This window comes from Nicotiana sylvestris, chromosome 11 (assembly GCF_000393655.2).
Source record: "Nicotiana sylvestris chromosome 11, ASM39365v2, whole genome shotgun sequence".
In the NCBI taxonomy this organism is placed as follows: domain Eukaryota; kingdom Viridiplantae; phylum Streptophyta; class Magnoliopsida; order Solanales; family Solanaceae; genus Nicotiana; species Nicotiana sylvestris.
Genome location: NC_091067.1, coordinates 150,831,925 through 150,904,013, shown reverse-complemented (window position 1 = coordinate 150,904,013; position 72,089 = coordinate 150,831,925). Strand labels below are relative to the sequence as shown.

Genomic DNA, 72,089 nt, shown 5'->3' with positions numbered 1-72,089 from the left:
TTCACAACTGATTGAACGATCCAAATTCTGAGGCGGGGGATTTGGTTCCCGAGTATGGACAGGACTAACCAAACCCAATTGCCGCAGCTTGTGGAACACAGCGGTGTAGGTTTCTCCCAGTTCGGTGAAGGTTCTTTGCTTCCGCAACCTGTCATTTCTGGCATCTGGATTTCCCCGGAAACCTGCCCCTGAAGGATTTCTATATGCCCTTGGTGGAGGGTAAGTGTTTTGTGGTGGTGCATATATGTTCTGGGGAGCCGGTGCGCGCCATTGTGGGCGAACCGGAGGCTGAGTGTATACCTGGGCTTGGTGTACGGAACAATGTGGTTCTCGAGGTGGATAGAAATTTTGTGGTGGGTTGTATGGGTAGTTTGACCTGTGAGGCCTGGGTTGGTTGTAGTGCGGCCTGCCAGCCCTGGACCAACTGCCTGCCTCGATCGTGGCAACCTCTTCTTTCTTTCTTCTCAGCGCACCTCCCGTGCCGCTTTGAATAGCCTGGGTTGTGGCCTTAAGCGCCGAATAGTTCAAGATCTTGTCCGACCTCAAACCTTCTTCTATCATGACCCCTATTTTGACCACCTCGTTGAAAGATTTTCCAACCGTTGTCACCAAGTGACCAAAGTAGGTTGGATCCAATGTCTGCAAAAAATAGTCCACCATCTCTCCCTCTCTCATGGGAGGATCGACTCTAGCTGCTTGTTCTCTCCAGCGGAACCCGAACTCGCGAAAACTTTCCCCGGGTTTCTTCCCAGTTCTCAATAACGTGAGACGGTCAGGGACTATCTCCAGATTGTATTGGAAATGACCTGCAAAAGCCTGCGCCAGGTCATCCCACGTGTACCACCTGCTGAAATCCTGCCTGGTATACCATTCCAGTGCAGATCCGCTCAGACTTTGGCCGAAATAAGCTATCAAAAGCTCATCCTTGCCTCCTGCCCCTCTCATTTTGCTACAGAATCCCCGCAAATGTGCCATGGGATCACCGTGCCCTTCATATAAATCAAACTTGGGCATCTTGAACCCAGCCGGGAGTTGGACATCTGGGAAAGGGCACAGATCTTTGTATGCCACGCTGACTTGATTGCCCAGCCCGTGTAAGTTCCTGAAGGATTGCTCCAGGCTTTTGAACTTTCTCAACACTTCATCCTGTTCAGGGGCCTTAACCGGCTTCTCAACTTCTGCCGGTACTTCCAGATGGGGATTGTAAGCCTGTGGTTCGGGTGCATGGAATGTAGGCTCAGGGGGATAGTATTGTGTATCGTGAGCCTGAAACAATGGCTCACTGGTCGTTCGCTGCAAAGGGGCTGATGCAGGTCCCACAAAAATGGGAATATTGGGTGTTGGGAGAGGTTGATGGGGTGGTGGAGCTTGGGAATCATGAGGGCTTCTTTCTTGATGATAGAGGGGATTTGGGCGGCTTGTGGAAGGGCCAGAGTGAGGGTACTCCGGCATGTGTCCCAGTGTCTCAGGGCTCTTTTGTGTTTTGGCCAGGGCTAGCTGCATTGCATGCATCTCTAGTCCCATCCTTTCAATCTTTTCCATTGCCTCTTTTAGCAACTGGCTCATCGGCCTTTCTTCCTCATTACTATTCTCTGAAGTAGTCATGCTTGTCGCTACCGGTCCTTTGGATCTGGTTTGGTATGAATGTGTTGCCAGAATTCTTTAACAACTAACTGTCTGGTATCAGACAACAACAAACTTTGTTAGTGTTAGAGCTTAACAGATTTGATCGTAACACATAGAGGATGCAATGCACCTAGGCAGTTAACCGTTTCTACATGCTTTGCTTCAAACCACATGCGTCATTCCGGCTTGTTCATTCGTCTCTTTTAAAGTATTTTGCGAAACTCTGCGTTTTATTTTATTTACATTTTCTTTTCTTTATTTATTAAAAGCGGTCGAATCTTATGGGGATTGCCTACGTATCACGTCCCCGCGTGAATCAGACCAGGCGTAGTTCTGCCTTAAAGTAAAGAAACACACAATTCTTGTGAAATCATTAAATTCATTCTCAAAATTTTGCTATTACAAATTACTTCAAGCAAGGAATAGCAATAGTACAGACTCCACAGTTCTTAACCCGTTTTGAAGAAAGGAAAACAACATATGGAAAAGCGACAAAGCCAAATAAACAGGACTCAACCAAAGATTAATTTTCCAACTTAGGGACCCGCGAGGCATCATTCGGCCTTTCCGCGGCCCTTGGTGTGAGGTCCCTCTGCAGGTTTTTCAACTCATTCATGATTCGGTGGACGCAACCCATGATGGAAACAAGGAGGGTCTTTCGAGGCTTTTGCTCGCATGCCAGGCATCTCATGTAGATGTAATGCCCAATCTCGTCGATCTTTCCCCGAATGTTGTCCCTTTCCGCGAACAACTGCCTTATCTGTCGGTTCTTCAATCCTAGTGTTTGTGCATTGCTGGCAAGCTGGTCCTGGAACATCTCCATCTGCCTTTCCATTCTGGTCATTGCCTCGTAACATCGCCTTCTGTCGGCTTGGGCATCTCGTGTTTGCTTGAAGATCCTCTCTTGAAGAGAGGCATTCGTTTCCCTTAATGTCCCGATGCTCAGTTCATAATCCCTTATGACTCGTTGCAGGCGCTGCCTCCGAGCTATCGTACCCTTTGCCCACTTGGTCCGCAATCTTGCTGTGCTGGCCTTGGCTCTTTCCAAATTTTCCTGGTATTCCGCAACCTGATCCTTTAACCCTGCTATCAATCTTTTATCTGCCCGGCTTCTTAGCTGGCTATTGGCCTCCTTTTTCATTCTCCGGATCTGAGCTTTGAGGATTTCGCCTTCTCTGATTAATCTGTTCTTTTCTCCCTTGTGGGCGGCAGACTGTAATTGGCACTCAAACCTCATATCCTGAACTTGTTGCTTCAGTTTGCCTGCTTCGGCAAGGTATTCCCGCTCTTTGGCCAACCAGCCCCACTGCTCTTGTGAAGATTTGGCAAATTCTTGCAGGTGAGGTCTTTTGGTCGGTCTTCCAGATGATGTCTCCCCTTTGTACCAGGCCTGATACCCGGGCGAAACTTCCCCCTTTGCCCGATTCATTACACAAGTATTTGCTTCTAAGTATTGACATTGGCTCCAAATTTGACGCACCCTTGCTTCGGGAAACTGGCCGTCGGGACTGATCTCGATCACCTGGGTGCTTAGATCCTCATCCTTCGGCACTATCTGATACCTTCCCAGTTGCCTTAAAACCCGATGCGGCGCGTATGGTTGAATGCTCTTGAGTCCCATTAAGAGAAAATGGGGTCTGGCTGCTGGCATGTATATGACTTCGTCGATCGGTAACCATCCTAGCGCCCACTGTATTTGACTGGAGTTGAGGGTACGGAAATATGAGGTCCATGCTACGACTCCTTCTGGTAGGTATGTCTTATTAACTCTGGTATAGAATTCCTCTATGCAGGTTTTTCCAGCGGATCCATGGCTCAGAAACTGGGCTCGGTGACATAGGTGCTCGGTCATCCACATTTGCAACAACAAATTGCAACCCTCGAAAAAGCTTCCTCCGGCTTTGCAAGATGTGAGAGCCCGGAACATATCAGACACTATCATGGGCGCCAACGTACTATCACTCTGTGTGAGCAATGTACTGACGACCCCTGCTATCTTTATGTCAATATTCCCGTCTTTTCTTGGGAATACTAGTAGTCCTAAGAAAGTTATCATGAAAGCAATCCGTCTATGTTCTTCCCACTTTTGGCGATTACCTTTGCTGCACAACTGGTTTTCTGGCTTGTCGAATCCTCCTATGTGACCATATCTTTGATATATGAAACTCATGCTGCAAAAACCTTTTGCCAAGTCAGGGTTATGAATTGTTCTGACTATCTTTAAGGAGTCCAGAAACCGGTGTATTGCTACAGCTCTTGGAGCAATCAGATATTTGTGCCTCAAAGGAGTCTCAGCGCTGCCGATATACCCTGCTATTTCTTCTAAAGTTGGGGTAAGTTCAAAATCTGAGAAACGGAAGACATTGTGCGCAGGATCCCAGTGGGGAACTAGTGCCCTTATGATATCTCCTCGTGGCCTGATATCCAACAAACTCGTGAGGCCTTTCAGATACTTCTTGATTTCGTCATGCCCTTCTTTGCCTAAATCATTCCACCAGAGCCGCAATTGGAGGGGGATTTTACTCATGATTGAAAAGGGTTCATTCGGAGTCGTGCTCATTCTGCACATTTATTAATAAGATTTTAACAAACGACACTTATTCTGATAAAAACAAAAATATATGCGATTTTTTTGAATTTTGAATTCTCGTATATATAAAAAAAACTTTCTAAAGAAGTCAATAACGGAAAATATTTTTGATTTTTGTTTCGAAAACTGGGAGCCTAAAAGAACTCTCTAGACCTTTGGCAAGACAAATACTTTTGCAACAAATAAAGATATATATAAATTTTTTGAAGTAAAGAAAGACTTTTTTTTTTGAATTTTTCATATATATATACACATATTTGCAACAAATAATAGAAGTAAAGGCAAAATAAGACTCCCCTTTTTTCTCTTTTTTTTTTATTTATTATTATTTTTGAATTTTCATAAAAACCATTTTAATTTTTTTTTATTTTTATGGCAAGACAAACTATATATTTCTATTTATATTTAAAAAAAAACAAAACAGAATAATGACTTTTCGAAATTTCGGCAGGGTTTTGACAAACTATAAATTCCGTGCATTTATTTTTTCAAAATAATCAATCAATTCCCTAACCGTTATTTCTTTTTTTCCACAATTTTCCCAAATATTCAAACATCGGTCAGCATGCGGGCATGAGACAAATAAATGCACGGAAAACAATAGGATGCATCAGAATGGTCTTTGCATATCAGGTTGCTAGTCCTAGACGGACCCAACCCCTGTGTTGAGTCCCCTAAGTCATATGCAACATGATGCAAATAAGCGTTCCTACTAGGGATCCGGCATGAAGTCACGTTATTCTATGTTCAAAACCTGGGTCGGTGTTCTAGACAGTGTACCCGAGCGGACAACTCGAGTTGAGGAAGGAGCTCCTTTCCGGGAACCAAAAGGCCAACCGGCTTAGAAACTTTCCGAGCCTCTTTTATTTAGGGTATGACACTAACAGAATAAGGAGTCTCAACCAGTGAGCACATCCCCGGAGGTAAGAAGAGAAAGGTTTCGGCACAGTTTATATACAGTTCAAATAATATCAAAACGGTAAAAGCAGCATTTAGCACATTAGGCTCAGAACATGTAATAATCGGATAACAAATAAAGCCAAATAATAACAATTATTCTAAGCTCGAACTCTTAACCCTGAACCAGTGGTTCTGGGTTAGCCGTCCCCAGCAGAGTCGCCAAAGCTGTCATACCTCCTTTTTCCGCACCCGCGAGGGGGCGCAGGGGAGTTTTTCCAATTAAAGGACAATCGAAACGGGGATGGTTTATTAATTTCAGAGTCGCCACTTGGGAGATTTAGGGTGTCCCAAGTCACCAATTTTAATCCCGAATCGAGGAAAATAATGACTCTATATTACAGTCTGCGTACCAGAAATCCGGATAAGGAATTCTGTTAACCCGGGAGAAGGTGTTAGGCATTCCCGAGTTCCGTGGTTCTAGCACGGTCGCTCAACTGTTATATTCGGCTTATTTATCTGATTTTTAATACAATTATGAACCATGTGCAAATTTTATCTTTTACCGCTTTATTATTATAATTATTATTTTTTAGGAATGTGAACATCGCTTAAAACATATCTTTGGATTGTGTCACATGAAATGCACCCACAATACGAAACATATTTTATTTGATGTTTTAGGATTTAGGGTCACATCAATGCGCACCCGAGTTTAAGAAAATTAAATTATTAAAGACGCGCCTAAAGCGACTAGCGTATTTCTTTTGGGTAAGACCGTGGAATTTTACTAAACGGTCCATCCCGAAATCCAAATAATTTCTAAAGCAAATATTTACTGAGTGCCCCGCAATTTGTATTTTTGTTTGGCGAGGCTCATCTCGTTCTTTATTTTTTAATGAATTTGCAACGTCATGGACATGCATCTCGAACCACGTCACAATCAATGTACCCGTGATTAGAAACACATTTCGACTCCGTTGAGAATTGGATTTGGGTCACATAAATGCGCACCCGAGTTTAAGAAGGTAAGATTTATTAAGGCGCGTCCTAAAGAGTCTAACGTATTGTTATTTTAGGAGGGTTGTGAGATTTTCTAAACAACCCGTCCTGGAACCTAAATGCTTCGATAATATACATTTAAACAAGGGCCCCGCATCTGCACGTTGTGTTTATTTTCATCGAGGCTCATCTCGTTCTCATTTTAAAAGGATATCCTATAGCAACTACGTTTCTTATCGCGTTTGTCCTTATCAATTGAAAACAGTAGATAGTCCTAATTAATTATATGCTTGCAAGTTGTTTGTAACAACATTCAGAAACGCCTAAAATCAAAAACGAGGCTGTCCGAACAAATAATCACGGGCCCAAATCCAGCCCAAGCGTGATCGGCCAGACCTGGGCCACTGCTTGTTCGAAGCAGGCCGGCTTGGCCTGTTTTGGCCTGAACTCGACCTTTGTGAGGTTGAGGCCCTGAATTTGTGTTCCGGGATCTTAAAACATGGTTTTAAGAGTCATATATAGCAATTTATTGGAAAGGAAAGAACTTAGTTAGTGTACGAATTTCATGCTTGGCATACATTACAGGCTTATACTACACTTTTGAACTAAATATGAGATACAAACTACTGCCTTGGGCATACTCTCATCACCAACCTATATGCACATTCTAGCATTCAACTACCATACATTGACATTTCTAGGCATGAGACTAACTCTAGTACCCAGAACAAAATGTAAAACTATTACACATTGCATGAATATTTAATGTAACAATCTATATCTATAAAAAAAACATTCTTCAGGTCTTTCCTTTACATTCATGCTCAAATTTCCAGCTACATCTGACAGTGTCTTAGGTGTGTACCTGGTATAGAGGAACAGAAGAAGAAAGGAATGATCAGCTGGGCAGTATGCAGTACATACAGCAGCAGCAGACACACAGCAACAACACAGCAACAAGCAACTAAACCAAGTGTTTTCCACAGCCACAGATAACCAACAATATCTCCCAGAATACAAGGACTAGCAGATAGTCGAAACCAAGCCAGCAATCTCAGGAAAGAGTAAGGAAATAACAGCAGTAACTGAGGGTTCAAATGCAGTAAGACTAACAGTTCAACAACCACAAACAACTCAGCCAATGCAAGCAACAGAACTTGGCCAAGACAGCTTTGACCAATATGCACTCTTGTACAACTTTCAGGCAGTGTTTGGTTACAATGTCTATTGGAAACTACCTTGTGTTTACGCTATTGTGATTTGGGACTCACTAGACCTCTCTTCAGACTAAAGTTTTTTTCTTTCTGAAGACTCCAAAATATATTTTGTTTAAGTTCTCAAATGGCTTATTTATAAGCCAAATGAACCAGTGCAGTTAAGCTGCCTTTTTGCTGCAACTTGCAGCCTGCCCATACCCCTTTAAGCCCCATGCCTAAGCATCTTTTGGTGTCAGCCCCCTTTATTCCCCACGCCTGGTTTTGTTTAATCAGGAGTTATGGGCATCATTTTATTATTCAATTTAAGCCCCATACCCTTGTGTCTTGTTCCCCCATTGGCATTAGTTTAATCCTAATTTAGTACCCCATTTGTCAGCTCACTTAAACTAATTACTTCTGTTCTTTTTAACACCCCAGAATACCCCTGTCAACCTTGATTATTACTGCCCCTGCCTATTGCAGCATCAGGGCATTTTTTGAACTGATGAAAGTTCGAACTCAAGACTGCCTGGGCTGAACCTTTTCAGTCAGTTTTATAGTGCAAACAAACCATTTCAAACAATGCTGGGGCATTCAGTCAATAGCAAGGTTCAATTAGTCATGCGACATTATTAGCTCATTCGACTCATTAGTTATAGAAAACTGATCGACGACATTTATCGAGTCGACTATACTAATCATAACAGGTAATAATCAGTCGTTCAAATAAACAACACATACAGGGACCTAAAGGGCATCAGACAGTTTTTGTTCAGTTACTAGGGCTATATGAATTAATTCGCTTGACGACTACTCTAATCGAACATGCACATCACAGAATACATTCAAATCATACACAGAAAACAATTGACCAAATAAAAGGTCTTTACAGAGATGAAAGAAGTCCGAATGAAAAATAACAAAATAACAAACAAACACAAAGAGATATGCTGACCACTTATTTAGAAATAAAACAAAAGAAAGGAAAACTTACCAAAAGTGTTTAAATCAAACAGACCCAAATCTGATTCAACCTCGAACTTTTGAGGCCGAACAAACTTTAATCAGGGTGTTCTCACATGAGAACACCTTGATTAAGGTCTATTAGACCTCAAACCCATGTCAAAACTGGCCGGGTTCCCCAGGTGCATGTGTTTCAAGTTCTGGATTTCCAGATCTGGATTTTTAGGAGTTGTGGGTAGATTCGGACCAAACCAAGCTTGGTTTGGTCACGAGGAAGGTCAGGGGAGTGTCTGGTATGAAGATGGGATGGTTTGGCATAGATCCGGGTTCGACTCAAATCTTCAAATGAAGATTCGAGACGAACGGAAGTGATTCGAGGCTCGTGGTTAGTGGATTCGTGTTCAGGACAGTGAGGTGGTCCTAGGGTGTTCAGGAGGTGGCCACCGGCGTCCATGCCGCCGGCTTTAATGGCGAGGGAGACGGGGGCGGCTAGGGTTTCTAATGGGAGGTCTGGGTTTGAGCTTGGGGACGAAGGGGTGGGGTGTTGGTATAGGGGGCGTGGGTATAAGGGAAGGTTTATATACGGAGTAGGGGATTGGATCTGAGCCGTTAGATCAAATGATCTCAATGGCTTGGATCTGATGGTAAGAAATGAGACGGGGTCGTTTGGTAGTTAAACGGGGTCGTTTGGTTTAAGTGAGGGGTTGGGTCGGATTGGTTATTGGGTCGGGTTTGAACACGGGTTGCTGAAAATGATCCTGGACCGTTGGATTGGATTGATTGGAACGGCTGAGATGGATTGGCCTGAAACGGTGTCGTTTCAGGAGGTGTCTGGGCAACCGGATTTGGACTGGGCCTGAGTGCTGGTTTGGGCCTGTTTTTGTCTTATTTTTTTGGGCCCAAATTGATTTCAACTTTCTTTTGTTTTCCAATTTAAAGAAAAATAAAAATAAAAATAACTAATAAAACAAATGAAATTAAAACAAATAACAATATGGCATTTCAACATAATTATCATACCAAGTAAGTTAAATCACAACCTAAAACGGACGATGCACATATATTTATATATTTTTTTGAATTTTCTTTTAACGCCACATATATTTTTTGTATTTTTGTTTGATAATGACTAGATGCAAAATGGACAGACTCACAAACGACTAACAACACATGTCACGGAAAGATCGAAAAATTGTACAGCGAAGCCTTTTGCCACTATTTTATTTTCTTTTGGAGCGATTGTCCGTGAAGCAAAAATCACGTGCTTACAGTGCTAATAACAAATTAGGGGGGAGAGCCCTTAATAGTAGACGTGTCTTTAAGCTCTGGGACAATATAAACTATTATAATCTACAAGATTTAGGTTATAAAGGAAGCAAGTGTACTTGGTCTAATCGTAGGTTTGGTAACAATGGCCTAATCATGGAACGCTTGGACAAAGTTTTTGATAATAATGAATGGATACAATGCTTTCCTAACGCTTCTATTACTCATCTACCTAAGACTCATTCTGATCACAAACCTCTTCTTATTAATCTTATTCCTAAAAAGAGTCAGTTATTTGATAAACCTTTTCGATTAGAACCATACTGGTGCAAACACCCTCATTTTAAGGCAATAGTTAGTAGCACTTGGTATAACTCTTATAATCAAGCTTTGTCCACCTTTAAGGATATTGTCGTTAGTTGGAAAAATATTACCTTTGGGGACTTTTTTAAAAATAAGAGCCGCATTCTTGCAAGACTCAAAGGTATCCAAAACTCTTCATCCTACTAATATAGTATTTTTCTTCAATCATTAGAACACTCACTAATTCAGGATTATAACATCATTCTTCGCATTGAGGAAGATTACTGGAAACTCCGATCTAAAATCCATTGGTTAAACGAAGGTGACGCTAACACAAAATTTTTTCATATTGTGGCAACTAACAGGAAAAGAATCAATAAGATTAATTTCTTCAAAAATGACCTTGGCATGTGGATTAATAATCCTGAGGATATCATTAATCACACAAAAAAACTACTTTGAAAAAGCTTTCACAACCTCTCATACTAGTAGCAATTGGAGACATACTAAGAAAGATCCTAGGTGTTTTATTAACTTAGATTTATCCTCCCTAGATGACCTCGTTACAATCTGAAATTACAAAAGCGTATTTTTCTTTTAAACCCTATAAGGCACCCGGGCCTGATGGTCTTCACCCCTTTTTCTTCCAAAATTACTGGAATATTGTTGGTACTCCTGTCACTAATCTCTGCCAAGAAGTTTTCAAAACTGGCATTATCCCTGGAAATATTAATGATACTTTGTTGTGCCTAATTCCTAAGATTCCAAATGCTAATAATTTAAAAAAAAAATTAGACCTATAGGCCTATGTAATACTGTCTATAAAATCATTACTAAGATCATTTCAACCAGGCTGAAACCATTCCTGAACAACATAATTAGACCTTTCCAAAGTAGTTTCTTAAAAAATAGGAAAGCTTGTGATAATGCCATTATTATTCAAGAATTAATTCTTAAAATGAATAAATATCGTGGTAATAAGCACAACATGATTTTGAAAATTGACTTGGAAAAAGCTTTCGATCGTTTAGAATGGTCCTTTGTCTACAGAGCCTTAAGATTTTTTAAATTTTATCCCAATATTACAAAGCTCATAATGAACTGTATTTCTTCTAGTAGAATAGCCATCTTAGTTAATGGCACTAGAACTAGTTACTTTTCACCAAGTAGAGGTATTAGACAAGGTGACCCTATATCTCCATATCTTTTTATCCTTTGTATGGAGATGCTCTCTACCCTAATTAACCATAAAGTTGATCTAGGTTGTTGGGACCCCATTACAATTGGCATCAAAAAGTATCAAATATCTCATTATTTTTTGCAGATGATCTAACCTTAATGGCTCAAATAAATGATAAATCTATTGAAGTCATCAAAGACTGTCTTACATCCTTTTGTCACCTATCAGGACAATCCATCAACAAAGCTAAGTCCAAAATTATTATCTTCGAACATTGCCCTAAGCCTACACAAGCTATCCTCTCACAAATCCTTATGATCAGAGTTAGTAACTCTTTCGGAAAGTATTTAGGTTTTCCTATTACGAGCTCCAAACCTAGGGTCAAAGACTTCCAATTTGTCCTTGATAACATGATTTCTAGACTTAGTACTTGGAAATCCAATTTACTAAGCATGGCTGGTAGATGCACTTTAGCAACCTCTTGTTTAAACTGCCTTCCAAATCACTTAATGAAATACACTCTTCTACCGGCTAAGATTCTTAGTAAAATTGATAAGATCCAACGGGATTTTATATGGGGTACTAATGGTACCTCAAAAAACTCTATCTCATAAAATGGGACAATATCACTCATAACAAAAAAGATGGTGGGCTAGGTCTTCATGCCGCAAAAAAGAAAAACCTAGTAAGCTTGGCTAGTCTCACTTGGAGACTCCTTCACAATACTCAATCAGCCTGGGCAAAAACAATTTTAGGTCTCTATAGTACTAGGAAAGCACTAAAAATAACTCCTTTATCTGGAATAGTATTTTACTAAGTTGGGAAGTATGTACCAAAGGGATTACATGGTTGCCTCATAAATCCTCAACCTTAAGTGTGTGGAATAGTAGCTGGATTCCCCAATCGAATCCACTCCGTCAATGTATTCAGGGTCCTCTGACCCTCCAAGATGACACCCTAACCATAAAGAATATATGGAAGCAAAACACATGGGAGTTATTGATGATAGGCTATAATTACGTATTTTAGTCGATTATTATACTTCTAATTTACTGCACTTTAGTTGAGTTTGCGCTTTAATCGCTAATGTTTTGCACTAACGATGTGTTTTATGCCTTGTAGGAGTGATTCCGAGCTATATAGATGTTATGGAATGAATTCAAGTGATTTGGAGCTTTGAAGTCTGAGTAAAAGCTCAAGGAATTAAGTCGAGATCGTGTCAGGGGTCAACTTTGATAGTTAAGAATAAACGAATTCTCGAGAGGGTATATTGCACACTATCTAGTAAAATACACATAACGTTTTGCTCAGAACTCCATTTTGGCTCCACAATATATGGTTGGAAACCTAACTCAAAGGTCTACAATTAGCATGTTTTACGTTTTTCCAAATTCTAAACGGAACAGGGCAAAACGCGCGAGATTTGAGCCAATACGAACAAAACCGGGAAAAAGGTCCAGTTGGGCGGCACAGGCAATGCCTGGCGCCACCTGTGGCGCCAAAAATAGTATGCACAAATAATGGGGCACCGTGGAGGGCGCCTGGCGCCGGTTTGGGCGCTGGTGACGTGAAATGTGTCCTATTTTGCCCGGGACAAGTTTATTTCGGCCCTAGACCTACCCAACTGATATAAAAGCAAGACTAAACCTATTTTTTAGGGAGGAGATGCCACTTTGGAGTAGAGATACACATGGGATCGTGAGGAAGCAATGAATTCTCAGTTTTCTTCATCTTTTTCTAGTATTTCCAATTTATTCAACACTTATGCAATTGTTTGATTACATCATGAGTGGCTAAACACCCATTGTTCTGGGGTTGTGATTTAGCCATGAATATTGTTGTTTGATATTAGCTTGACCTTGATTATAATTCACTCATATATGGTTGTTTCTTCAATTCTGTGTTGAATTGCTTAATTGTCTGGCCAACAGTTAGGTTCTATTTACTATCTATGTTATGCTTGGGAAAGCCATGTTTATATTAGAGAAGAATTGAAGAGAGTTTGATCTTAACCCTTAGGGGGAGCGGATTTGTGGTTAGGATAGGAATATACCTAGTCACCTTGCTTAATTAAATATCGTGATCTTAATGCGTTCTTAATAGATTGATTTCATAGGAATATAGGCGTTAATCTATTGAGAATAGGTGAGTAGTATTTCGGGAGAAGGCTATGAGAGCATTTATCGATTAATTAGCAACCATAAGTGAATTATATGAAAGGGAGATATAATTAGAACACAATACAAATGATGAATCGGTCACAACTCTGGAATATTTGTCTCTACTGAATACACAACAATCAACTCGTTACTTGATAACTTAGTTATTACTTAGAATTGTAGTATAATATAATCATATTATTGGACTTTGATTTTAGCTGGATTGAATAACAATTTTAGTTATTTAGTAAGTAGTTTACACAAGTGTCTGTGGGTTCGACACTCAACTTATCATTATAGTACTTGTCGACCACGTGTACTTGCTTGTGCATTTGGGAGCAACAAGTTTTTGGCGCCATTGCCGGGGGCTTGAATATAAACTACTTTCTAGTTTTTGCTTTAATTGTTTATTTCGTCTAGTCTAACGTTACTTGATTGTTGCTCTAATCTCAGAAACTTTGATTGAATGCGTAGGGTCAGAAGCCAGGACAGACTCAACGGCTTTGACCCCGAACCTGAGAAAACATTTCACTGGAGGTTGAGGGAAGCAAGGGATACAAATAATATTCAAACACTCATTCAATTTCCTGTGAACATGGCAGAAGAGCAACATATGGCTATTCAGGAAGTAGCAATGCCCAGTATTCCTAATGTTACCTCCAGCATAGTGAAGCCTAGAATCACTAGGCACTTTGAGCTGAAACAGAGCATGATCCAACTGTTTCATGCAAACGGGCAATTATGGGTCTTCCACACGAGGATCCACAGTAGCATATTCTGAACTTCTTGGAGATTAGTGATACTTATATCACTAACGGGATCACTCCAGATTATGTGAGGCTCACACTTTTTCCATTCTCTCTGTTGGGGAAGGCTAAGCTATGGCTAAAGGTAGAACCAGCTAATTCAATTACAACATGGAATGATTTGGCAAGAAAATTTCTGGCAAGGTTCTTCCCTTCAGGCAAAACTGCAAAGATCATAAGTGAGATAGTTGCCTTCAAACAGAAAGCGGGAGAATATTTATACTCAGCTTGGGAAAGGTTCAAAGAGCTACTCAGAGACTGTCCTCATCATAATTAGACGAATGAAGTGTTAGCTCACACGTTCATAGAAGGGCTACATTCTGAAACAAAGATCGTGGTAGATGCTGCAGCTGGGGGTCAAGTGTTGGAGAAAAGCTTTGACGAGATATATGCATTATTGAACAAATTCTCCGAGAGAAATTCAGATTGGCAAGGAGAGATGGGCAGACACACAGAGTAAAAGTCTACAGGGGGTCTTGAGTTAGTTGTCGTCTCAGCATTATCAGCACAGATTTCTACACTGACCAATCAAGTCAACCAGATGAACTTGAGTATCAACAAGCAACAGGTACAACAGGTTCAAGCTTTTGTGAAGTATGTGGAGAGGGTCACATGAGCAATCTATGCCCAGCAAATCCAGAGTCTGTATATTTTGTGGGTAATGCAAATCGAGGCCAAACAAATCAGTATGGGGACACTTACAAAACTTTGCTCTTTGGGAGGTGAAACAGCGGTTGAAGCGGACATTTCGAAATGTTGGAGGAACCACCCAAACTTCTCTTGGGGTGGAAACCAAGGTCCTCAGAATCAATATAGGCCTCAGGCACCTCAACAGCAATATATACCACCTCAGGTTGAACAACAAGTGAGTCCTACAAGTCACCTTGAAAACATGTTGAAAAAAGTGATGGCTGAACAGCAAGCCCTCTCTCAGAAAGTGATGGTTGAACAGCAAGCCCTCACCACAACAGTGAGAAATTTGGAGCGTCAAATGGGACAGCTTGCTAGTGCTCAAAACACTAGACCGGCTGGAGCTCTTCCAAGTGATACTGAGCGCAATCCTAAAGCTCAAGTCAATGCGGTTACCTTGAGAAATGGAAGAGCACTAGAAGAAGTTCCAAAGAAAAAGAAGAATACAGATCATCCTGAAGGAGAATTAGCTCCCAAGCCAGTTGAGAGGAATAAGAAAGATAATAAAGGACCCAAGCCAGTAATTGAGACTAGGCCACCACCTCCGTTTCCACAAAGACTGCAGAAGCAAAAAGATGATGCTAAGTACAAGAAATTCCTAGATATTTTGAGCCAAGTGAAGGTGAATCTGCCTTTGGTGGAAATTTTACAGGAAGTTCCTAAGTATGCAAGGTATCTCAGAGATATTGTGGCAAACAAACGAAGACATGCAGAGTTTGAAACAGTTGCACTTACTGAAGAGTGCAGTGCCAGAGTTCAGAGTAAACTTTCTCCTAAGTTGAAGAATCCTGGGAGTTTCACAATTCCTTTATCTCTTGGAAAACAAGAAGTTGGTAGAGCCTTGTGTGATTTAGGGGCCAATATAAATTTGATGCCATCCTCTTTGTTCAAGCAACTCGGATTGGGGGCGCTTAGACCTACTACAGTCACTTTACAGCTAGCAGATAGGTCACTAGTCATGCCCGAATGAATTATTGAGGATGTGTTAGTTCGAGTGGGAAAGTTTATTCTTCCTGCTGATTTTATTGTTCTTTATTACGATGCAGATAAGGAAGTGCCCATTATTTTGGGGCGACCATTCTTAGCTACTGGTGGAGCAATTATTGATGTGAGAGCAGGGAAGTTAAAAATGAGAGTTGGCGATGAGGAGGTCACTTTTAATGTGTACAAGGTACTTAAGCTTCCTAAGCATTATGAGGACTTGTGCATGATTACTGTAGTAGAATTGAAGGGGATAAACAGAGTCCTTATATGAATTATAGTGATCTAGATGGGACAACTGAGTTAAAGGAGGTGGTATTTCCAGCTGAGCGTGTTAAGGTGATTGAGAAAATAACCAGAGATGAAAGAGGAGACCTTCCGAGAGCGTGCAAAAAGGCTAGACTTCATGGGAGAAAGAAGAAGAGAAAGCGCCCAGCCTGAGCAGAATAGCAGAGTTGTGCCACGACTATAAATAAGGTACTTGTTGGGAGGCAACCCAACCTGTATATCTTTTATCTATTGATTAATTTTCTTTAGTGTCAAGTTTTGTGTTGTTTTTATTTTACAGAGTAGGGGGAGTCTGAGTACTCAAAGTTGAAGTTGAGGAGCATGTTTGATCTTAAGTGTGGGGTCGTCTCAGCCCTTAATATTGAGGATCATGTCCGAGCTATGTCTGAGAGGGTCTCAGGGAGTATTTCTCACCCTTGTTTTAATATTTCTCTATGATCATGCATCGAGGACTATGCATAATGTAAGTGTGGGGTGGGGAAACTACTTTCTGGAGTATAATTGTTTTTCTTTTATAACTCGTAGTAGACATAGTCTAGGTTACAAATAAATAAATAAATAAAAAGTTGAAAAAGCTCGGATTTTTCCGACGATGGATCTTTTGGACAATTTTCTTGAGGGATTAAAGTCCGATTTAAAAACACCAAAAAGATTTTTTATTTTTTATTTTTTATTTTTTATTTTGAATTTTGAATAGCTAGGTAGTATTCCTTGGTTTTTCTTTGGGCACTGGTTCTTTTCCAAGGATGCAGCTCGAATCCGGCACTTTAATTTCTTTTTAGGAGTAGTTTAGGAAGGAACTGAGTCATTCTGAGATACTCATTGACATGGTTGATGTTGGCACATTAGGCTATGACATACATTCTATTTTCCAGTGTATTTGATTTGAATTGTGAAGCCTAAGTAAAGTAAATAGCCTATTTTGTGACGCCTTTTCTCAGTTGTCTGACTTGTATGCTTCATAGTGCAATGTTGCTTAAATTTCTCATTTAATTGTGCTTGCTTGACTTGAGAGTTGAACAGAACCGTCTTGATTGAGTCATATGTATGTATGAGGATTTGTGATTTTCTATGCTATCATGTGTAGTCTAGAACTTGCCCCGTGTGTTAATTGAAGCAAAATTGTAAGTTGTGTTAATCTAGGAGATGACGTAGGCATTTTCTTGCTTGATCATGGATGTGCTTGTCACATAATAATAGAATTTTCCATTGCTAGCCTCTTTGAGCCTATAGACCTTTCTTTTGGCACCCACATTACAAGTCATACCCCTATTTTGTTCTTAATTTGATATTGATTGAACCTTTACCTTCTAAGGTACTTAGTCGCTAAAAGAAGTAAGGTGAGATATTGGGGAGTAGTTTTCGAGTGGAAACATGGAAGGGCTCGTTGGTGCACTAAAGTTGAAATTAAAAGTCACTAGCCGATGAACTTTAATGTATGGAGTGTGTGAAGAAAAAAAAGAGAGAGAAAGGAAAAGAAAAATTGCAAGAAAAGAGAAAAAAAATATGATAGTTCAAATAATGTAGAAAAATATACACCTCCAATTCTTATTGATTTGTGCTAGTGACAAAATAGAGAAGTGCTTAAGTGAAAAGAGGGTTATGTTGTATATGGCAAGTGATTTGGTTGAGAAGAATATGTGCTTGAAGTGTAAATGTAGTGTATTAAAGTACTTAGGAGGGTGAGTCACTATTTTTAAATATATCCTACCCGTCCCTTAGCCTACATTACAACCTAAAAGTCCTAATTGATCCTAGATTTGGCTAGCTTAAATTAGTGGAGATATACACTACGGGCAAGCTTATGGAACGACCACGGGATGCATATGAATTCTTTGTGAGAGTGAGCGAATTTTGTTCAATTATGTGTTGTCCTTAAATTATGTTCAAAAGCATATTTGAATGTGTGGACCAATTTATATTCACTCTCGGTTTGTTGGTGAGGGCACATGATCTCATGAATGATTGGTAATGATGTAACTTTCTTGTTGGGTAAGTGCATAAATTGAGGGTACTTAGTGGTTGCAAGTCGGCTTGTGAGGTTGGGTGGTGACAATTAGGTTATTGGAAATTATTGAATTAAAATATTATACTTGGCCTTGCTTAAACGGGAAGAATGTGAATTTTTGTGTGTTCATGCTTGTGTGCCGGTATTGATCATAGTCAAGGGTATAGTGTGTGGTTAAAAGTTAAAGTGATCCTCTATAATTGATACTTGTACGTAGTTGGGGGGGGTTATTAGATAGTCCAATTGCTCGAGGACGAGCAATGTTTAAGTGTGGGGTGTTGATGATAGGCTATAATTACGTATTTTAGTCTATTATTACACTCTAATTTACTACACTTTAGTTGAGTTTGCGCTTTAATCACTAATGTTTTGCACTAACGATGTGTTTTATGCCTTATAGGAGTGATTCCGAGCTATATAGATGTTATGGAATAAATTCAAGTGATTTGGAGCTTTGAAGTCTGAGTAAAAGCCCAAGGAATTAAGTCGGGATCGTGTCAGGGGTCAACTTTGATAGTTAAGAATAAACGAAGACTCGAGAGGGCACATTGCGCACTGTCTAGTAAAATACAAACCTTTTTCTCAGAACTCCATTTTGGCTCCACAATATATGATTGGAAACCTAACTCAAAGGGTTACAACTTTCATGTTTTACGTTTTTCCAAATTCTAAACGGAACAGGAAAAAATGCGCGAGATTTGAGCCAACACGAACGAAACCGGGAAAAAGGGCCAGTAGGGCGCCACAGGCAGTGCCTGGCGCCACCTGTGGTGCCAAAAATAGTATGCACAAATAATGGGGTGCCGTGGAGGGCGCCTGGCACCGGGCTGGGCGCTGGTGACGTGAAATGTGTCCTATTTTGCCCGGGACAAGTTTATTTCGGCCCTAGACCTACCCAACTGATATAAAAGCAAGACTAAACCTATTTTTGAGAGAGGAGACGCCACTTTGGAGTAGAGATACACATGGGATCGTGAGGAAGCGAAGAATTCTCAGTTTTTTTCATCTTTTTCTAGTATTTCCAATTGATTCAACACTTATGCAATTGTTTGATTACATTATGAGTGGCTAAACACCCATTGTTCTAGGGTTGTGATTTAGCCATGAATATTATTGTTTGATATTAGCTTGACCTTGGTTATAATTCACTCATATATGGTTGTTTCTTCAATTCTGTGTTGAATTGCTTAATTGTCTGGCCAGCAGTTAGGTTCTATTTACTATCTATGCTATGCTTGGGAAAGCCATGTTTAGATTAGAGAAGAATTGAAGAGAGCTTGATCTTAACCCTTAGGGGGAGCGGATTTGTGGTTAGGATAGGAATATACCTAGTCACCATGCTTAATTAAATATTGTGATCTTAATGCGTTCTTAATAGATTGATTTCATAGGAATATAGGCGTTAATCTATTGAGAATAGGTGAGTAGTCCTCGGGAGAAGGCTATGAGAGCATTTATCGATTAATTAGAAACCACGAGTGAATTATATGAAATGGAGAGATAATTAGAACACAATACGAATGGTAAATCGATCACAACCCTGGAATATTTGTCTCTACTGAATACACAACAATCAACTCGTTACTTGATAACTTAGTTATTATTTAGAATTGTAGTATAATATAATCATATTATTGGACTTTGATTTTAGCTGGATTGAATAACAATTTTAGTAATTTAGTGAGTAGTTTACACAAGTCTTTGTGGGTTTGACACTCAACTTATCATTATATTACTTGTCGACCACGTATATTTGCGTGTGCATTTGGGAGCAATAGTTATCAAAGCTCTCAATGACTCTTGAACCAGGGATTATTAAGAAGATAAATGCTACACACTCCACAAACAAATCCTATGATACACCTGTTTGGTCGCTGAACACCAATGGTCTCTTTACGAGCAAATCATGCCACTCCCTCTTAGGCAGTCAAATGGAATGCAACAAGGATTTTACGTGGATTTGGGAAGCTAAGTGCCCAAACAAGTTAAAATTTCTATTATGGAAATGCTACCATAATAGACTTCCAACCAGAAGCTTCTTAGACCATATTGGTATAAACATTGATCCTATATGTTCTACTTGTAAAACTGATAAGGAAACTATTAAACATGTCTTGTTGGAATGCATGGCAGTTAGACAATTGTGGTCACACTTAGGAATTAATCCCAAAAATTGGAATGGTGTCAATAGTTGGCTAACTTATATTCGATACCATAACTCTACTTTTAAAAACCCAATTATCACATAGCACGATCTATTTCCCTTTGTCATATGGACAATTTAGATTAACAAAAACAACAATTTATACAATAACTATGCGTACTTAGCTAGCCTTAAAAGTGCTATTAATTTAACAATATAGTTTAAGCTTTTAACTGAAAAACAAAATACAACGTCAGTAAAAATTTCAATAAACGTTACGTGGAGTAAACCCCCTAGAGGACTCATTAAGCTTAATATTGATGGTTCCTTCAATGAAGACCAATCGCTTTGTGGATTTGGTGGAGTATTCAGAGACAGCAATGGCCAATGGATAGTTGGCTTCCATGGAAACATCCCAAGAACAACACCGCTTCAGGCAGAATTAATGGCCTTGAAAATTGGTTTGCAGACTGCCATTAGACAAGGATTCACTTAATTAGAAGTAGAAACAGATTCAACCGATGTCATTAACTGTTTGGATAATGGAATGATAATGCTAAATGACATTATTCATGAGTGCAGGTTGTTAATGAGGCAGGTGAAGATTCAGGGAATACAACACATTTTCAGGGAGGCGAATAAGCCGGCACACATGCTGGCTAAAAAAGCGCTGAGTGGCAACAACAACAGGGATTTCAATGTTATCTACTACGCTCCTGATTTTGTAACCAATGTCTTGAAATCAGACTTTGAAGGCAAGACTTATGTAGTTAGGCTCGTTAACAAAGATGTTTGCTCTAGACTAGCAGCTCTTGGTAACAAAAATGTCCTTAGAGACATATTTTTGATTTGTAATAGCCAAGTAGGTAATGCCCCTCCGGGCAATATGAACAATATTGTCTCTACTAATATGTGATATATATATATATAATATGATCCCTATTAGTCAAAAAAAAGTTATCTTATATATACATAATATTATATTTATTTATTATTTATTAGACGAGAATCCGGTTGACTATCAATATAGATTAGCTTGTGTTACAAATTAATCCTCATTCTTGGAAGGTCGTTCAATTTTATTTTATTTATATTCATGTCGTGTAGGATCTGTTTAAAGGTAAAGCGCTCTCTATTATTTTTTTTTTTAAAATTTAGGACTCAAATTCGAAAACCTTAATTAAGGATAGAGGAATATCATTCATTTCGCCATACCACTTGGTGGTTGAAAGATCGATTAATTTTTTTACCTTTTCGAACTTCAGTTATCAAGATATCCTTAGGGTATTAGTATACCTATAATTTTTGCAATAACTTAGTTTTTTTCTTCACTTCAGCTTTGAGATGATTTTAGCCGCCATCGGGGACCAGCTCAATGAGCACATTTGGGCGGCGCTTTCTCAATCAACTATATGACTTATTTAGAACGACGGTGAACCAAGACATGAAGAAGTGCAATGTAAAAGAACGCCTTCTTTCTGAAGGCCTCGGGCAGTGGAAGATGAACAATCGCTAAGTAATAGCCTGAACTAAGAGGAAGTGAAATAATACTTGGTCAATTTTCCGGTATTCATTGAAGACTTCGCACGTACCCCTACGTACAATTTAGGTAATTTATAAGGACTAAGCGTACTTAAGAAAGAGAAAACTTTAGGAAAGAATAGCTAAGGGGAATCCTTCGTTTTAGGAAAGAGATGATAAATTTAGTCATGAAAAAAATCCGTTTGTTTTATACGCTGAGTTGACCCATTTTCGAACCGGCCCAGACCGGTAATAACCCAGACCGGTAGTTAGGGAGCCGGGTGGGCTAGGTTAGGGGGTTGATCCGTATTAAAAAAAATTCAGTTAACCAGACCGGTCAAATTCGCTCAATAAAAACACTGTTAAATCGATTAACCGGACCGTCCCGGACCGATTCAAAGGCTATTTTCTGGGGGGGAATTTTTAAGTCATATGAATGTTGCCCAATGGGCTGATTGCAAGAATAGCCCTTTTTGGGCCCCTTTTTTTAAAAAATAACACTTTTAGTAATTACTAATTTTGCCCTTTGAAAAACTATAAATACACCTCCCCCCCCTCTTCTTTATTTCTTCACTCATCTGTCATTTCTCAAACTCAAATTCTTAATTCAAGTTAAATCATGCCCCGTACTTCTAGAGTGCGCTCATATGTTTCGGAACACTTGATGTGGTAGAAGAAAATAAAGAAGTTCACAAAGTAAAGTGCAAGAACTGTGGTCGAGTCTTAAATCTTCGTCTAAAGTGGGTGGGCACAGGCTGTTTAAGGACGCATATGAAGAGTTGTCTTGAGCGTCCTTCAGAAATTTGTATTTAAGTTGATTTGAGATAATTTGTGTTATTTTAAAATTATTAGACGTATTTATACTTAATATTTTAGTTTGTTAGATTAATTTGAAGTATTATTATGCAATGAAAATTCGAAATGAAACTATGAAAGCCTTTGAAGCTTGATCTTTATAGTTATATATCAAGTTATTATAACACTCTAGTGTCCAGTATAAGATTTATACTATAAGTTAATATAAAATTATAATAGTTATACAAAATACAAAAAAAATTACATAAACCCGGCCCGGCCCCTTAGACCTATAACCGTTCCGGTTCAATTTTTACCAAGATAGGCCTGATATGAAAAATCGGTAATTGGCCCGATTTTGTAACCGGCCGGTCACCTTTATTCTCGATCGGGCCCGGCCCACCCATTAGACACCTTTAGTTTGTTTTAAGGCTCTCATAAGGCCTTAGGGCGAATTCCTCTCACATTGGAAACTGCTCTCAATTATCCTATATTATTCGTGCACCTACCTACCACAATCCGATTTCAAGTCCTTTATTTTAAAATAGAGGAGTAGTTTAACTTTTCTCTCTTCGGGACTTAGAGAACTTACTTACTACTAACTAATTGAAGGAAAAAAAGATAAATAGAACGAGATTTTTTTTTATGTGGTCAAAAATCACCCGTCGATGATGAATCAGTATGCATTTAGGATAGCACTTCACGAGAGTGAGATCCAAGTGGTTGTTAGTATTTCTTTTTTGTAAGTTATGTTTACTTTAAATCCAACTATATTTTTTCCTTATTTTAATATCCTTTATATTAATATTTGTCATATATCTTTATTCCAGCTCCACCTCTATTTTTTTTCTTTTAGAAAAAGGAACGAGAAAGATGAAGATCCCAAGTGGCAAGTGTAGTTGTTCATTCAATGAAATCAAATAAAAAATGACAACATTCCTTTGGAGATAGTTGCCAGATATGTATGAATTTGAGCCATTCAAAATACTATATAACAATTTTCTATTGGAAAAATTGGTAAAAATGAGAAAAATAAATTGACATAATTGCTTTTACAATAACGTTATTAGTTGATCAAGCTATTATCTCATCTGTCTTACACTCTCTATACTTGACATCAGCTTTATTGGATCCAGCCTCATGAATGATGTCACAACATTCACATCTATCAATCTGGAGGAAAAAAAAAGAATATAAATAAGAGAATAAATAATTAAATAAAAGAATAGTGGTTAGAATAGAGATTTGTTTGTAATTAATGGTTTAATTTAGATGGCTATAAATTTACTACTAATAATCTAATATTTCTTTATGAATAACGTCGACATTCATCGATGAAATCCACGCAAAATTTTTGTCCATTTTTGTACAAGAATAAGTTAAATAGCCGTCTGCTTGAAATCAACTTGTTATTATTTATTTTAAAAACATAGAAAGAAATGTGCATATCATTGCTTTCTATTTCCTTGTTTATATATGACAATAGTTATGTAACTTTGCAGATTTTTAATTATTCTCTTTATTTATGTTACCTGAATTTTCAAGTCATAGCAAAATGAACAGATCTTCTTATTAAATTCACATTAATTTGGATTATTTGCACCATATGGCCATTTTTTATGACTCTTTAAATCTTGTCCCTCGTTAGTCCAGTGGGCTAAATTTCAGCTTTAAAATAGAGGAATTTTCGGAAATGACTATAGTTAAGTGGCTATTAACTTGATAGCTACAATATCCATATTTACTGGCCGTAGCTACAATTTTGTTGCTACTTGACTGTATCTGATGTATTCACGCGACTGTATTTATAAATACAGTGAGGTAATTCGCCTAATAAATAAGGACTACAGCATATGATTTATTTTGTTTTTGGAAGACAATTTTAGCACACTGGACTAACATGAGACAAATTTATGCATTGGCCTCAAAAAATGGTCATTTGTGCAAATGGCCACATTGATTTCCATGAATAATTCATCATTAGTTCAGTCGGCTAAATTTTGGCTTTAAAAATACTATTGAGAATTTATGAGGGAAAAAAAAGTAGTGAGAGATATAGAAAGTGAAAGACTTACCTCAATGCGTTTAATTGCTGGTGAAAAAACATGAATTTCCGAAACATACTCTGCAGATAAATTTCCAGCATATAAACAAGCTCCAATCCCTCGAGGCCGTGCTCTAATATATGTTGTAAGAATTTCATTTCTTGGAGTTTTCTCAATAGATTTGAAGAAAAATATATGAGGAGCTTCACAAGGATCCAAAGAAGGATTTCTTACATCAAACATATAATGTGGTGGATTAGGACTTTTTTGCCATGTTTTAAATGTTTCAATAGGTCTTTGTATCCAACTTCTAGGCATAATTTTTTCATAAATATGAGCTGAGTATCCCCAAGAAATTGAAAATGTCCAATTACTTGATCTTTTGTGGCATATGGTTTGTTGTAACATTCTTGATTGATCATAATTTGCTGCATTTAAGAGGTGGAAAATTGATTGGGAACGATCCATTGAGGGAAAAATTGGATCAACCATGTCAAAATGGTGAAGGGACATTAATAAAGATTTTGGATGAGATGATAGAAATCCTGATATATTACCACGCAGATCAATCTGCAAGTTATAAATTTCCAAGTATATATATATTAGTAGTAATAAAGAAGAAAGAAAACAAATGTACATGTATATATGCAGATAATTAATTTTTTTTTTTAAATAATGTGTAAATATAAATAGACTGACACTATTTGAAAAATAATGTAAAGTAAACATTAATTTGGGATTGGAAGTAAAGCTTAAGAATTTCATTAAACACATACCCACATTGATGTACAATATGAATTATATGACTAGGGGTGGAGCTAGAACACAAGTTATAGGTTCGGCCAAAACTAGTAGCTTTAATTCAAATCCTATATTTTTTTAAGAAATCTATTGAATATGTATAAATTATTAATATAAAATCCGATAACTTAAACGGACTAGAATTCCAAACTCATAAACTTTAAATTCTAGCTCCTCCTCTAAACGTAACAATATGCATGTCAGCAATGCTTGTAAAAAAAATATGTTTACGCCACTGTTAAAAGGCTTTATATTACCATAAGGATATAGTCGTAATGTTCCTTCATGGCTGGCATGTTTAATATGGAGGTGAATGTGAGGATTTTCAAGAATATTAGACAAAATCTTTTATTCCTATCTATTGATGAGACAACTATATTTATTGTTGAATTTTTGTTCGAAGTTCAAGAGAAAGGAGAGAAACCGCTGAGTAAATTTCTTTGTTTTTTTTTGGAAGAAATTAACATACCTGATGAATACCTTGAAGAGGAGAAAGATTGACACCAATATCAGCAATGCAAGTCATAGTAGTTTTATCAGCAGCATTCAAATAATTATATCTCTTAAGACAATTAATCATATCTTTTGCTAATGCTTTAGCCAAAGGATAACTCAATATAAATCCAGCACCACCAAAACCTTGATTAAATGAGTACCAATAATTCGACAATATAAACTCCGAATGCCCACCAAAATAATAATACTCCGTATGATCATATTGTGCGAGAATATCAACCATATTATCCACGAAAAACACTGAATCGTCGTCCCCCATAACTAGCCATCTTAAACCTTCATGTTCTTCTCTAAACACCTCCATAATCCCATGAACTAATCTTAAAACTGTTGGATCAACATGTTTGGTTTCCGCAACAAGTTTTACAACATTATCTGATATTTTATAAGGTGGTGAATTTATTGACCAAGGTAAAAGATCATCTTTAGGAGGAAAATCTAGTAAAAGATGACCTCTTGTAATATTTGGTCTCCACCAAGATTCAATATAGGATTTTCTATTATGCCATGCTTTTTCTGACCCTAAAATTCCAAAAACAAGGTGGCTAATATTTGTGGCAATATTGGTTTGTGCAACATTTGATTGAGAATTAAATGGTGCCCATTTTGATCTAAAGGAAGAGAAAAGTTGAGAAGATTGACAATTAGAGTCACTAAAAAAGATAATAAAGGTTATGTAAAGGATTAAACCACAAATAAGAATTGTTTTGGAAATGCTAATCACTTTAGATTTGTCAAATGAAGACATGTTTGAGAGACCGTAGAGAGAAGAAGAAGAAGAAGAAAAAGAGAGTGAGAAAATTGTGAAGTAATGCTCATTTGGTTCTTGGTATGAGTTATGTGCAAGGAGTATTTATGTGAAAGTTTTAAATAAACAAAATTTAAGTTATATTTACTGGCTGTGTAAATATTTCTATGCATCGAGTATAATTTTACCATTAAGAAGGGAGTCTTGGAGTAACGGTAAAGTTGTTTAAGTGTGACCTATAGGTCGCGAGTTTGAGTCGTAGAATCAGTCATTGATGCTTGTATCAAGGTCGCATGCCTACATCACACCTCCTTGGGGTGCGGCTCTTCTACGGACCCTACGTAAACGCAGGATATTTCGTGCATCGGCCTAGCAAGTACAATTTAACTTTTTGTAAAAGGTTCTTGCATTACTTTTCGAGTTACTAATTTCACTTATTATTAAAAATTATTTTTAAGTTAATTGACAATGTAATTTACATTATTAATATATAAAAGTTAAACTCAATTTTAAAAAAAGGGTAATTGACAACGTAATTTACATTATCAATATATAAAAGTTAAGCTCAATTAAAAAAAAAGAGTAATTAACCCTCCCTTCTGTCCTATTAAAAATACACTCTTTTTCTTGGAAGCTCATAGTCTGTCTTAATATATTTTGTCTTGTTAGCTTTCGACGAACTCTATGATTAAAACTAAGACAAACTTTAGTATCTCTAATCCCAACACTCAAAACAATAGAAAAAATACCTTTGCTAAAAGTTAAATATTGCATCTTTGTAGCACTGTAGTTTCTGATGTCAACATATTCTTTCCCAAAAATATACTCTAGTCCCAATTTATATAGCACCGTGGATCTCAAGAGTCAATCGAAGTTTTTTTTCTTTACTGCAATTTTTTAGTATGCCTTTTAAATATTTTGAATTAAGTATTAATTAGTGTAACTCATAGTACTTTATATAGTTTTAAAATATATAGTAAAATTTTATTTCTAAAAATTTAAAGATTATATGTCCGATAAAATTAAGAAGATTGACTCTTAAAATTGAACGGTGCCACATAAAATCATATTATGACTTCTGGTTGAGTGTATCTAATTTTTCCCAACTCTTAAACGTATATATATATATATATATATAAGAACTTACGTTTAGTAGTATTAATCATGTTGCTTTAACTCGAAAAGTCTTAATCAATGAGTAAATAATTCATTTAACATGGATTAAACTAAATGTGGAAAAGTAAATAAGATTAACAAAATAATTAGCTAGGTCAGCATGTTCTTTTCTAATTAAAATATATCCATTTTATAAGTGAAGGTTGCTTTATAGAGTTTCTAGACTCATGTGACACATCTTCAAATTAAGCAAGTCAACGTTGTTTCTTTAAGTTAGAAATTTCTTCGAATTGAATCTTATTAACTCCTTTTCATAAGACTATCCACCGTGTATCACAAGATTATGATAATTAACAGAGAATTAATTGCTTCAAAAAGACTAATCCTCACATTAGCTGCTTGATTATTAGACTATTAACTTAGTCAAAGCGAGTCGGCTAATCATACTGGCTATGAAACAGTAACCCAGTAGTTACGCCAAACACAACTTTGTCCACTTTATAAACCAGTAACTGAATATCTAGTCAAATTAAATAGTGTAATACGAAGTACTGATTTTTATTCATTGGTAAATAGCAACACTGACTTATTTTTTAGTACAAACTAAACGACTCCTAAACACTTCGAAACAACAACAGTATAATCCTACAAGTGGGATCTGGGGAGGGTAGTGCAATTAAGTGGACTCAAATGTTTATTACTTTTTAGTAGTGGAAAACAAACTGATCATTAAACACAAATGTGAACACCAGTATAAAGCATAATGAGATTGAACTGCAATAAGTCTGTTCATGTTCAAGAAAGCTGTTCATGTTCAAGAAAGCATATCATCAATACGTATCCAAGCGCGAAAAAAACTGTGTGCTTATTATGAATCTGCTCAAATGAACGTTGCATTTGAGTTACAATCAGAATCCAATCCTGTAGTTGGTACTTATCAAGTACCAGAAAGGATAGAAAATTTCAAGCAAAGACTTAGCAGAAGATATCTCAACCCAAAAAGGAACATCATAAGGTCTTCAAACTACGATACACGTATAGATACTTGAGAGGCCTAAGAAGATGCTAGGTCTATAACCTCTGCTAGAGCGAATCATTTCCCGCTAACCTACTTAATGTCAAATGGTCTAACAAGCACACATCGACCTTTCGGAATTCAAAACCAAGCGGATGTACCTATGACTCAACTTCCTGAGCCTTTTGGATAGGAACTTCATCGTGAGCCTTTTGAATTCCGATCAAACGAGCATAATCGACCCACCTGTACACCAATTGTCGAGGTTTTGTTATGTGATTAATGAGTTGAAGGAATATGAGGTATTTGTAATGTTTGTGAAAGGAGTGAAGTATCTTACAACAGTGAACCCAAGAATGTGTTGCCTGTTCGAACAGCAAAGCACATTGCACTCAACAGCAACTTGTGTTGGTGTAGCATGGGCTCCAAAATTCGTTGCTCAATTACACCAGCCACTACTTGATATCTGAGAAAGAAGAAATGTGCCCATTAAATGTATTGGCAGATTTTTTTTTTTTTGTGGGGGGGGGGGGGGGGGTTGTTGTAATTGTATTGGGTTGACAATATTAGTATCCAGATATCTACACTTGGTGTTTTCAGACAGATCAGAATAGAGCCCTGACAAAATATGACATCAGAATAGTGAATAAAAGAAAACAGAAAAATGAATAACAGCCCCTCCCGGGATAACAGGCGAGGGGGTGAAAGCCAACTGGACTGGCGCCCTGGAACACCAAACTGTATTCATTCGAACAATGAGAAATACTCTTTGCACGCAAGCTACATCAGTAAGCTGTACCGCACCGAGGAAAATAAGATGATTTTTCTGGATTCTAAGTATAGAAAGTAAAAGGGTACGTTGCATGATACAATACAAAATTGTGACCAGTGACATTCCATTCAGAAAGATGCTTATATTGGAGGAATATCCTTTGGACTAATATATGAAAGAATGTGGAATTATGCAAAAATGAAAACAAGCATTACTGGACTAGAGCTTCTATTTTGCTTCTTAGGACAAGAAAAATTGTGATATTTTGAGAAAAGGCAAGTATGAGAGAAATTATAACATGAGAGCGCAGATCATAAACGATGAAGATCTCAATATAACTGAAACACAAATGATTAAGTGATCAAACTCATCCAATCACACTCACCGAAGGTTGCTAGAAACTGCCATATAAACACCATAAGCTACACTGGTTGAAAGAACAGGCAAAGTCTCCACCTCTTCGGACTTATTAACAGCCTTCTTAGCATTTAGTACTGCATTTGTCACTACTGTGCCAACCTGGTGGAAAAGAAATTAATTTCATTTAGGTACCTCTAGGACCCATATCATTGTGCAAAGAATCGTGTCCACGAAAGAAAACAATAATCAACAAAAGGCAGGAACGAAAATATTAGTGATATGCTTGAAGTGAAGTTAAATAAAAATTCTAATATAGAATCAAGGACTCTTTTGCGAATTAATGACAGAGGTTATGCCAAAAACATTAATCACAGGACAGTGAGGTGATTCAAGTCAAAAAATTGTTCTTTTCCCTTCCAAAAACTTTCAACATTATCTTGGGTCAATGTGATTATCTTAGGATAAAAGTTCTAAACCAGGCTGCTGTGAGTGAGATCCATTGGTGCACAACAACTAAGCTCCGCCTCAGCATAAGGAATGGACCCCAGGTCCCGTGCTATATAGCCATCCACATACAACAACAACAACAACAACGACCCAGCAAAATCCCACAAGTGGGGTCTGGGGAGGGTATTGTGTACGCAGACCTTACTCTACCCATCCACATACACTCTTCAAAATTTCTAGCCATTCCGTGGCTTTATACAAAATCCGCAAATAGTATTGCCACATACATTTTGGCATAAATGAGAAAAGTTTCAGCTTTTCTCAAATTTCAGCTTTTCTCAGAGCAATTTTCCTTAGGAAAAACTAGCTCAAAATAAAACATTATATTTCTAGTATTTGGTAATTATTATGAGTTTGATGGTGCAATGGGCTGGGTAAAACATTATCATTCTATTTTCAGTTCACTTTTAAGCTTAGTATGATGGCTCAATTGACTCAGTTATCGGTGTCACTAGTCACTAGTTATGCAGGAAGAAATCCAGTGTCTTTGAGCCCAATAAGAAATCAGTAGACCGTACAGTAGGTACAAAATGTAGGTACTTTTAGGGCATTAAGGGATGGTCAACCAAAGTTGAGGCATTGGACAACAAAGAAGCAATTAATTATAGGGGAATGAAACACTAAACACCCTTGTATTCTTTTTCATAAACTTTTGTTATCAGGAAAAAGCCAAGGGTATCGGAGACCTGGAACGTACAGTACATGCTGAGGTTTAGATTAATATTGAACCTTTTGCATTCTATATGATTAGAAGTTTCAGCAATGACCTCAAAGGGGAAGATGCTACTTATGTGGTGAGAAGCCTGGAAGTGTTAGCCACCCCTTTCTACACTGTCCTACAACAGACCAACTACGGCAGCTCTTCCTCAACATTGTAAATCTTCACTGGGTTATCCCAAGACTACAGCACAAATGTCGAAATGTTGGAACGGGAAAGCATTCAAGGAAGACAAATGGTGGAACACAATCCCCCAAATCCATATGGTGGATAAACAATCCCCCCAATCCATATGGTGGATAAACAATCCCCCCAATCCAAATGGTGGATAATATGGAAGGAACAGAACATGGGATGTTTTCAAGACAGTCAATGCAATACAAAAAAATTAAGCTCAATTGTACAATTGTATGCTTTTATTTTCTTTGGGGTAAAGAGGAACTAGTAGGTGAAGCAAAATTAATTTTAGACCTCACAGAATCCTTATATATCTTGTTTTTGCTCGATATGTACAGCTACAGCACCATCCTTAGGGCTGGAGCAATAAAATTTACTTAACACTTCAAAAACAATAATGACCTCACAAGCAAATCACTAAAAAGATGAATGATGATAGGATCTTTAAAAGAAAGAACAATCGACACCAACAATGAGTTCATTTGTAACATATATGGATAAAGGTAAAGATGAAAAAGTCTCAGCACAAACACATCTAAAATGAAAAAAATGAAAACTTGAACATTACCAGGGAAGAGGCAGTTCCAACAGCAAAAAGTTTACTCCCATTGCGCTAAAAAATTGATCCAATCAAAACCAGTTATTAGTCAATAGTTCATTCTTGAAATTTTAGTTCCCAAGAATGAGAGCAAGACAAGAATTACATACCGCTATTGCACCTAATCTTTGCAACAACGTGTACGATGTTCCAGGCAGAGCCATCTGTATATAATAGCAAGTCAAATTTTATCCTTTAACCTTTCTTAACGTACAACCCCGTGTTTATGACCTGAATAAAATTTAACATGATAAGCATTAATGACCTGAAAGGCATTATCTGGGCAGTTGTAGAAGAACTTGGCAATTCGTCCAGCATCACCTGCCATTCGTGGTCGGAGAGAAACAGTAGGAGCAGGAAGATAGACGAGCATGAAATCTGCTATTACGGCCATCACCTACGCAGAATAAAGGCAAAATATCAATGATAGAACTGTGAAACCTAGAGCAATAGTTGGTCCATAAAGAGTGTGGCGTTATCTTCCTTCTTCCTAAAAACAGAAGTTGCACTGAAAGGAATGGATTTCTGCAGCTCAACCGCATTGAGGAAGATCACCATTTTCTTCAGAAGTACATGTATTGACAAAATGATAAACATTTCTGGATAAACATGTAGAACTTCTTAAAACTTGACCTTCTCACTTACCACGGATTAACAATACCTTGGAGAGAATCATCGGTGATTGTCCATGAAAATATCAGTTTCTCGTTCACAATGGATAAACAACACATTGGAGAGAATCATCAATCATTTGCCATTTAAAATCTAAGTTTCTCATTAACCAAGGATACATGACATCTTGGAGAGAAACATCAATTATTTGTCCAAGGTAAATGAAAAATGTTCCGGGCAGTGAATTTGATCTACTTTAAAGATAGATGAACTTCAGGAAAAAAAAGTTTTTGGAAATGCAACATATATGGATAAAAGGAAATTACTCCCGCAAAAGTGACGGCCTCCATGAAAGCCCAATAATTCTCACAGCATAAAATCAGAGGAAGCAAAAATAGGTCCGCATGGAAGAAAATCTTGTTTTCTATTAGCATTACAAGCAAAAAACAAAAATCAAAATAGAAAACAGATGTATATATTAGCAATCAGAAGAAGGGCAACATACCACATCTGCCGCAACAATTTCCAGCTCGTTAAAAAAGTTTTCCCGGCGGCGCTCATACTCAGCAGCAGTCTGGAATAAAGCAGATTAATTAACAAACAAATATTCGTACTATTTTGACAGCAGGAAAGCAACAGCAATTTGCTGTAGCGCACAGGTGAAAAATGAGTTACCAATTAAAAGCACAGAGAAATAATCACAATTTTAATACATAAACAGATATAGACAACATGAAAATAATCTGCAAAGAAAAAGTAACATAACATTGTTTTTCTTTTTGTTCGCCAAGGACAGGCAGAGCAGCCTAATAGCCTATCATGCTGGACTTTCAAGATCTTTGGGAATGGAGTCCCTGTTAATTGGGGTGAATGGGAACATTTGAAATAAATTTTCCCTATACAGCACAATGAAAAACCATAATGTTGTCGACTCAAGTTCTTATGGACCCCATACGCCCAAAGATATAAAGATGGATCTCTAGCTTAGCCAAGTATGGTAACGTTACAAGCCATAGTAATAGAGATAATAACGTGCAGCTACCAATATAAAAATTATAAAGTAGACCTATCCCATAAGGAAAGCAATATGTGCGGGACAAAGGTTGGTAAATTATGCACGCCTGAAAAGGAACATGAATCCAGAGAAGAAAATATAGCAGTTGGACTTTGGCAAGCGACGATAAAAAGAGGATTCAGCCAATGAGGATTGCCTTCTAGCACTACAGAAAACATAATCCACAGCAATGACTTTGGAATTTCCCACTTCTTAAAGCAAAGATGAAGCAAGTGCATGCTTGCACAAGAAAAAGAGTCCTTTATTGGACATAGAAATTATCGACCATGAGAAACAAGTTTTCCATAGCTGCTCCAAATGCTTCTCGGACTAGTCACATGAAACTATATTGGTTAGGACGTTAGGTCTATATGAGTATAATTTCTTTTTCTATGTATTTCTTTCTCCTGTAAAGAAGTTGAAGCTCACTTGCAACCAAGGGAGAATTAGGGTGCTAAAAAAGAAGCCAAAACCTGCTTGTTTAAAGAATCAAACTCTTCCTGTCTGCTTTTTCTTTTTTTATTTTATGATCGAGGAAACCCTTTTTGTTATATGCCCTATACCCACCCAATTTCTTATGTACACAAGAAGGATCATAATTCTTTATGTTTGGATACCAAGCTATCTTATCAATATATTTAGTCAATGAAGTGGGTTGAGGATCATGAGGTCTTAGGTTCAAATCTTGGCTTAGGCAAAAACACTAGGGGTCTGTTTGGAAAACGACCCGATAATTGGAATTGATGTAATTACTAGGGTAGTAATTACACAGCCAAGTAATAACACAATATAGTAATTACGACGACTTGTTTGTTTGTCATAACGTAATTACAGCGTAATTACAAGCGTACTGTTTGGTTGTACAAGTGTAGTTACATAGTCAGATTAAATTTTAAATGAATTAATTATCAAAAGTTAAAATTTAATATAATAAATATATGTTTATAAATGATTTTTTATAAGTATAAATGGTATTAGATTTGGTATTTGAGATACATATTTTTTCTTGAATATGCATTAATTAGTAATTATATTTATAATTAATATTGTAAAAATAAATGATATATATTTTCCAAATTAATAATATTTAGTTTAATTAATTATAAAATTAATAATATACGTTTTGTAAGAACATCATGAAATGCATATTTGATAAAATAAATTAATGTTTACAAATATAATGTCATAACATTATTCAAATATTTGACAAAACTAATCTATCAATTGTAACTAAAAAATGAACAACATGCAATATGAAATAACAAGCCAATACTACTAAAACAAGTTGGAACCATAAATATAATACAATTTCAAAATCCAAAAAAAAAAAAAAAATCGAAACATAATAAGTTTATAACCTCATTCAACAATGAGGTTCTACTTTAATGACATCACTCATTATATGCCAAAGTTTGTTAATGACTCATTATTTCTAATATTAGGAGGTGTAGTTTCAAAAACTAGAGTAATAACGCGATTACGCTAAATGAAGAAATAAAATAAATAAAAAAATAAAATATACGAGCAATTACATGTAATCGCAAGAAGTAAAGGTAGAGAAATAAAGATAAATAATGTACAAAGAAAAATATATTTTATAATTAAAAAGTAAAAATAAAATAAAAATTCAAATAAAAAGAAATTAAAATAATAGAAATAAAAAGTTATAAAGAAAATAAATTAAAATAAAAACAAAAAGGAAAAAAATTCAAAAGTAACCTTGTAATTACACAGTAATTACCACCAATTCTCACCTCCCCTTGAGAATTCGAGAGTGTAATTACACATCTCCAATTACACTCAATTCCATGTTGACCAAGTAATTACTTAACATGCCTAATTGTGTAATTACATCCAATTACACTCAAATCCAATTCCTAAGTGGCTTTCCAAACAGGCTCTAGGTAATTTCTTCCCATCTGTCCAAGCATTGGTGGATAGAGTTACCCAATACCTGTATTGGTGGGAGGTAGTAGGTAAAAATGGAATTAGTCGAGAGGTGTACGCAAGCTGGTCAGTACACTACGGTTATCAATAAAAAAAGGAAGTTGAAGCTAACTTCGGGCAATCCAGCTTTGGCCATATAAGAAGCCCACGAAACAACAACAACCCAATAAAATCTCACTAGTGGGGTCTGGGAAGGGTAGTGCGTACGCAGACCTTACCCCTACCCCGAAGGATAAAGAGGTTGTTTCCGAAAGAAGCCCACGAACAACCTTTGAAATATTCTGCTGAAACATCTCCACCCCGATCCCAACCCTCGAAGACCCTCAAAACTGCAACTGGATGAGGGGTCTGTGCAACCAGAGTTCATGGCTATCCAGCTTAAACCCAAATGGGCCCCAGCTTTACAACAAAGAGAAAGGAGAGGCTGAATCAAATACTCTCATTAAATTTCATCTTACCTGATCAATAAACAGACATGACATTTTACCAAGCATAACATACATAAAATAAAAGTTAGGAAACCCGATGTTCCATTATAACTAAAAAAAAAACTTCAAATATTCTTACCGTTAGCATGACCACAGAGGACGTTAAGGACTTGAAAGGATTCTTGGAAAGCATCTAGAAACTAGATGTTTTTTGACTATTATTTAAAGAACAAAGATTGAAGAAAGGGAAAGAGATGAACAAAGAGTTGTAGACTTCCCCTGGTTCAATAAATTTTTGAAGGTTGCAGAGTAAAGCACAAAGCACTCCCCACTTTTCATCATCTTGCTCTCCTACATGGTAAGCTTACTCCTATTGTCAACAATTCCCGGATAGTTCTTATTACTCATAACAAAAGATGTAAATTTTAATTTTTTTCTAGAGTAGGATTTCACCTTTCCCTCACCCCAAATACGGTTTAACTAAAGTCTTAACATCAAAATACCAGCAAAGTCTTAATATCAAACACAAAACAATGAAAGAAAAAGGCCTATTTTTAGAAAAAATAAATAAATTCCTCAAGTACAGCGTTTTTCTTCATAAGCCAAGTGTGCTTCAAGAAGAATGCATCCTAAAAGTTAAACGAAAGAAAATAAACACATAATTTGAGCTCGATAAATCTCCTTTGTTGTTCGTTTATTATGAGTCAACGCTCATATTGTCTGAACCGATGAGTTCATAGCCTACTAGTAAGCTCATCTGCTGATAATCTCTCCCAATGATGGTTTCTTGATCGACTCCAACACTTCAGCAAACAGACAATAGCCAAATTAACAAATATCCTCCCAAAATTTCAATCTTATATCCTCCCAAAATTTCAATCTTTACTCCTAACAACTCTATCCTCTTGCAGCAATCTTAATTTTTGCGTAAAAGTCTCTACTTCGTCCAAATTATATTCTTCATGGCAGTTAAAACTTGAAAATTCTCCATCCTACAGTATGTCTCCCATCTCGGAAATCACTACAAATGTGTCAAAAAGGACAATCAAATACTACCCCATCTATCCATAATTAAAATCAATTTTGACCAACTTCCAAAGTTACATGACCTAGATAAATTCACCTTTTGACAATAGACACGACATTAAAAACTATAGTAAAATCACAATTTTTACCATTTCAGCATGACAACATAGTACAGAAAAAATGAAAGAAAAGTCTCTTATATTTAGGGGCAGGTTCAAAATGGTCCCTTAAATATACTCCTGAGTAGCTTTGGTCCTTTAAGTTTGCGCTCACTTTTGGTCTTCGCCAAATATTTAACAAACTAAAGAAAGTACTATAGATGTAAGGTCCTGTTAAGAAAGTACTATAGGTGTTAGGTCCCGTTAATTAAGAAGTACCCAACCACCTATTGTATTAAGAGTTAACCAAGTTTTAGATTGTAACCTTTAGCATCTTCTTGATGCCTATAATGCAATACCTTACTTCATCAAAAAAGAAGTACCCAACCACCTACAAATGCATGCCTTCCCCACTAGAAAGTCGCCGATATTGTGTCAAGAAAGTGCAGGCAGATAACAAATATTTTTAAAATCAAGGCCAAATAAGTAAAAAAGCATTGAACTTTAGGGTGGAAACTAGTAAATTTTCAAAACTTGAAGTGCTAAATGCTGATTCCCAACCTTGGTGAATATACCAACGCCGCATTCCATAGCAATCTTAGCTAAGAAAAGATCATCTGCCAAAAGCCGCTCCCTAAACCCTCCAAATTGAAGCAACCATGCCAATAATGGAGATTTCTCTAGCTCAAAGAACCTTAATACTATGGATCCAGGTATTCTCCCATCCTCTATCGCCGCCTTCATATCCTTCGGCAAACTCTCCAATGACCTACCTACAGAAGCAGATACGGATCCAAAATTTAAATGAGTTTCAGTTACATGCACTTAAAATGCAAAAAACAATTACACAATCAGATCAATTATAAGCATTAATTGGTAATCTAATAAAAAGGTAACAACTGCTATCACTGGCTAAAATTCACGGATAGTATAAAGAAAAAAAAAATACAATCCGCATATATAACCCAAATCCAGTTTAAATTAGTAAATACAGAATATGATTGCACGACAGAGAGGAATTCAGGATTTTAAATCGGTCCAAATTACTATATGTATTTTATTTATTTATTTGAAAAAATTCAGTGTATATATAGAGTTTGAGGTAAAAACAGCGAGTTACCTGCCTCCGTCAATGCCATCAAAGCTTCCTTTTTGTTGTTTTTCTGATCGCCGCTCTCCTCGTTATCACCGCCGCCGCCACCTCTGCCGTTTCCGCCGCTGCCTCCGTTACCTCCGTTGAAATTATCGTCTCCACCGCTGCCGCCAGAAGCAGCAAAGGATAAAAGTAGGAATGTGCGGCGGGTGGTGGTGAAATTAGGGATAGAATTCATGGACAACGAGAGCGAAGTAACACGTGTGTTGACGGAGTTAGAGATGGAAACGGAGGTGCGGAAGGGTGAAGAAGGTGGTGAGGCGAATGCTCCGCTGTAGCGTGTTGTCGTCGGATGGAAGTTAACGGCGGCGGCGGCGGCGATCGGCATGTTTGATGGTGTTTTGGGTTAATGCCTTTTTGCTGTTTGGTCTTTTGCTGCTGTTGATATATATACTCTCTGTTGTGTGTTTTTTCTATCTGAATAGGTGAGCGTAGCTGTTTGAGTGAACGTTCAGTACTATGGTTTGCAGAACAGAGTGGGAGATGCGTTTAATGTGAGTTTAGGTTTTTATGAGGAAGAAATAGGGAAGTAAGCTCACGCGCACACCAAATAGAGGTGGACTTACCAACTTTTGAGGCATGAACAAATGAAAGAAATCACCTAGATTTTTGCCTTTGCTAAGATTTAAATCTGAAACTTTATAATTCATTGCTCATTGCTTTCTTGGCTGATTGAGAAGATCAAAATTCCCACGTGAACATTTAACTTGAGTATAAGTGAACTAATAAACACCTCCTATCGTTGACTCAATATATGTAACGTCAATTATTCCTAGTCAGTTGTGAGTATAAGTCACGCCTGGCAGGAGCGTGAATGAGCTTTTTTCAATGCCCAACGGTAATAAACCCAAGGGCCCATCTATTTAGAGGGCTTCTTCTTCCTCATTTGGCCTACAACCTTTGTTATTGACTATACAAGCTTTGTAGCACTTCTACTCTTCAACTTTTTTATAGATTCAAGTCAGTTTTTTTCTTCTCGAGGTCGATATTTTATTCTTCAGGCCAAGAATGTAATGGAACGTCGTGTATTTTGTCGTTGTGGAGATTGACGTTATTGTGTGCATAACCTAGAAGCCCACTAATTCGGGTAGAAGGTTCTTAGGATGCTCAAAGTATGGTACAAGCAGTTGCTATAATTTTTTCAGGTGGGTTGACCCATTTCTTCCAAATCATTACAAGCAAGTGATATCCAGACTGATATCAAGAATTCGCGTCAATGAGCAGCGAAGGAATAGGGGAAAACAATATGTAATTGCGTTTGTTGCTACAATGCTCCTTATAGTGTAATTTTAGCTTAGGATCTTTGCATTGTGTGTTTATTCTTAACAAACAATAATAATGTCAAGTGCATGAAGTATTTTGTTGCAATGAAAAGTGATACTTGGCATTAACATCCGAACATATATTAGACAAGTTCAAAACAATCATCTTGATTGTCAAAAGTAGGCTGTCAAATCTCCATACTAGCAGAAACCAATTTACTATTGTGCCTAAACCAAACCAAAACAACATTCATTAACTATGTTCTGAATATTTTAGACTAAATCTTCCACAAAAAAATAACCTACAAATAAGTTCTGATACTAACAAACTTAAACTTTCACAAAGGGAAATATTTCTTCAAATCATTATAGTTAAGACTGGTTGAAGTTGAACTAAGATTGGCTCAGGTTTGGTTGAGTTGAAGAAAGAGTTTCAGATTGGCTTAGGGTTGCCTGAGTTTATCTCCTTCTAGCCTGTTGTTGAGGCTGCCTTTGTGTTACTGCATTTGTTCCTTTCCACCTTAGTACAAGTGTTATTTATCCAAGATCAATATTGGTCTGGCTAGCATCAATTATTTGCCTAGGATCGTGGGTGACTCTGTCTCTTAACCCAAACTACATTTAAATAGAAATATAATTTCAGAACTTAGCATAATATTTAGACATAACAATTGGACAGAATTTCACATATTTACCCTCTCTATGACTATCCCTGATTTACCAAACAGTATTTCAAATTCATCAGTCTTAGGCATTCCACCTAAAGTTTTAAGAATTTATTGAGGAGTCCTTGATCTTTCTTCTGTAGTTCCAGATTGTTGTGTTCCTGATCCACCATCAGAAGTAGTTTCAGAATTTCTTTGTGTTGCAGATCTAGTTGTTGCAGTAGTACCAAATTGTTGTGTTGCAGATCCACCATCAATAGTAGTACCAAAATGACCTCTTGATGCAGTTGTAGTAGCCTAGGCATTTACAGTACTGCTCCCAGCACCAACAGTTGAACTTTGCCCTTTCTAAAACACCTAGAATATAAAAAAACTCAGTAGATCTAGTGACCCCATTCCATTTATATTCATGCTTGGCGGCTCTTATATATTGCTCTTCAATGTACCCTATTGCCATAGGAGATATATCAGAATTCCATTTTGTAGCTATTTCTCTCATATTAGTCATCCTCTCTATTACCTTCACTATGATCTCTTCCAACATAGTTATGATTGACTTGTGCCTAGAAGTAAGTATCCAATAGTTTAAGGTATCACACATGTTGTTCTGCACAACATCACACTTACTATAGTCTTTAAAAAAGGCCATGTACCATGACTGTTTGGGATATCTAAGCAAGTCTTCTATTATCTTATTGTCACCCAATTCTGCCAACTCATCTAGTTATCCTTTAAAAATGCTTCAAATGAATCTCTTGCACAATCCCAGAATTTCTTCCTTCTTTCCTCACCACTCCAGGTTTTCTTCTAGTTGCTCTATATGTGCGTTGCACACATTCTATACTCAACATTTGGCATTAATTCAGATACAACGAACAAGTTCCTTGAACAATAAAAATACATTGTTAGAGTTCATATAATGCAAGTTTAAGTATTAAAGTAAAAAACGAGATTAAAACAATACATATACCTTCTACATATCAGACATAATTGTTAGTCCTTCACCTTCAGATTCTGTCAGTTTTAAGTCCTCCATTAGACACCTAAAAAAAACCATGGCCAACTGTTCTTGGTCTCTTTCTCAACCACTACCCAAGCAACATGGTACATCTGATTATTACCATCCTTAGCAATACATGACAATAGCTCATATTTACACACTCCCTTCAAAAATACACCATCAAAGCCAATTATATTTCTACACCCTTCTTACCAACCTGTTTTCAAAGCATGTAGATAATATATATATCCCTACAAAGACCTCTTTACCAAGTTCTATTTCTTTTAAAGTCCTCGCCGTAACAGTATTGCCAGGGTTAGTAGTTCTTATTATGTCAACATAATGATAAATCTTAGAAAACTCCATTTGTAATCACGTAAATACTTACCCATTACCTTTTGTCTAGTTCTGGCACATATTGTTTTTCCTACATACGCACCATACTTAGTCCTTATCAACTCTTGCAACTTCTTGAGCTTTATGTAAGCTGATTAATGATCTTATCTTTGTAATGTTTAACTATCCAAGCTGTGTCAGCAAGCTTGTTCCTTGTGACTGGGAAGCATGAACGAACAGGGTAGCAGGTGTTAACAATGAAGTTCTATGTGTGGCCTTATAAATTGCCTAAAATATGCCATCTACATCTACTAGAGTTCAAATATGTTGTCCTGACCCTATTCCTCTCATTTGGCCTCAACTTTAACTGAACTCTCCTCTGTACAACATAGTCTTGTAAATCAGATCTAAATTTTCTATTATTTTCAAAGACCATTCATAGTTGGAAAATAATTTTCTTACATTTAGGGTCAAAGTAGACCTTTTTACTGTATCTTCTTGGAGGAAGGTTCTGCACCTCATCATCTGCATCTACATCATTATCAGTACTATCCTCACTCCCTGGATCTGAACTGTCTAGGTATTGCTCATCCCCTCCCAATTTTCTAGCATATTTAGCAGACTTATCCTTGTAAATATTTTCAAATCTAGGGTCAATACCTACTGGGCCACTAGGTAGCTCATCTACATTAACATCACTAGATCTCTCTTTCAAATTCTTCTAATTTACTTTGGTCTGTCTAGCAGCAACAAGGTTACCTTTCTATATCACATGTCTCTCCAACAACATCTTCATCAGCATCATAAAGTGACTCATCTGTATCCTCATCAGCAAAAACGCCCTCATATTCAGCATCCTCACTCTCAAAATTGCTCTCAAATTCATCACAATCTGAATCTATAGCTAGATGAAAGTTGTAGAACTCCCATTCATCCTCAGTAGACTCTTCTATATCAGCAGCACTCCCTTTACCCTCCCCTCAGTGAAACAACCACTATTTATATCATTCGTATGTGAGTTTGTTGCCCTAGCATTAGCTCTACTTGTTTGCCTTTGTGGCACTTCACTAAAGCCAATTGTTTGGTCATATGGAATATAACTGGGTTCCACACTACTACTTAACATTTCATCCAATTCATTATCAACACATAGCATATTAACAGTGTGACATAAATAAACATCAATAAAATCCCCATCATGAAGATCTTTGCAGAATTTTAACACATCAGCATCATACTTAATAAATCGAAATGCTCCTTTTTAATTGACTTGACATGCAAATTTCTCCACACCTAAGTATCCTGTATCATCTATCCATTTGTTGAATTGAATAACATGCAGTTCATCAGTGTCAACAATTATAATAGTAGGTCATGTTATACCGTTTTCATACCTCACTAATAGGCTAGCTACCGGTTGTCCGTGATAGTGAAATTGTAATTTCACAAGAACAACCATCCTACCTCATTGCACCTATAAAAATAAGATAAGATAAGTTAAATCAGTAAAATATTCAAAAGAAAAAGACAATATTGTCTGAATATGTCTTTGAAAAACAACAAGCAAATGCGGCAAAGAACCATTATTTATCACTTTAAGAGATAAAAAATTTCGATATGATAAAAAAACCCTCATTTTTTAGCCCTATATGCCAAATCAGCCATGGAACTGACAAAATTCAGAGGAAAAAAAATAAGAATTTAGTATGTTATTCCACAAAAGTCCTAATATTAAACCTTAAATAATGAAAGAACCATTGCATGCATACAAAATATATCCATCATGACCAACTTCATTAACGCATAAAAACCCAAGAAAACAACTAGAAATTTCATGAAAGATTACAATCAGACCTTGGATGACTTCTATGTTTCTGGTGAAGGAGAAATCGACGGTACACGAAACACTCAGATTCTTCTTTTGGGACCGATTTTGAAGAAAAAAAATACAATGTGCAGATCATGATCTAATGGACGGAAAGTCCTATGACAATCGTTCACTCTATTTGAGTAGACGATTGAAAATGTAGAGTTCTATGAGAGAGAGGCGACTGAAAATGAAATTAATTTTGAGTGTTTTAGGGTCTTGAGGTTAAAATGAATGGGAAATAGTCGGTGCTTAGTGTGTTTTCGTGCCTTACATGTGACAGGTTTTAATTCGTTTATTGCTGACTGGATTGCCACGTTTGTGAAATTGTAATGCACACGCTAGGATTCAACTGTCGGATGTGTTTGTTAGTTAACTTATTTTCGAGTTGAAGTGTTTATATGGGAATTTTGAAAGTTTATTTACCGGCATGATAATCGGGTGCAAGTTCAAGTGGCTAGGAGGCTTTTTTGCCTTTTAAATATAAAAAGATGTTACATACTTTTTTGAAAAAAAAAATAAACAACAAGGTGCCATACAAAATGGAAGACAAATTATTACTCCCACCATTTATTTTACGTGAATCTTTTCTACTGAACACCAAATTTAAAATAGAAAGAACGAATCTTAAAATTTGTAATCTAAGAAAAGACATAATATTGTTATGACTATAAAATAATGACATCAAGAACATATATGACAACATACAAAATCAAAAACTTGATATTAAATTAAATTACTTATTAAATATAAGAGAATATTATTCTATCTAGAACATATATTTAAAGAAGGAACAAAGAGTGCCCATAAAATGAACTAGTTCATCCTTGGCAGAGAATACTTACCTCGGATTTCAATGCGGATACTGAAACACAAACACAAAAAAACACTAGTTCCAATAGATGCTGACTAGCAAACCTTGGAATGTCCGCAGAAGTGTACACCGGCGCGTGAGTTACACGGGGAAAGCAGAAGCGTGGATATGATGGAGTCGTCGTGTGGGAGTATCGAAATATTAGTCGTATAGCGGAAAAGTCACGTGCATCGTAAGTGGTTGGTGTGGAATTAGACTTCCGCTTCATTGTCTTAGCTATCCTTTTCCTGTTTCCTTTCTGTTGGTTTTATTTGTTCTTTTCCTTTAAATGAGTAGACTTTTGTTATACATCATTTTCAATAATAAAAATATTATACAGAGCTTGCTATAATGGTAAAGTTGAGGTTCTCTTTGAGAGGAGGATTTTTCGCTATTTCCAAAAATTGATATTCCTTCTATATGGTTGTTAGTTGTAGGTGTATTATTTTTATGAATATAATATTTAAATAGATTGTATTTATTTATCGTTGTTGTTTACCTGTAAAATAGTACAGTTGAATTTATACGTTGTTTCTAAACAAGTGGACTTATTTGATCCTAAAATAATAAAATAATTAAAGAATTATACAATACTTAACCTCAGAATGTAGATGAAATTGCAGAAATGACAGTTTCGGGAACAAAGTTTCCAGGCATAGCAATGATGAGATCAAAAGCAAGAAAGTAAAATAGTATTAAGCTTTGTATAGAATGTAGAGTAAGTTATCCAGAAACTTCGTGTCCTTTATAATGATAACCGGACTCACTATTTATAGCTGTGTCAAGGGAAGGAGGTCCGAGGATCATGTCCTCCTTTAATGTCAATCATGAGGGTCATTGATGAAGATGTAACAGTGAACATAAATCTCAAATTCTCTGTAACGGGCAGTCGTTCTTAATATTGTAGAATATTCTTTATTAAATGCTACCGGGCGCAAAATATTTAATACACCTTTATGAGCGTTATCCCTTCCGGTGACAAATGGAATAGCTGTGTTCGGTCTTCGGCCATCCCCGTCTTGGGTTCCACGTGTCTTTCCTTTAGATGACCACGTGTCATATTATATTTTACCCTATACAGTTATTTCATGATATTATGCACCAGCAATATAAGAAATAAACTTGCAATATTACAAAGAAAAAATAGGATACCATGTTAGAACTATTATATAAAAAGGCAGGGTAAAAGATAAAATAGAATTATTTAATAATAAGGAATGACAAGATGAGAGAAAAAATAATACACCAATTGATCTTTATATAAAGTGACATTTTTCATCGTTACGCAAATAACAGATTTAACGATATAATACAAAAAAAATTTAAGTAACAATTAAAATAGATGTTGTATTTATTGTAACAATATGATATAATACAATAAGTAACAACCATCCAAACATGTTGTAAGTAGGTATGAGTATTAAGTTTGGAATTAGAATATTACATTGAAATAGATAGGTTTAAAAAGGATTATTGTAACAATTTCCTCATCATTCATATGTTATCTGTTTAAGCATGATTGAAACGCTCATAGTTATAAAGTTTTTACTAATCTGCATTTTGTAAGTTTAACTTTAACTTTTGAATAAAAGGAAGTCTTTTTTCAAAATAGATCCTTTGTGTAGGGGAATTTAATTTCTGCATTAAGTTTTGTAATCAAATACTAAGGAGTAGTATTTATTTCTTGTACTTGTAAGTTCGAAGGAAAATGTGAACTAACTGCTCAAAGCAGCCTATCCTCCAATTGCAATGGATGTGCCTAATTTTTTTTATTTAACCATTTGGTATTCGAATTTGTCGATCTAATTTTTTTTATTTAACCATTTGATATTCGAATTTGTCGATCTAACTAGTTCCAAATCGTGTCATGTACGGCTCATTTAAAGGAAAACATGTCCGATCATTTAATTCTTCTTCTTTTTTTTGAGCTCGAATGCTACACTTTGAAAAGTGAAAGAATTTTATTTATCCCACTATATTCTTTCGTGATCAAGATTCTATTTTAAAAGGCAACAATCAAATAGAATCAATTACTTTAGTCCCATTTATCGAGCAATGCTGTATATACTAGCCCCATTTACTAGCTAGCTATCTTGAATAAATTTGTTTATTAGATAGTTAGGAAAGCTAACCTCAATAAATTGTATTTTTAAGTGGGCAATAGTTTTCTACTAGTTGTGCTCTATTTCTCTATTTAGTTGAAGCCTGTAGCTCTTATAATCAGATTGAAAAATGACGATTAATTTATTTCCATGGAAAAGAAAAGGACAAGCTAATTAAGGGCCATGAGCTAGGTTAACCCAAAATAATAGAATTACACAAAAATACAGTACACCTATATACATTGCAGCAAAATAACCCAGTTATAATTTTCAAATCTGTAGACCAGTAAAAAATAGGCTAAACTTTGAAAAATAAGCATTTTTTTCTTTTTCCTTTTTATTCTGCAGATCTTCAAGTACGAAAATTCGGTGATTTTTTATTCTTCTTCCCCAAGTTTGTATATATTTCTATTCCAGCTACAAAAAATTCAAATTCATATATAATGCAACTTGAAAACCTTAAATTTTCTTCTTTTCCAAGTTGCAAATAGCATAAATAAAAAATAAGAATTGAAAAAATTATTGCACGTTCATGATTTTGCAAATTAATCAACAAGAAAAGTCGATTTATACATAGATTGAACATATAAAATTTTAATTTTATATTTAACTGCACATGTACATTACATGTATAATGATGTATAACTTTGTATAAACTTGTATATATAATCTCTAATAATGTATATCAGAAAAATAAGACAAAGAAAAAAAAGAAGAAGAAAGTGTCAAACATCCATGGATGCCTATTATACACGTACAATGTATATATACACTTATACATTAAAAATATATCTAATTTATACAATATTGTAAGCATATATATATATACACACTTATACATATTTATACAATATTGTATAAGTGTGTATAAACACCACCTATACAAATTTACGCTAGAAAACACCTTCTGTCCATCACCACATTACAATTTTCGGTGGTTGCTGGTGTTGAATTTTCCGGCGAGGTTTTGGCATTTGAATCTGGGCTTCACCAGTAGCAAAGGATGAAACAAAAACTAAGAGAAATAAGAAAATATGAGACGAGGTCGTCGGAGATACTCTTTTAGGCAAGATCTGATAGTTTTAGGCCAGATATGATAGTTTTTGGACTGATATGCCAAATTTATTGTGGTTCCTGAACCTCTTCTTGTCAGTTAACTCAAAAATCGAAATCTAATTAATATAGAATGCGAGGATTATCACGAGTATGTACAAATAAATCTGTAATTTTAGGGAGAAAGAAGAGAGAGGCGAGTGAAGAGAGATTGAGTATGCTGGGAAAGAAGAAAGAAGAAAAGAAAAAAAAACCTAGAAGTATGTCTTTAATAATGGCTAAAGACTGAAAAGTTTCTTTCAAATTATATACAATCTGGGCCAAACCAGATAAAAACTTCAAACCCAAGCTATTTTTAGTTGGGATGATGTGCCAAGTGATTAAATACGTAATTCTTTCTATTTAAATTTAATAATATAGCTACGCAAGCTAAAGGGATAAGTTAGGTTATCCCAATATAAATTCAAGAAAAAGAAATTCATGTATGTGAAAAGGATGTTTTTTGACTAGTTTTTTCTATTTTCCACTTTGGGTAATATATAGCCTTACAAATATAGCAACATATAAAGGTTCTTTATTTTTTTGTAATATTTTTGTTTTGGTGTAAAAAAATATTATTAATCTCTCGACCAACCAATTATATATTTTCTTTAAAGCTGTACAGACTAGAAGTAAATTGCTTCTAGCCGCAAAATTCCCCTATCTATCATCCCTCTATGTTATGCTAAAAAACAATTCCTCTATCCATTTTCTTCTATATTTCCCCTCTTTTTTTTAGTACTTTGTGTTTAACTAGAAAATAAAAATTTCGGTCAAAGCTTAATTTTAGAAGAACTCGGGTTACTGATAATCAAGTAAGGAACAAATAAGAAGAATTGACTTAAATGATAGCTGAGTAAGTAAAAGAAAGCAAAGTAAATCAGTTTATTCCAATAATATTCTGTGTCCTTACAAATGTTTATTCTTCTCCTTTTATAGCTATTTCTAAGTAATACGTTTCTTTCCTCTCACAACAGAGCCATTATGACCAATTAATGGTGTTAATGTAACGTTATAATTAGCAATCGTAACTGTTTCGTGAAGATTCTGTAACGTTTTCCATCATTGATGCTCATTAATTACGGATAATACGTATATGTACTTTTTGCTATCTAGGTTCATTCCTCCGATATCTCTTCAAATTACCAAGAGGTCCGAGTAACCGTTCCTTCCTGTTTTCTTGAATCTATGCCCGTATTTATTAAGGCTTGTGTTTCTTCGAATACTCTTTGCCATCTGTCACTCTTTCGTTGATCCACGTGTCTTGACATGTCAGCACATAATTAATTCCATATGTTAACTTGATTTTTTCCAATACAGATAGTCCCCCTACTTGCCATTTATTCATCAATTGAACATTTGGGAAGTGGATCTTATTAAAGCAGGAATTTTTGCCGTCATTCTACATATCATTATACCTTATGCAGAACTAACGCTTCGCATGTCACTTCCATTTAATGCATATGACACGTGGTGACGTTTGATTGGTTCTGAAACCCTTCAACACCTTTTAAGGCTTTTTTACGGCTTACATCAATCACGAAGTGACAGTTTTCATCATGACGTTCCCATCATTACCTTTTTGTTTGACGGTTGCTTCTGAGCACAAATATAACCTTTGTCTTTTTCTTTCTCATAAAAGTTTTCCATCTTTGAATATTCATTCTTGTCTTCTTCCTCGTACAGCTATGTATTCTTCTAACCCTAATCCCCAAAAAGTTCCTATTGTTGATGAACTTCCCCTTGCTCCTATTAGAAGCAGAAAAGGGGGAAGATTACGCAGTTTAGGATCATCATCTATTCGAGGTGCTTCTTTACCTCCACCTAGTTCTATTCCTCCTTCTTCTTCTAGAACTAGGGGTTCTCTTCTACATAGATCTTCTGCCAGAAGTAGGGACTCTAATGAACCAATTCGTGAATCCATAGTAGACAAAATTATCCCCTTTGAACTTTCTTTTTTATACTGATAGAGAGTCGATTAAGAATCAGGTTTCTTCTATGTCCTCTCTTGATCGTGCTGATGTTTACCCTTCTCAGATTATTGAAGGTTTGATCTCTGTTGTTCATAGAGATTGTCATTGGAAATTTGACTTCCCAATCATAATTCCTAATACAAATCAAAGGATCACGTCCTTCAAGGTTGGCTTTTCTTTCGTGTATACATATCCCTTTACACTGAATTTTAGACCCCCCATTGATCCTGTTATCATCGAGTTCTTTCGGTTTTTCAATGTTTGTTTAGGACAAATTGGCCCTATTGTGTGGAGGGTTGTTGCTTATTTAAGGTACTTGGCTAACTTGGCTCAATTGCTTTTTACTTTTTTTTATCTGATCCACCTTTACTCCCCTAAGTTGTTCCGACATGGGATCTTTACTTTGGTGGCAATGAGTAAGAGGATTTTAGTCAGCCCTGAGGATGACAAGGACCATGGCTGGTATGCCAGATTTATTGATGCTCCTACTGTAGGGTTAGTAGGTGAAGAAAATATACCATTCCCTGAAAAGTGGAATTTTGCATGTAAGTTTTCTTTACAACTTTCTTTTTTCTCTTTTCCCCCCTTTTTTCCTTTTTAAGAAAGGGTTTGTTCTTCCCGTGACCGTTTCACCTCTCTTTTTTCAGCAACCATGGGAACTGTTGAAGAGATTCCCAATTTCCGTGGTTGGGTAGAGAAATTGTTGATCATCGCTCTGATGGAGGTTAGATCTTGGAAATACCTTTCAAACAGGTTTGGTTGGAAGGTTAAGACACATGGTAAAAACTTTCCTTTCTTCTTTCTATTTTTGTTCATCCTCCCTTTAGAATGTATTTGACCCCTTTTTTATCAGGGTTTCCTATTCGTGGTGTAAGTGTAGAGTCAATCGCAACTTCCATACTTTCTTTGGCAAGAGCTCAGGAGATAATATTAAGTTCTTCATCGAAAAGGAAAGCTGATGCACCCCAGGATTCTGAGGAGGAAGAGGAACGAGATGGAAGTTCTTTGGTTAGAAGGCCGCGAGCTAGAAGACGCGTTATTTCGAATGACGAAGCTACTCCTCCCCGTTCTATTCTCGTGATCGAGCATATTAAAGCCACCTTAGTGAGTTCTGACGATGATACTCCTATGGCAGCTTGTGACTCTGATGAACAACTTTTTTCATGTGGGTTTGATAGTGAAGTTTTTGATTTGGTGTCTGATGAAGTACCTCTTGCGTCTTTCCCCGCGTCTATCCCAATGGAATGCTCTTTGCCTGTTTCTACTGCTGTTGTTTTGCCCCACCTCAAGCTATTATGACTTCCTCTACAGTCCCCACTAATACTATTTCTTGCACTTAAGTTGGTTCTTCAAGTAGAAGTAGAGTGATGAAGCAAATTACCATTGAAGTCCCTGCCGATGGTAGTCTTTTGAAAAAGTCAGGTTGAGCTGACGTATGGTTGAAACCTTTGATTGGTTCGGTTGAAAAGTCCAAACTAGAAAGTCACAGTTCTTTGACTTGGATGAATGATATCGTGCAGTCATCATTGAAGGTATTAATTTCTTTTCATGTTTTATTCCATTCTCCTTTTACTAAGATTCTTACCCCCTTTTTTAGATAAATCTCATCGGTACGGAAATGATGAAAAGGGTTTCCCATACATAGTAATTGATGCATGATTACCAAATTGAGGCAGACAATTGGAAAGAATAATATGAAAGTTTTCATCTTGAGATGGAAGTTTTAGAAGAAAGCAAATGTACCTTAGAGCACCGGTTGAGAGTCATGGCATCAGAATTGACAGTTGAAAAAGCTTCTTCCAACCAGGCGGGCAAAGAAAAGAATCTCCTTGATTCTTCTTTTGCTGAACAACTCTCCAAATCTACTGAAGAGATCAGAGGCCTTAAAGCTTTGCTAAATGAGAAAGAAGTTTATGCTGGTGAGCTTGTTCAAATACTCACACAGGTCCAACAAGATCTCCGAGTGTCTTCTTACAAGTTTAAGTTTTTGGAGAGTTCATTTGCCCCTTTGCAGTCTTCTTACAATGTTGTTTTAACTGGGAGGGAGGAGTTCAATAGTGAAATTGACCATTGGGAAAGAGACTACGAGGCTCTTGAGGATAGGGCTGCTGTTGAAGTTAGTTGGGCTATTTTGAACACGGGCCATGATACTCTTATAGAAGTAAGCCAAGAAGGTTTTAGCTTGGATGTTGAGTTAGCCAAGATTAAGGAGACAATAGAAAAAACTCAGCAAAGCCAAAGCTTTTCTTCACCTATGGCTGATATCCCGAAAATATTGAAGCGGATCCTGGTGCGGTGGATGTCCCAGCTCCTTCAGACCAAATCAAGCCTTTTGTTGCTGATGATGCCCTGAACTCTTCTTCTGAACCTTCTCCACAGCGAAAGTTTATTTGTGAAGTTTGACTCTTTTTTTTCTTTTTGGTGGAATGTGTGGTGGTATTACCCCTGGTCCCATTTGGGGGTTATGTTTTTGGTAACAGTATGTCCCCAGGCCTTTTCGGGGCTTCTAGAATGACAATCAGTTTATGACTAAGTTCATACTTAGCTTAAACTTAATATTACAAAGTTTTCATTTTAACTTAATTCTCTCGAGTTTCTGCTATACTCTTTTAGTAATTCGCCTTGCTTTTTTATAAGTCCAAGGTCTTGCTTTTTAATTGGTTGGTTTGCTTTACCCTTTTGATTTTTTGCACTTTTAGAAATGCTTAATTAACTTCATGGATTTTTGAATCAAACATGAACTATAAAAGAAGGCCCTTTTATATACGACACTTAATGAAGAATATGTCTCAACTTCATAATGGTGTAAAAATAGGAAAGGAGAAATAGGAACACACATGTTTCTTGAAATAACTTTGATAAAGTTTTCATTCGAACTTTGTCAAGTTTAAATAACATCTTATATATATTTAAATATCTTCTATTACTCTTCCGTAACTATTTTCTTTACAACAGATTTGCTAAAAAGAAAAACCAAGAGTTTCTTTATGACCCATAGCTAAATATTGCCTTTAACCTAAACATTTGTAAGATTTTGAAATCTGTATCCACGAGTGTATTCTCCACAGGCTTTTGGATCAGGCTTGCATTTTAGGCTCGTGACTTTGCTCAGAACTTGATATTTATTTAGTAGACTTTAGGCTTGACTTGAAATTTATTTGTTTCAGCCTTCCTTGCCTTCATTAGACATATGATATATGTATATTATATTAGTCCCCCAAGTGTTTGAGCTTTGAAGTATGAAATCTCGAGAACTTGATTATTCCTTCCATGCAGTCCTTTTCCTGAAAAGGAAAAACATACGGTACTCGGAGGTATGATTTTAGATGAAGGCTGCATAACCCATTTAAATTTCCATCAGAATAATTGTAACCCTGGACCGGGAATTATGTTCTCCACGTGTCTTTCAGGTCGTAATTCATCATTTAGTACGGACTAGCTTTCTGCCTATCATCTAAAATCGTTAGTAAAATTTTAATAATTCAAAAATAAAAATCGTGAGTGGGGATACCTGCCCGTTGGTATTTCCTTTCCTTAGAAGTAGTATCTCTTCAGATGAACATCATTCTAATTTGAAGGTAGAGTCTTGCCATCCAATGTTTCAAGCTCGTATGCTCCTTTTCCTGCGATACCATGAATCTTGTAAGGCCCTTCCCAATTTGGACTTAACTTTCCTGCGTTGGCTGCCCTTGTGGATTAGAAAAATTTCTTGAGTACGTAGTACCCAATCTTGAAGTATCTGAGATGGGCTTTTCGATTGTAATACTGCTCAATAATTTGTTTTTGCACTGCCATCCTTATTAATGCAGTTTCCCTCATTTCTTCAAGTAAATCCAGGTTTATCCGCATCTCTTCTTCATTCGATTCTTCAGTAGCTTGAGTATATCTCGTACTTGGTTCCCCTATCTCGATTGAAATTAAGGCTTCATCTTCATATACAAGTGAAAACGGTGTTTTTCCCCTACTTGTTTTTGTTGTTGTTCGGTAAGCCCACAAGACTCCAAGTAGTACCTCTGGCCAATTGCCTTTAGATTCATCCAGTCTTTTCTTCAAGTTGTTGATAATGACTTTATTTGTTGATTCATCTTGTCCATTACCCATCGGATGGTAAGGTATTGAGGTAATCCTTTTAATTCGCCAACTTTGAAAAAATTCCGTGATTTTTGCACCTATAAATTGAGGGCCATTATCACATACGATTTCCTTTGGCACCCCGAATCGGCATATGATGTTTCGCTAGATGAAGTCTCTGACCTCTTTTTCTCGTACCTGTTTGAAAGCTCCCGCTTCTACCCACTTAGTAAAATAGTCAGTGAGAACTAACAAAAATCTTACTTTGCCTTTGACTTGTGGTAGTTGACCTACGATATCCATCCCCCACTTCATAAAAGGCCATGGTGCAACGACTGGATACAATAATTCAGCTGGTCGATGCATGTTGTTACCATATCTTGTCACATTTTGCCACAAAATTTTCCGCGTCTTCCTCCATTTTTGGCCAATAATATCCGGCTCTAATCATGGGTTTTACCAAAGATCTTCCTCCAGCATGATTTCCACAATGCCCCTCATGTATTTCTCTCATCACATACTCCATTTGAGAAGGCCCGAGGCATCTTGCTAGAGGACCACTGAATATTTTTCGATAAAGATTGCCTTGATTTAAACAGTAATGAGTAGTTTTTTTGCGAAGTGCTTGAGCCTTTTTCTTTTCTTCAGGTAATATTCCATAATGCAAAAAGTTGACAATCTCGTTCCTCCAGTCCCAAGTTAGATTATTGTAATTTACCTCATTTTTGTCTTGATCAAATACTGAATGAAACAAATGAATCACGGAAGCATTTTCTTCATTTGTTACTTCTGTAGCAGATGCAAGATTAGCTAGAGCGTATGCTTCGGAATTTTCTTCCCTTGGTATCTATATAACTTTCCAAGTTTGAAATTGCCTGACCAAATCTTGTGCCTTTTCCAAGTATTGTTGCATCCTCGCCTCTCTAGCTGTATAAGTCCCATGCATCTGGTTAACTACGAGCTGCGAGTCGCTTGACCTGCTCTATTCCGAGCTCTCGTGCCAATTCCAAACTTGCAATCACAGCTTCATATTCTGCTTCATTATTAGTGATTGGATGTCATTTTATTGCTTGTCTTATGGTTTCACTCGTAGGTGGTACCAGGACAATGCCCAGACCTGCTCCTTTTACATTACATGACCCGTCAGTAAATAAGGTCCATGTACCTGGATTAGATCCATTAAATATCTATAGTTCTTTTTCTGCTTCCGACTGTATCCCTTGGCTAAAATCTGCCACAAAATCTGCTAAAACTTGTGACTTTATTGCAGTTTTAGGCTGATACGTAATATCATATTCACTTAGTTCTATAGCCCACTTGGCTAATCTTCCCGATAACTCTTATTTATGCAATACATTACATAAGGGGTAGGCAGTTACCACAGAAATAGGATGACATTGGAAATAAGGTCTTAATTTCATAGAAGCCATAATCAAAGCTAATGCAAGTTTCTCTAAATAAGGATATCGAGTCTCAGCATCTAGCAAAGATTTGCTAACATAATAAATCGGTGATTGTTTACCTTGGTCTTCTCGAACTAATACGACACTTACCACCACTTCTGAAACTGCAAGGTAGACAAGCAATTTCTCCCCAACTTTTGGTTTGTCTAGCAATGGCGGATTTGACAGGTATGCCTTTAAATTTTTAAGCGCTTGTTGACATTCTTCAGACCATTCAAATTGGTTTTGCTTTTTTAAAACTGAAAAGAATTTGAAGCACTTTTCTAATGACTTGGAATTAAACTTGCCCAAGGCTGCTATTCTTCCTGTCAGCCTTTGTACTTCTTTTTTGCTCGTGAGTATATCCGGAATTTCTTCAATAGCTTTAATCTGCGCATGATTTACTTCAACTCCACGGTTAGAAATAAGAAATCCCAAGAACTTACCTGATGAGACGCCAAATGCACATTTCTCAGGATTTAACTTCATGTTAAATTTGCGAAGAATCTGAAATATATCAGTCAAGTGCTGAATATGATCCCATGTTTGTTGTGATTTGACCAACATATCATCTATGTACACTTCCATGGTTTTGCCTAAGTGTACTTGGAACATTTTGGTCACTAGCCTTTGGTATGTGGCCCCAACATTCTTTAAACCGAATGGTATGACTTTGTAATAGTAAGTCCCCTGTCTGTGATGAAGGACATTTTTTCTTCATCTAGAGGATCTATTTTAATCTAATTATATCCTGAATAGACATCTAAAAAACTTAACAATTCATGCCGTGCAGTAGCATCAATTAGTTGATCTATGTGTGGTAATGGAAAAGAATCTTTAGGGTAAGCTTTATTCAAATCAGTATAATCTATACAAACTCGCCACTTACCATTCTTTTTAGGTACTACAACAGTATTAGCCAACCAATCTAGATACTTTACCTCGCAGATGGATCCAATATTTAAAAGTTTTTGCACCTCATCTTGAATCACTCGGGTTTTTAAGGAGCCTTGCTTCCTTTTCTTTTATTTGACAGGTGGGTATGATGGATCTTCATTTAATTTGTGAGTCATTACCTCCGGTGGTATACCTGTCATATCTGAATGGGACCAAGCAAAACAATCTGCATTAGCCTTTAAAAATTCAATCAACTTATGTTTCATTTCTGGTCTGAGGTTAGTTCCAATATAGACTTTTCTGTCTGGCCATTGTATAAATAGCTCCATAGCTTCCAGTTCCTCGATCATTGTTTTGATATTTTCATTTTCTTCTGGTTCCTGAATAGTATCGGGCCTCGAATCTACATCTGTTTGTCCATCTTCAGTTGAGGTTCGTGTTGATGCGTCCTCAACTACATTCTGTGATTGCTATTTTGTCACTTTTTGTGTTTGAATCTGCCACGGAATTAATGCTTCGTGAAGCTTGTTGGTCGCCACAGATTTGTCGTATCCCCCATTGTGATGGAAACTTGATAACTTGATGTAAGGTAGATGGAACATCGTCCATTTCATGAATCCATGGTCTGCCGAGAATCATATTGTAAGCCATATCCATTTCTACCACCTTAAATTTTGTATCTTTGACCACTCCTTCTGCGAATGTGGTGAGTATTATCTCCCCTTTTTTTACGACGCTCGAGTTGTCAAAACCAGACAAGGTGTGTGAATTGGGTATCAGCTTATCATCAGCTTACATCTCGTTTACCACTCTTAACAAAATGATATTCACGGAACTACCTGGATCAATCAGAACTCGTTTCACATTAGTGTCATGTACAAGTAAAGATAATACCAGTGCATTATTATGCGGGGTTAGCACGCCATCTGCATCTGTATCATCGAATGTAATATTATCTTCTTCCAAAACCTGTCGAACTCGCTTCCCGTGTGTAACTGTAATTTTTGACACTTTCTTTGATGTCGTATATGTTACGCCATTGATCTCTTCTCCTCCACTTATGACATTAACCGTCCTTTTTGGTGAAGGAGGTTTTAGGGACTCCTACCTGTTCTTCATATATGCTTGCTTTCCCTTTTCACAAAATAATTCGGTTAAATATCCTTGTTTTAATAAATGTTCAACTTCACCTTGCAACAATCTACAATCTGCCGTTTTGTGATCGTGATCGTTATGAAATTCACACCAAAAATCAGGATTTCGCCTATTCGGGTTTGATCTCATTTCCTTTGGCCAACGTACCTTGTCTCCCATGCTCCTTAAAACATCCACCAACTCGGATGTGCTAACATTAAAATTATAACCGCCGATCTTTGCCTTCAAGCTTCTGTCATCATCTCGCGTCTCTCGTGTGTTTCGTTCTTTTCCAAACCTTGATGATGAATCTGACTCTCTATCTCTTGATCTATGATCGTACCTTGGGTTTTCCTATTTTGAACGCGAGTCTCTTCCTACTGGTCCCATGTAAAGCTCGTACCTATTTTTATCGGACCTTTTTTCAGTTTCGGCTTGTCTTGAACTTACCCTTTCATCTTTTCGAGACTGAATGATGGTATCTTCTTGTATCCGCAGCTTTGTGTGGTATCTGTTATAAATATTATTCCAAGTTGTTGCTGGAAATTCTCATAAACTTTCCTTGAGTCTCCTCGTGGCTTCTGACCTTTTTTCATTTAGATTACTAGCAAATGCCATAACCGCCCAGTTATCAGGTACACGTGACAACATCATCCTTTCACGCTGTTATCTGTCTACGAATTCCCTGAGCAGCTTCGTACCTCCTTGTTTTATTTTGAAAATGTCCTCCATTCTTTTTTCAACTTTTTGAGCTCCCGAGTGTGCTTTGATAAATGAATCTGCAAGCTCAACAAAAGAATCTATAGAATTTTCGGGTAAAAGAGAGTACCATGTTAATACTCCCTTAGTGAGTGTTTCTCCGAATTTTTTGACTAATACTGATTCAATTTCTTGCTTGGTCAAGTAATTGCCCTTTACGCCGGTAGTGAATGTAGTTACGTGATCCCGTGGGTCAGTTGTTCCATCGTATTTCAGAATATCGGGCATTTTGAATTTCTTCGAAATTGGTAGAGGAGCAACACTTGGCTTCCAAGGTTGTTGTGAGTATTTGTCTATATCTATTTCCTTGATTACGGGCGGCACTCCAGGTATTTGCTCTATGCTATCGCTCTGCTCCTTGAGCTGTTTCTGCAAGGTTAGTACTAAATTCTGTAAATCAGAATTGACTGGGTTACCTAAGCCTCCATCACGAGATTCTCTAGGAGTTCCTCTACTACCTAAGTTAGCGAGTCCTAAGCGAGGATTTTCCACGGTGTTGTTGTTTGGAGTAGGTGTTGGTGGTGCAACACCTGGTAGCTGGTTAGCAAAAGCTTGAAGAGCGTTACTAACCTGTTGGGCGATTAATATTTTCAAAGCTTCATCAATAGCTTAGTTATTTTAGAACTGATCATTCGTATTCGATTCAGATCCGTCAAGAGTCCCCTCTCGGGATTGTCGAGGAGAATTTCGTGGCGATGGGACTGGAGTTCCATCACCTTGTTGATTCTCCTGTCGTTGTTGATTTTCTTGGTGTTGTAAATCTTGTTGGATGTTGTTGTTGACATTCGACATGATTATTTTGACAAGAGAGTTGATTTGGAAAGTAAAAGATTATCAGATCCCCGGCGACAGAACCAATTTGTTTAACCAGAAAATAAGAATTTCAGTCAAAAATTAATTTTAGAAGAACTCGGGTTACTGATAATCAAGTAAGGAACAAATAAGAAGAATTGACTTAAACGATAGCCGAGTAAGTAAAAGAAGGCAAAGTAAATCAGTATATTCCAATAATATTCTGTGTCCTTACAAATGTTTATTCCTCTCCTTTTATAGCTATTTTTAAGCAATACGTTTCTTTCCTCTCACAACAGAGCCATTATGAGCAATTAATGGTGTTAATGTAACGTTATAATTAGCAATCGTAACTGTTTCATGAAGATTCTGTAATGTTTTCCATCATTGATGCTCATTAATTACGGATAATACGTATCTGTACTTTTTGCTATCTAGGTTTATTCCTCCGATGTCTCTTCAAATTACGAAGAGGTCCGAGTAACTGTTCCTTCCTAATTTCTTGAATCTATGCCCGTACTTATTAAGGCTCGTGTCTCTTCGAATACTCTTTGTCATCTGTCACTCTTTCATTGATCCACGTATCTTGACATGTTAGCACATAATTAATTTCATATGTTAACTTGATTTTCCCCAATACACTTTGCATATTCAATCTAGTTTTACATTCCTGTTGAATCTGCCTACAGATCACCTTTGGGTGTGATACTTTGTTGTTCCATATTGCATCATTTCTGACATGCCATATCTTGTACACCAATGCTGCCATAACTGCTACTTTGAGTTTCCTGCACATTTTACCTCTAACATTTCTCGTTAATCTTCTCCACATGCCATCAATAACTGGTTCCTTTATCCCCAGTCCTAGCCAGTCCAACAGAATTCTCAAACACTCCTTCGAAAACTGACATTCGAAGAACAAATGTTGGATTGTTTCTTTACTTCCACCACATATTTCACACCTTGTTTCTGTACATACTTCAATTTTTTCCAGTCTTTCTCTTGTCAGCTGATAAGTAGGGATTTTAACGAGTTTCATGCTCCTTCTTGCCTATGCTTTGATTATAAATCGTTACAAAATAATCCCAAAAGCTCATAAGTTGTGCTTTTGATCGACAAAGTGACGAAATGTCAAAGATCGGCTTAAAAGGAGTGAAACTTGCTCAAGTATCAAAGACAAAGTAAATTGAGGGCAAACAAGCCTAGTGCGGACCGCACAAAATGGAATGCGGTCGCACTAGGTGATTCAGAGAGATGGCAAGATCAGGCTTCAAGCAACGCGGCCGCAGTCCATACTATGGGGACCGCGGTGAAGGTTCCGCAGGCGCACTACCTTTTTGTGCGGTCCGCGAAAAAGAGATTTAGAGAGATGACAAAAACTAGGCTTAGGCAACGCGGCCGCATTACACATTGTGCGGTCTGTAGTGAAGGTTCCGCGACCGCACTACTTTTTTGTGCGGTCCGCGGAAGAGATATTCAGAGAGGGGCAAAATGCCAATGCGGTCATGGTTGTGCGGACCATGACAGTTGCCTCTGCGGCCGCGATCCATTCTACGCGGTTCACGGAACCCAAGTCAGAGAGCCCAGAATTGAAGTCCAAGAGCCTAGCGCGGCCGCGGTCCATTTTATGCGGCCTGTGCTGACCCCGCAGGGGTATTTTTATCCAGTTTTTCTAGCCTAGTATAAATAAAATATTTTACCATTTTTAGGTCATCAGATATATCCAGAACTTAGTTGTGCTCGTGGGAACTTGATTTGTAGCCATTTCTTGGCATCTTAGCTTCAAATTAACGATAGATTCTTGTATTTTAATTTAGCATTTAATTAATATGTCTTGTTCTTCATCTATTTCTCTATTTTCTCTTTCAAGCATGAGTAGCTAAACCCATTAGCTAGGGTTGTGGCTCAACCTTAGTGTGGGTAATTGATGGGTGTTGCCATCTATTGTTAGATTGACTATGGATGTTTGTTATTCGGGTCAATTTTATGATTTAATCTATGAATTAGTGATTGCAAACACTGATTTGTGCTAAGTTGACTTGGCTCTTCTTGAGAAAGAGAGCCTAATCTCCAAAATTGACCCAACAAGGAATTGGGATGGACTCAAGAGAATTGATAGTCCCAATTAAAGGGTTAAACCTCGAGAGAGTAATTACCCAACTTGAATCCTAGTGCTTGAGCTAATTTGCCTACTGTAAGCACGTGATTTTTGCTCCCTATGAGAATTACTCCCAAAATAATTCAAAAAAAAAAAAGATTTTCCTTGGGGTACAATTTTGAGAATATGTGTGACATTTTGATAATCGTTCTGTCCGTAAACAAAAATATAAAAATACATGTTGCATGCATTTAGGAATTAATGGCACATTTAGAAATTAATTAACCATAATTTGGTTAAAAGAAAATCAAAAATATATGCATGTGTGTCTCTGGACATGGAGTGATTTTTTATTTAATTGTGTGTTAATTATTATAGGTGTTAACTAATATGTGTGTAATTTTATTTTATTTTTTATTTTACAATTTATTTAGGAGTTTTGTTTAATTTTGGTAATTAAAGAAAAGAAGAGAGTTGTGAAAAATCGGATTGGGCCCCAAAGTTAGGCCCAAAACCAAAACACAGACCCAGTCCAAACACAGGCTGCCCAGGCACAACCCAAACGACGCTGTATCTGTGCCTCTATCTGAGCCGTTGATTCGTTGCAATCAAACGGTTCAATGCAGCCCCTGCTAGGTCGGAACGACGCTGTTTTGGGCAAAGTTGATCTGAGCCGTTCATCTACATTGATCCAACGGTCTTTGGCTTCCCTCATGACCCGACCCATTCCCGTCTTAAACCGACCCCCTACTCAACCAAACGATACCGTATTGTTAAGCTCCTCCAATCCTGGCCATCAATTTTGATTGATCCAACGGCCAGGATTAAACCACCCATCCCATATATAAACCTAACCTAACACCCCACGCCCCAAACCAGACCCCCCCTTTTCACCCACTATTCACCATCGTCCCAGAGCCCCCTCCTCTCAAACCCTAGCACCGCCCCTTTTCCCATCACCATAAACCCGACGGCAAGGATGCCGGCGATCACCACCTTAACACCCTAGGACCACCTTAACCCCCTGAACACAGATCCACTAACCGTGGGTCTTGAATCCTCCCCCACCATCTCGAATCTTCATTTGAAGATTCGAGCCGGACCTCGACCTACACCAAACCAACCCAAATCCACACTAGACACTCCCTTGACCTCCTCGTGACCAAACCAGGCTTGGTTTGGTCTGAATCTACCCACAAATCCCAAAACCCCAAATCTGAAGAATCGAACCCTAGAACACAAGAATTTGTGGGGTTTGTTTGGATAAAAACGGAAGTTTGGGGTCTAGTAAATCCTAATCGAAGTGTTCTCGTTCGAGAACACCTCGGTTAGGATTTGTCTGACCTCAAATGGGCAAATCAAGCTCGGGCCTGGGTCATCCGTGTTAAAACTTTTCTGGTTTGTTCACTTCTCTCTTTTGTTATCTATTTTAGTCTAGATTAGTTTTTCTGCATTTTTATTTAGTTGGTTTGTTTATTTTGGGATTTCTGTCGTCAGTTGTTCTTCATCTCCATAAGACCTTCTATTTGGTTGAGTTGTTTATTCTGTTGTGATAAATCCGTATAGTAGTATACATATTTCAATATGATTAACATCGTCGAATCAATAATGCCTGGTTTTTCCCTGTATCATGCAAATTTGTCAAGAACAGTTCATGCCGTATTTGTATTATCTTTTTAATCGACTGATTGTTCTACGTTTTAATTAATATAGTCGATTAGATAAACGTCGTCGATTAGTTTCATAGGACTGAATGTTCAAATGTCCTGATTCCTGATAACTTCATATGATTTGATCGAACCATTGTCGATTAGCTGGTTGTTTGAAAACTATCTGTGAATGGTTTGTTAGCTATAATACAATAGTTGGAATTCAGTTAGGATAGTTGTTGAATTTGAACTCCCATAAGTTCAGAATCTCATTTTTTGTTGAAGTTGGGATAAAACAGTAATGGTCAGGGGTTTTAAAGGTTTGGTTTAGGGTTATAAAATTCTGAAATGCTTAAAGTCAAGATGAGCTGACAATAAGGTACTAAAACATTGATTCGACTAATGGAATTAATTGACCAATAGTGGAATTAATGACATATTGAGTGCCTTTAATGGCTGGAAATCAGAAAAGCATGGCAATTTGTAGTTCTTTAATGAATTAGGGTCAATTGGACATCATATGCTGTCAGGATACATTCCTGCTGCCCATGTTTGGTTTAGTTTAATAAAATGATAAGGCATTTTAATAATGAAAATAGTTTTGTCAGGGAAATCTCATGGGAAGGGTTTTATTTTATCTTTGAGTAGAAAAACAGCAGCAGAACATGAGAGGGGGTTTGAATGGTCTAACAGGCTGTTTTTGAATGGGCTGATGCTAGGATAAATAGAGGAGGACACAAGCTAAAAAAAAAAGGGGGAGAGAGGTCAGTGAGTATTGAAAGCATAAGCTGGAAAATTATTGAGTGTTCAGAGAAGAACAAAACTATTTAGTTCTAAAGGGTTGGCCTGTTACTATCTCGTTAGGGTATTCTGATTTCCCTGTGAGAGTACTACTGTAATCTGGGCTTCTATACGTTGTTGATTGAGTTTGGTCTTATTGTTATTAAAGCCGTTGTTGGTTGTTCATCGAGTTTGTTGTGATTATTGAACTGTTGTCACTATTGCATTGGATATTCTGGGGTTTTCTGCTGGTTTACTACTCTGTTCTGGGATTGGTGGTTGATTGCTCGACCACCTGTGGGTTTGTCATTGTTGTGGAACTGCTGTTGCTGTTTATTGCTGCTGTCTGGTTGCCTGCTGCTGATATTATTCTTCTTCTCATTATTATTGTCCAACATCCAGGTACACATTCTAATTTTACTGGTGTAATGATGAATTTGGAGCATGAATAAGAGCATAAGAAGAATTGCAGTCTGAACTTAGCATAGTTATTTTTATTTTTGCTGTTTGTGGTTTAGAACATCTTTGTATGCTTGACATGTAAAGTTTGGCCTTCAAACTGTGTAATGAAACAGTTTTCAGTCCATAAGAGTTTGGCCCGGTAATTTGTCGTTGTATGTTAATCAGAAAGAACTAGCGGAGTAGCAGTGATATTCGGCCAACAATGGTTTCACAGAGGGTCGGTTAAAAATGTCAATGCAATAATCACGTTTGTTTCACCATAGCTCATCAGTAGATAATGTATATTTCAAAGGCATACTAGGCAGTTTGGATTATCGCAAAAAGATAAAAAATCGCGTAGTTAAGCATGAAACATGTAGCGGTATCACTTAAGTTAGATAGGGTCAGCTTCCGTCTTTTCACCTTTGAATGTTAAGCATGTGTGGAATAATTAACTGAACCTCATATGTATGCCCGTCGATGAATAAGGTTGCATAGGTATAACTTCTTCATCTAGTAAATGTTAGTTTAAATCAATCGAAGAATAGTTAATCTGCTTTCGATATTATTATGCGTCAATCTCATGTTCCAGTGTTATTAAATAATAGAATATAGAACGGAAGCAATCTCTCTTCGTACAAACTCGTTCGCAATTTTCCATTTGCATTAGCCGTAAACTAATAACTAATAAGTTCGACTTTTTTTAGCCTGTAATTAATTAAGGAATTTCCTTTTATTTTTAGAGACAAATTTAATAGAAGAAATGTAGTCACTGTAGGTTTATCCTTTAAAATAAAAATGAGACGAGCCTCGCCAAATAAATCACACATCGCAGGGGCCCTCAATATATATTAAATACTTAGATTCCGGGACGGGCCGTTTAGCAAATTTCACGGCCCTTCCTAAAATAATAACACGATAGTCTCTTTAGGTGCGTGTTTAATAATCTACTTTCTTAAAACTTGGGGTGTGCATTTCATGCGACCCAGATCCAAATCCCAAAACATCAAATAAAATATGTTCCAGATTGTGGGTGCATTTCATGTGACGCAGTCCAAGGACATGTTTTAAGCGATGTTCACATCCTTTTGAAATAATAACAATAAAGCGGTAAAAAGTTAAAATTGGCACATTGGTTCATAATGGTATTTAAAATCAGATAAATAAGCCGAATATGACAGTTGAGCGACCGTGCTAGAACCACGGAACTCGGGAATGCCTAACACCTTCTCCCGGGTTAACAGAATTCCTTATCCGGATTTCTGGTACGCAGACTGTAATATGGAGTCATTCTTTTCCTCGATTCAGGATTAAATTGGTGACTTGGGACACCCTAAATCTCCGAAGTGGCGACTCTGAAATAAATAAATAAATCTCGTTTTGATTGTCCTTTAATTGGAAAAAACTCTTACGCCACTCCCTGGGGCGGAAAAAGGAGGTGTGACAGCTCTGGCGACTCTGCTGGGGACAGTATCAACCCATAACCGTTGGTTCAGGGTTAGAAATTCGAGCTTAGAATAATTGTTCTATTTGGCTTTATTTATTATCTGATATTTTTTATGTGATATGTGCTTCATGTACAAAATGATGCGTGTTACCGCTTTGATGTTATTTGACTGTATATATAAATTGTGCCGAAACCCTTCTCTTCTTACCTTCAGGGAGAAGCTCACTGGTCGAGACTCCCTATTCTGTTAGTGTCATACCCAAGTAGAAAGAGGCTCGGATAAGTTACAAAGCTGGACGACCCCGCGGGTCCCCGGTACGTAGCCCCCTCCTCGACTCGAGTTGTCCGCTCGTGTAAACTAGGTCTAGAACAAAGCCCAGTTTGAAGCTTAGTAAAACATAACTTCATGCCGGATCCCTAGTAGGAAAACGCTTGTTTGCATCACGTTGCATTTGACTTAGGGGGCTCAACACAGGGGTTGGGCCCGTCTAGGAATAGCAACCTGGAACAAAAAGACCATCATGTGGCATCTTGTCTGTTAGCGCATTTAATTTTCTTCGAATTTGCATGTTGACCGGCGGGTGATAACGGGAATTTTGAAAAATAAATGAAAAGATTTTCAAGAGTTTCTCACTTAAGAAAAAGCAATGTCCCAATATTTTTCGATTTTGAGAAAACCCGTGATTTAGATAATTTTCTTACCCGAATTACGTCGGTTTGATTCTCACCGGATGTGGGATACGTAGGCAACCCCTACCGGGTCCAACTCCCCGTTTTTTGCCAATAATGATATATAATAAAATATATATATGTATATATATATATATACACATGTATATATATACATATATTGTTTCTTTCGTCTAAAATCACCTTAATAAGTGTGCAGAATGAGCACGAGTAAGAGTTCATCTGAGGCCATTATAAACAAAGTTCCTTTGGGCTTACGCATGTGGTGGAACGACTTAGAAGAATTAGGGCAAGATACAGTCAAAATATACTTGGGAAATTTGGTTGGATTGCTGGACATCGATCCACGAGGGGACATTATCAGGGCTTTAATTTCATTTTGGGACTCGACACACAATGTATTTCACTTCTCGGACTTTGAACTCACCCCCACACTAGAGGAGTTGGCAGGGTACATTGGATGTCCTAAAATCCCTATGAAAGAACAGTATCTCATTGCACCGAGGACTGTGACCATACACAAGTTCCTGGACATCGTAAAGATCCGCAGAACGGCACATAACCCAGAGTTATCAAAAGGGTTTTGTAGTTGGGCATTTCTGTACGATAGGTACGGTCATCTGGGAGGGTTCAACAATCCCGAGAGTAAGATTTGCAGTGGGGAAAACCGGTTGAAATGGGAGAGGCATAGATGTATTGCTTTTATGATAGCCTTTCTGGGTTTTCTGGTGTTCCCTAGAAAGGATGGAAAAATTAACATACAAATCGCTGGGGTTGTCAGCACTTTTCTCAAGCAAGAAAACAGCACTCTGGCACCAATAATAATAGCAGATATTTTCCGCGCACTCACTATTTGCAAAACCGGAGGAGGTTTCTTTGAGGGATGTAATATACTACTGCAAATGTGGATGATAGAGCATCTATGTCATCGCCCTCAGTTGCTGAAATATGGGTCATCACAAAAGACTTGTATAGAAGAGTTTCCCACCAGGGTCGACGGTTTCAAACTGCCAGAAGGGGTCGCCGAATGGGTCACGCTGCTGCGCTCGGTGTCAGCAAACCAGATAGAATGGGCATTTGAGTGGCTACCCATAGATGAGGTCATACACATGTCGACCGCTGAGTCTTATTTATTGTTGATGGGTCTCCAAAGTATCCAGCCCTACGCACCATGCAGAGTATTGAGACAGTTGGGGCGATATCAAATAATCCCGAAGGAAGAGGATCTCAGTAGCCAGGTAATCGAAATCGGGCCTAGTGGGAAGTTCCCTGAAACGGTCGTTCGGAGAATCTGGAATGAATATCAAACCTTGAAAGAAAATACTTGTGTACAAGATCGGGCCAAGGGCGAAGTGTCGTCAAAATACCTCACGTGGTACAGAAGAGAGCTTGAGCATCAGAGACCAACTATGAGAGCTCACATCCAAGACTTTGCGGAATCATCACATGCACAGTGGGGCTGGTTAAAAAGGGAGGAAGGCTACCGGGCTGAAATCGGGAAGCTAAAGCAACAAGTCGAAAGGCTTATATTTGAGAACAACGTACAAGTCGCCTCCGAGCGGGGTGAAAAGAACAAATTAGCCCAAGAAAACCAGACACTAAAAGCCCGCATTTGCCAAGCCAGTAAGAGTAACAGCGACCGACAGGAACGTCGCTCCGACGAAAGATTGATAGCAGATTTGAGAAATCAGGTCAGCCAAAGCCGAGAAGAATTAGAGAGATCGGAAGCTTGCATAGCAAGGATGAAGGTCAGATGGGCAAAAGGTACAATTGCCCGGAGGCATCGTCTGCAACAAGTCATAAGGGATTATGAAATGAGTATCGAGATATTAAGGAAAACGAACTCCACTCTTCATGAACGGATCTTCAAACAAGCACGAGATGCCCAGGCCGACAGAAGACGTTGTTACGATGCAATGACCAGAATAGAAAGACAAATGGAGATGTTCCAGGATCGACTTGCCGACAATGCTCAAGCACTAGGATTAAAAGACCGGCAAATAGAGCAATTGTTCGTTGAAAGGGATAACATTCGAGGAAGAATTGATGTGATTGGGCACTACATCTACATGAGATGCCTAGCATGTGAGCAAATACCTCGAAAAACCCTTCTTGTTTCCATCATGGGTTGCGTCCATCGGATCATGAATGAGCTAAAGAGCTTGCAAAGAGACCTTACACCAAGGGCCGCGGAAAGGCCGAGCGATGCCTCGCGAGCCCTCAAGTTGGAATTATAGCCCCTAGTTCGAGTCTTGTTTAATGGGCTTTGTTGTTTTCCTATGTGTTGTTTTCTTTCTATCGAGGAGCTAGGTTAAGAACTTTGGAATCTGTACTATTGCTGTTCTTTGTTTGAAGTAATTTGTAATAGCAAATTTTGATGATGAATTAAATGATTCCAAAAGAATTTTTGTGTGTCTTTACTTTGTGGCAGAACTACGCCCAGTCTGATTCACGCGGGGACGTGATACGTAGGCAATCCACATAAGATTCGGCCGTTATTAACAAAAAGAAAAGAAATAGAAAGAAAGAAAAAGAAAATAAATAAAATACAGGGGTTTCCATAATACTTTAAAAAAAGGGACAAATAAGCAAAGTCGGGATGACGCATGTTATCGAAGCAAAGCATGTTTAGAAACGGTTAACTGCCTAGGAGCATTTGCATCCCCAATGTGTTGTTATCAAATCTGTTAAAGCTCTAACGCTAACAAGTTTGTTATTTTTCACAAAATCCAGACAGTTAGTTGTTAAAGAATTCTGGCAACACACCCTTACCAAACCAGATCCAAAGGACCGGTAACAACGAGCATGACTACTTCAGAGAATAGTACCGAGGAAGAAAGGCCGATGAGCCAGTTGTTAAAAGAAGCGATGGAAAAGATAGAAAGGATGGGACTAGAGATGAATGCAATGCAGTTAGCTCTAGCCAAAGCACAAAAGAGCCCTGAGCCACTAGGGCACATGCCGGAATACCCTAACTCCGGCCCTTCAACAAGCCTCCCGAATCACCGTTATCATCAGGAGAGAAGCCCCCATGATTCCCAAGCTCCACCACCCCATCAACCTCTCCCAACACCAAATGTTCCCACTTTTGTGGGACCTACATCAGCCACCCTGCAGAGATCAACAAGCGAGCCATTGTTTCAGGCTCAGGATACGCAATACTATCCCCCTGAGCCCACATTTCATGCACCAGAACCCCATACCTATAACCCGCACTTAGAGGTACCGGCAGAGATTGAAAAGCCGGTTAAAGTCCCAGAACAAGATGAGGTAATGAGGAAGTTCAAAAGCCTGGAGCAGTCCTTCAGGAACCTGCACAGATTGGGCAACCAGGTCAGCGTGGCCTACAAGGATCTATGCCCTTTCCCGGACGTTCAACTCCCGGCTGGGTTCAAGATGCCTAAGTTTGATTTATATGAAGGGCACGGGGATCCCATGGCACATTTGCGGGGTTTTTGTAGCAAAATGAGAGGGGCAGGCGGCAAAGATGAGCTACTAATAGCTTATTTCGGCCAAAGTCTGAGTGGATCGGCACTAGAATGGTATACCAGGCAGGATTCCAACAGATGGTACACTTGGGATGATCTGGCACAGGCTTTCGCAGGTCACTTTCAATACAATCTCTAGATAGTCCCTGACCGTCTCACGTTGCTGAGGACCGGAAAAAAACCTGGGGAAAATTTTTGTGAGTTTGGTTTCCGCTGAAGAGAACAAGAGGCCAGGGTTGATCCTCCCATGAGAGAGGGAGAAATGGTGGACTACTTCTTGCAAACACTGGATCCAACTTACTTTGGTCACTTGGTGACGACGGTTGGAAAATCCTTCAATGAAGTAGTGAAGATAGGGGTCATGATAGAAGAGGGTCTGAGGTCTGACAAAATCCTAAACTACTCGGCACTCAAGGCAACGACCCAGGCTATTCAGAGCGGCACGGGAGGTGCGCTGGGAAGAAGGAAGAAAGAAGAAATTGCCACGATTGAGGCAGGCAGTTGGTCCAGGTCTGGTAAACCACACTGCAACCAACCCAGACCCCACAGGCCAAACTACCCATACAACCCACCACAACACTACTATCCACTTCAAGAACCACATTTCTCCGTACACCAAGCCCAGACATACACTCAGCCTCCGGTTCGCCCGCAATGGCGCGCGCCGGCTCCCTAGAACACATATGCACCACCACAAAACACCTATCCTCCACCAAGGGCATATAGAAACCCTCCAGGGGCAGGCTTTCGGGGAAATCAAGCTGCTAGGAATGACAGGCTACAGAAATATAGAACTTTTACTGAGTTGGGAGAAACCTACACCGCTTTGTTCCACAAATTGAGGAAATTGGGTTTGGTTAGTCCTGTCGAGACTCGAGGACCAAATCCCCCACCCCAAAATTTGGACCGATCAATAAGCTGTGAGTACTGCTCAGGGATGCTGGGGCATGATACCGAAAAGTGTTGGAAGTTAAGGCATGCAATACAGGATCTTATTGATGCCAATAAGATCGAGGTCCAGACGCCGGAGGCACCTAACATCAACCAGAACCCATTACCAACACACCACGAGGCTCACATGATCGAGTTGGTGTATGAGGGAGGAGAGCTGAGGAAGCCCTCACAGACAGTGATGATGATCCAGGCCGCTCCAAAAGAAGGATCGACCAGTGGAAGACCGGGGGTACAGTCGCAGGGAGAAGGCGTCAAGCCAGTAGTAATACTGGGAAAGAGTCCGTCCACCGTAACAAAGAAACCCAAGCCAGCCAAGTTGGTAATATCAGGGACTCCACCCACACCCGCAGTTGTGTTGAAAGGGGTATACAGGGAACTGGTCACCATAAAGCCTGTAGTCCAACTGTCGATGATTGATAGCAAGGCCGTGCCTTGGAAGTATGAGAAGGCAGTGGTGATATACAAAGGAAAACAAGTGGAGGAAGATAGTTGTGAAGCGCAAAGGCTAACTCGATCAGGACGGTGTTTTGCTCCGGTGGAGTTGAGAAGACCCAACCCAGCTGCAACAAAGAAACCTGTGTCCGAAGAAGAAGGTGAGGAATTCTTGAGGAAGATGAAAGTACAGGATTATTCCGTGGTCGAACAGCTGAAGAAAACACCGGCCCAAATCTCACTGCTGTCATTACTAATCCACTCTGATGAACACTGTCGGGCCCTGATGAAGATACTGAATGAGGCTCATGTGCCCAACGAGATTTCTGTAAATCACCTGGAAACGATTGCCAACAAAATTTTTGAGGTAAACAGGGTAACATTCTCAGATGATGATCTGCCGGTAGAAGGCACGGAGCATAACAAAGCTCTCTACCTAACTGTCAAATGTGAAAATTCGGTAGTTACCCGGGCATTAGTGGATAACGGCTCAAGTGCCAATATTTGTCCATTATCCACCCTGAACCAGTTAAAGATCGACCACAGAAGAATCCACAAGAATAACATTTGCGTCCGAGGATTTGACGGAAATGGAACAGCCACTGTGGGGGATATTGTACTTGAATTGACCATTGGTCCAGTCCAGTTTACCATGGAGTTCCAGGTATTATATGCCACGGTATCTTATAACCTTCTGTTAGGACGACCGTGGATCCACGCAGCCAAAGCAGTGCCTTCCAGCTTGCATCAAATGGTCAAGTTCGAGTGGGATAGACAGGAGGTCGTACTGCATGGCGAGGACACTGCGTGCACAATGGGTGGCGCCATTGTGCCCTTCATAGAGACCAATGATGACAAGGGTCCCTGGGTCTACCAAATTTTCGATGCAATGTCGGCAAACAAGATTTCTGAGGGTGAGATCGTCCAGCACCCTAGGGTAGCTTCCGCAACGATCATGATGGTCTCGGAAATGCTGGGTAATGGGTTTGTGCCAGGAAAAGGCCTGGGAGTTGAGCTTCAGGGGATTGTCCAACCTGTCTCCTTGCCCAAGAATTTGGAAACCTTCGGGTTGGGGTTCAAACCAACCGCGGCAGAGGTAAAACAAGCGCGGAGAATGAAGAAGAAAGTCTGGTTTCTTCCCAAACCTGTGCCACGTCTCTCAAGATCTTTTGTTAGAGCAAGTGCCACGGGGTCACCGGTCCCAAAAATTCTCGGACCGTTGATTGGGATGGACGGGGACCTGAATCGGAGTTTCGAGAGGCTATTCGTTGATGTCAATATGGTAGAAGTTGGAGAAAGTTCCAGCGGAGCGGACATACAGTTTGTGGGGCCTAAGGCCAAAACCAACCATTGGACGGTTACTCCTCTTCCTATCAGGGGGGAGTCCTGGTAGTAGGCTTTGATTTATGCTTTTCTTGTTCGGATTATTCCAGGGTGTAATCCAAATTTTATTTTTGTTTTGTAAAAGTGTGAACCCTGTTATCCCGCAAGTTTAATAAAGTTCTCTTCTTTTGTCTCATTTTAATTTTGTTTGTTCTTTTTCTTTCTGAACAGTTCTCTTTTTACTGGTTCTAATGACATGACATGCACAACGGATCTTCGACCTAGTTTAATAAATCAATCCGAGTCCAACTTAATGGTACAAGAGGTCGTTTGTGATAATGAGTTTGAATATGACGAGGATGAAGCCTTCGAAGAGATAAACCGAGAACTTTGCCAATTTGAAGAGAAACCCAAGCCTAACCTAAATGACACTGAGG

General features: G+C 37.8%; 3 protein-coding genes and 1 non-coding gene across 4 annotated transcripts; all 4 read right to left on the bottom strand.

Annotated features, from left to right (window-relative positions):
- Positions 1 to 14,157: 14,157 nt before the first annotated feature.
- LOC138882428 (small nucleolar RNA R71) lies at positions 14,158 to 14,264 on the bottom strand. Its single transcript, XR_011404032.1, has one exon. It is a non-coding gene; the product is annotated as a small nucleolar RNA R71 (small nucleolar RNA).
- A 9,224-nt stretch (positions 14,265 to 23,488) lies between these two features.
- Positions 23,489 to 26,524, bottom strand: LOC104235295 (uncharacterized). Its single transcript, XM_009789022.2, has 3 exons — positions 25,730 to 26,524; positions 24,490 to 25,029; positions 23,489 to 23,587 (listed from the first exon to the last, which is right to left on the bottom strand). Exons 1-3 carry the CDS (start codon positions 26,522 to 26,524, stop codon positions 23,489 to 23,491), a joined length of 1,434 nt encoding a protein of 477 aa, XP_009787324.1.
- Positions 26,525 to 28,484: 1,960 nt separating this feature from the next.
- On the bottom strand, positions 28,485 to 38,698 carry LOC104235294 (protein RETICULATA-RELATED 4, chloroplastic-like). The gene is made up of 9 exons (XM_009789021.2): positions 38,073 to 38,698; positions 37,514 to 37,725; positions 32,905 to 32,973; positions 32,053 to 32,184; positions 31,898 to 31,951; positions 31,758 to 31,802; positions 29,813 to 29,946; positions 28,996 to 29,121; positions 28,485 to 28,901 (listed from the first exon to the last, which is right to left on the bottom strand). Exons 1-9 carry the CDS (start codon positions 38,431 to 38,433, stop codon positions 28,817 to 28,819), a joined length of 1,218 nt encoding a protein of 405 aa, XP_009787323.1. The 5' UTR covers positions 38,434 to 38,698; the 3' UTR covers positions 28,485 to 28,816.
- Positions 38,699 to 52,951: 14,253 nt separating this feature from the next.
- On the bottom strand, positions 52,952 to 53,356 carry LOC138881845 (uncharacterized). The gene has a single exon (XM_070162131.1). The coding sequence runs from the start codon at positions 53,354 to 53,356 to the stop codon at positions 52,952 to 52,954; it is 405 nt and encodes a 134-aa protein (XP_070018232.1).
- Positions 53,357 to 72,089: the final 18,733 nt, after the last annotated feature.

Excerpts from the sequence above, each read along its gene's own strand:
- LOC104235295 (XM_009789022.2), bottom strand. The coding sequence starts at position 26,524 with ATGTCTTCATTTGACAAATCTAAAGTGATTAGCATTTCCAAAACAATT. Across the intron at positions 25,030-25,729 it reads CTCTTCAAGGTATTCATCAG|ATTGATCTGCGTGGTAATAT; the intron begins GTATGTTAATTT and ends TATAACTTGCAG. Across the intron at positions 23,588-24,489 it reads CAGCAATTAAACGCATTGAG|ATTGATAGATGTGAATGTTG; the intron begins GTAAGTCTTTCA and ends TTTTTCCTCCAG.
- LOC138881845 (XM_070162131.1), bottom strand. The coding sequence starts at position 53,356 with ATGGGTAATGGACAAGATGAATCAACAAATAAAGTCATTATCAACAAC.
- LOC104235294 (XM_009789021.2), bottom strand. The coding sequence starts at position 38,433 with ATGCCGATCGCCGCCGCCGCCGCCGTTAACTTCCATCCGACGACAACA. Across the intron at positions 37,726-38,072 it reads GATGGCATTGACGGAGGCAG|GTAGGTCATTGGAGAGTTTG; the intron begins GTAACTCGCTGT and ends CTGCTTCTGTAG. Across the intron at positions 31,803-31,897 it reads AAAGATTAGGTGCAATAGCG|CGCAATGGGAGTAAACTTTT; the intron begins GTATGTAATTCT and ends TCAATTTTTTAG.